The sequence below is a fragment of the Amphibalanus amphitrite genome, unplaced genomic scaffold (genome assembly GCF_019059575.1).
Source record: "Amphibalanus amphitrite isolate SeventyFive unplaced genomic scaffold, NRLGWU_Aamphi_draft 000137F_arrow, whole genome shotgun sequence".
Classification (NCBI taxonomy): Eukaryota; Metazoa; Arthropoda; class Thecostraca; order Balanomorpha; family Balanidae; genus Amphibalanus; species Amphibalanus amphitrite.
The window spans coordinates 937604-1002618 of NW_024881632.1; the positions used below are offsets into that span (position 1 = coordinate 937604).

Consider the following 65015-nt stretch of genomic DNA (forward strand, 5'->3'; position numbering starts at 1 on the left):
CGACCCCGCGCCTCTGAGCCAGAGTCCAATCAGGACAGTTTGGTCACTGATCAAAGTCAAAACTAACAAAAATTTTACCAAATCACCAATAACAAAGCCTATAATTCGAACGCTTTTACACTAAATAAAAACATTTTATCTTCTAAACAAGATAAAAAACTAACAAAAAAAAAACTGACCACAGTTGGCTGATTTTGTATCGATGACATTATTCATTTAAACATCCATACCGATCTATGATACCTATCCTACTTTTCTGTGTCCATCTGAATAAGGAGCTTTAACTACTATGGACTGTTTGAAGCACACGATGTTAAACTTATAAACCGTGTATTGAAAACACATTTCATAATAGTTTAGAACATAATACAAAAGGTAAATGTGTCTTATCGCCAGTCTGCTGGAAGCCGTTTCAATCTTACACATGCGTAACGTCTAAAATATTATGTAATTTGATGCCGTATGCACGATAGAGTGTCCTCGTCCGTTGTACGCTATGACAGAGCCTAATGTGGTCCTGAAGACAATAGTATGGAACCGATTAAAAGTAAACGTGTGCCAAGATATAAAACAACCATTATTTGGATCATTCTGGTTCCCATGTATTCGGAACTTGCGTAACGCCAAGCCAAGAAAACTGAATTATGGATGCTAAGATTTCGTCCAATACGGCACTCAATTTGTATATATGATTTGCTGTTTTTTACGATAGTAATAGGATAGCGAAATGCACTATGATACAACAGTAGGTAGAGATCTCATATTAAAAAAAAAGATGTTAACATGATTTTATATATGATACCTCGTTAGGCGGCACGGGCGGACATCGATAGCAGCGCCTCTATCGGTCACTAGGGAAAGCTGGGCTGTAAGCGACGAAATACCGGCTGAGTTGTCACACGTTGAATAGGTTTATAGACATCCGTCTTGTGAAAAAGTTGAACTTTTGCCTTCAATATTTCTACAGGCAATTTTAGAAGTGTCTTCACATAGATTACAACACCGTTAAGATTATTGTATTCACTTCAAGCCTTCCCTATTGTTCTTGATGATGCGGGAACTATTTCTAATTAGTGTTTCTAGCTTAAAAAAAAACATATTGTGCAAACAATGAAAAAAAACATAGATGGAAGATTTTAAATGCAATTTTCTCTAGCAATTAATGGTAAATTCTCTACAGATCAAGGAAAAGATGCATGCTAACTGATAATTTAAAGTTCTTGGGGCAGTTGTTTTCTTCTTTTCTTACGTCGCCCCAATGGCCGCGAATACACTTGCGATAACGCCTATCGTACCTATTTCATCCCGAATTCCTATTTTAACTTTCCATATTACAGAGACGGTAAATGTAGTTTCAAATGCATATTGCGAGCTACTTTTGACCTTAGCTCTTTTTATTGGTAATATTACTAAGTGCTCGAGCGAGGAACATATTGAATATAATTAGATAAATAAAAGAAGTTGACCTTTTCCTCGACATCAAAAATGTAAAAAGCCGAATAATATATTAAAAAAAAAAACGGTGAGCTTTCGGCCACTGGCCTTTATCAAACCAACGTGATAACAATGGTAAAAGACGATCCTGTGAATAATCTGTGAATAATCCTGACGCCAAATCTGTGACGCCAAATCTGTGAATAATCCTGTGAAAATGGCAGACAGATTATTCACAGGATCGTCTTTTAACATTGTTATCACGTTGGTTTGATAAAGGCCAGTGGCCGAAAGCTCACCGTTTTTTTTTTTAATATATTATTCGGCTTTTTACATTTTTGATGTCGAGGAAAAGGTCAACTTCTTTTATTTATCTAATTAGCTCTTTTTACATTAATTTCTTAGCCTACATATACTTTATAGCACAATGTGGAACAGATATGACCATGGTATAAAACATAAGTCATGTAGTTCTTGTTTTTCTGGGCATATTCCAATTGCAGTTTTGACCTGAAACGTTAGCCTTGTCATACCTGAAGCTTATAAGCATTTATATTTTGTTATCCAGCATCATGCATAGCAGATGGGTACATGGTTACATATAAAAGTTGGGCAAACGCCAACTGTACACAGGCAGCCCTCATCACCACGCACGTCGGTAAATACGAAAATGCGGGATGCCGGCGCACGATAAGCGATTTTCATACTGCCAGTCCCACACGGCTGTTTTCATAGCGCAGAGCGGCCACTGTATACCAGTCACTTGGGTCTGTGCGAGAGCGCAGGCTGACAACGCGACCTCACCACGCTCGGCACCATACAAATGAGCGGTATTTACAAGGCTGAGTCATTCTCGATGTAGTACATTCGCTCCTAGCTCACTCACCCCACAGGATTTTCACTCCCTGTTCACCCAGAATACAGAGTTTTTGCCCCCCAGCACAATCACTCTCAGTTCCCCTGCCCTTCAGGGTGCTCGCTCTATTCTCCAGGGTTCTCAGTTCTCATTCTCAGTTCGCCGCCCTTCAGGGTGTTCGCTCTCTACTCCAGGGTTCTCATTTTTCACTCTCAGTTCCTTTGCCCTTCAGGGCGCTCACTCTCTGCCGGCGCTTTATCGCTGGTCAGTATTTCACCGATCGGTAGTTAGTTCCGGCTCCTGCTGGAGGGGACCCTATGAACCCCCTCGGTCGTCTGGCCCTGGTTCCTCCAGCGGGGAACGCTCCGGACATCCTCGGTCAGCGGGCGGTCACCTCCAGACTGACTGGTGAAGCAGCAGCGAGCTGGCGGCCGCAACAACGCGCCACTTTTGCCACACGCTCAGTGCGCCGGCCTCGTCTGCGGAGACAAAGGGGTGGTGAGTCAATGGCGAGCCAGTGAGTCTGGGCTCGTGACAGGGTGTTCGTATATGAGTTACAGCACAAACGCGGGTATGTACCTTTCACCCATGTGCGATTATGAACAAAATAGCCAATAGTTTCTTATAGTCAGGGGAAGGAGGCCCAATTTTGGGCCGAATAACGCAAAATTGGGTAGAGCTTAGCAAAGGGTGGTTTCTGGGACAAAAATGACCGCTGAACCCGAATCTGACCGGTGCGCACCTCTAACTAATGTTGCACCACTTCCAGAGCACGTGCAACTGCGCAGTTCTTCTTTTTTGAAGAATGGTTCCCTTTTTATATATTTTAAAATAAAACTTGTCGTGTAGTTGTGTTGTATTCCAAAACTTTAATATTATAGTTAAAGTTCATTGCATAAATGAAAATTTTAGTTAACGCATATCGCAGACAATCTATGACGTCACTGTGACGTCATTTATTCGTAAATTGACGAGAAAATGAGATGTGACAACAAAACATTTAACTTTATTCACAGGATACGCTCATTGGCGGGTTTAAAATGCATTGAGCATGCTCAGAAAATATCTCCCCGTTGCAAAAAGTAAAAATCGTCTGGATGGAGGTACCATTTTGGCCTACAGGGGGCGAAATCCGCGGAGCGTGCGTTTTTACCCCAAATAGTTTTTGTGCAATAACTTTTGATACAATGCTTGCATGTCGTCCATTTTACCATCGTTGTGATTCTCTCACCGAGACGCATCGAATAGTATGCAAATTGGCATATTTTTAATTGACCGAATCCTCAATGTAATCTGAATAAAATGACAAATAGCAAAAATTCGGGTATATTCGATCACAGATCTTTGTTGACAAAGATCTGTGATCGAATATACCCGAATTTTTGCTATTTGTCATTTTATTCAGATTACATTGAGGATTCGGTCAATTAAAAATATGCTGATAATCATCAATATGATTTTCCTCACTACGCTAAACTCTCTTAAGTATGCAAATTGGCTTTGATTGGTTAAGATTATATTTTACCGCAGTTCATGGGCTCAGGTCGATTATCACGCTAGTAAAGGTTATGACCTGACTGGAAATGGTCATGTAGTTTACCAATCGCTTTGGCCGATTATCAAGATAATCGCATGGAAAATGCTTTCATTGTTCTTATGTGGTTTGATCAAAAGCTATAGCTGAAAAATTGCTGATGACGTTTTCAGGACGCCACATGACGAAATTCAAAGTAAGGTATAGAAGTCGTTCATACATATATGTGTTGGCGCCGCAAAGCATTCGTAAGGCATTGTATGCTTGCGAGATTTTAGAATTAGATGTGTTCTTTACAGGCGTAGTTTTAGTTTATTATGTTGGCATACGTACCTAATAAGGTGGGCGTAAATTTCGTCACAGAGGGTTTCACATGTGTTATGTCCCAAGTTCTTATCAATGTCTTGTGGTAATTCATGTTCTTAGGCGTCACATACCCGAGCATTGAAGAACACGTAACTACTAACCGAAGAGAATTTGATTCTGGTTGGTTGTATTTATCTCTTTTGGTAAATACATAGGTATACACACACATGCACAGGCGAACACACATAATGTAGCACGGCTACTATCAGGAGGCGTTTGGCTGCCGGCCGCCGGCACGGTGACTCTGTGCACCCTGGGCGGTGGCCTTCGCCCAGGACGTCTGCCTCGTCCATCCAGCGGACGCGTCTGGTCGTGATGATACAATATGTTCCGTCCCATTCTGTACAGTACACGCCACGCGGCATACGCACATAGGTAGTATCCCGAGTGCTTGGCACCGCCGTTAAGTTGTACGACGCCAACCAGTCGGTACGTGAAGTCGCCGGCCAGGTCGACGGAGCAGAGCGACTGGTCGTTCTGACGCAGGACTCGGATAGATGCACCTGTTCCGGTGCGTCAGCCGGCTCTCCCTTCTTCTTCCGCGCACTGCCGGCCGTGCCCTAGGGCGCGGCGCACCGGGGCTGGTCCACAGGTGGCGTGATCCGCCCCACTCGGTCGAGGAACTCTGTGACGTATTTAGCCGGCCCCGAGAGCACATCCTAGAGGGTGGGGAGCGGCCCCAAGAGCCAGGTTCGCGTTCTTGCGCGGCCAGGCACTCGCATAGCAGGTGCACGACCGTGTCCTCTTCGCTGCACTGTCCGCAGAGAGAGCTGGTGGCCAGGCCAATCCTGAAGAGTGTGGCTCGGACCAGGGGTGAGCAGCCGCTGCGGATCTGCGAGACAGTGGTCTGTCCCCATCGGTCGAGGTCGTCGTGGCCAGGGGTGTTCTCCGGATGTGGTTGATGCTTGGAGCGATCGAGGGTGAGCCGGCCGGCCCAGTGTCTGATGGCGATGCGCGCACAGGCCAGGTCAACTGGGATCCGACGCTGGTCGCCTGATGTTGCCGCGATGTTTGCTAGGCGGTCCGCTTCTTTATTACCCTCGACCCCCGCGTGGCCCGGGATCCACTGGAGACTGATAGCTCTGCCCCCGGCCGCGGCAGAGTGCAGGAGAATCCAGATGCCCTGTGTCAGGGCCGATTCCTGCGCTGCTGGGCCTCGGCTGAGCAGTTGGAGGCCAGACAGGGAGTCCGAGCAGAGCAGGACAGAGCGAATGGCAGCGAGCGTGCAGTCCCAGGAAACATTTTAACGCCTCCGACATCGCCGCCAGCTCCGCCTGCATGCTGCTGCATACGACTTCTGCCGGTATGGTACATTTGATCTTGCGTCCCTCACGGTGCAGTTCGAGGAGGGCTCCTCCGCCGCCTTTCTTGGTACCGTCTAGGGCAGAGCCATCAGACCAGATTGTGAGGTCTTGATTTGGGTAGGCGGCCAGGGCCTTCAGGGTTGCAGTCTTCCGTAATTCTGGTGGGTCAGTCCTCTTGATAGGTTTCGGAAGCTGTAAGCCGAGGTGGACGTTGGTGTTGTACTGCTTCCACGGCGGTTCTCCCTGGTGCAGGGTTAGTGGGGCTACGGGCACTCCACCCAGTCCAGCTTCCTCGCACAACCACTTCCCCACTCGTCGGAAACAGGGTCGATGCTGGAGGCCAGCAACGTCCTCATCTGGCGGCGACGGCGCCGGCACTCCCACCTCCTGGGCTTCCTGTTTCTTCCGCATCCAATGAAGGTGGGCTCTGTAATGTAGTCTAGGTGGCGGTGTCTTATCAATGAGCTTCCGAGCGGGATCGTCCGGAGGGAGTCGCGTCAGGCGTCCATACTCCCGGCCTGCCAGCTCCTTGGCCCGTACTGCCAGCTCCAGCTCTCCCTTCTCCAGCAGCCGCATGCTGGTACTATTCAATCTCTTTTGGACTCAGACGGGCGAGTTGGGAGAGCTCCATATTCAGCTCGTCGCGACTGTCATCATCAATCTGCATTCTGCAGCTTTTTTTATTCAGGCCTCCCTCCAACGGGCACTTGTGGCCCAATTACAGGAGGGCTCCTCCTCCTCCTGGCCCTTGTTCCCCCACCCCCCAGGCTACGGCTGAAGTGGGAGCCTACCCCACACCTGGGGCCGTATTCACGTCGACTTCGTAAGTCGATTTTCTTTCGTAAGTATAATTTGGTATTCACGTCGACACTTCTTAAGTTTTTATCAACGGAGCTCACGTGATTAAAAAAAATTTACTTAAGAAGTAGGTCAAACTTAAGAAAATTCTTACGAAAATGATCGACGTGAATACGGCCCCAGGTGACACAGCCGGGGACGACGCCCGCGGAACGGGCGGAACCGGGAATCGAACCCGAAACCCGGCACCACCCGCACCGCGGGTCGACGCCTTAACCGACTGCGCCACCAGGGCCGCTTTGTCTAAAACGGTTCCATGTGTGTTCCAAGAGCATCTGATGGTGTCGAGCCGCATGCATGTTGAAGGTGTCACCAAGCTTCAGCTTTATAGGGCAATCACTAATCCATGCTCCTTTGATACAAATGAATTTTCACTTGCAATTGCAATGTAGTCCCAAGAAAATGCACTTCACACAAAACAGGTTTATGAGGAGGCATTCCATTCGGTTGATTCGGTTTCAGATCATTTTTGTAGGTACTGTTTTGTTCCTGCATCGTCAATCGTGTGGTCTCGCTTCGATCTTGGATTGTTTGCCTCAAATATCTAAGGTATTTCACTTTCTTACAAAGGTGATTTTTGCCCTTTTTGATAAACCACAGCTTCTTATTTTCTTTCCCAGTCTTCATGACAAGCACAATTCTGGATCTTTTTTTTTATCGCTAGCCAAACGCACGTAACGACTAAGCTGAACCCACGCTGACTTTCCGTTATTCATAAGAATGGATATTTACTTGAAATAAATAAAAAATTATACAATTTGAACTATAAATAAGACCAAAGGAACGATATTTAGTCAATTCAACGACAACAGTATTTGGATTTAAATGCCGTCGCAGCGCCAGAACACGGTAAAAATGATATAAAAATATCCTATTTCACGTGATTCATCAATCTGCTGTACTACTTCATCCAATTTGACCAAATTTGTCAGGTGGTGACTTGGACTGTCACGTTCTCAATGTGACTCACATGTACCTCTGCAAAAACGATTTTAGCATGATCCGACTCAGAAATGTTCATAGATCATGTTTGATTATTTTCCCTTCCCTGATTTGCATACGACGGGAATAAAGTTAAATGCTTTAAGGACAAGACGACTTTTTCAACCCATTTATAGGTAAATGACGTCACGGTGACGTCATCGGCTGCCCGAACATTGCAAAACTTCAGCTTTCAATTACGCCATGTGTTTGTAGCACAGGGACAAAATCTCAAAACAATATCTCAAATATCAACGACGTTACACTGCAATTCATTAAAAAGGTACCATTCTCCAAAAAAGATGAACCACGCAGTTGCACGTGCTCTGGAAGTGGTGCAACATTAGTTAGAGGTGCGCACCGGTCAGATTCGGATTCAGCGGTCATTTTTGTCCCAGAAACCACCCTTTGCTAAGCTCTACCCAATTTTGCGTTATTCGGCCCAAAGTTGGGCCTCCTTCCCCTGACTATTATGCTTACTTGGCCGTCATCGGTTATTCTATCGATCTAATTTGGCTTTGATTTATCTCTGCTTCATAACTAACTAGCGGAATTAACTGAGCTTTATGCGATCGTTGATGCGCTCACCAAGAAAATTAATCTGTCAATGTGGCGAAGAGTATCGTTCGTCACCACTCGCGCATCTATATATCGCCAATTATCGCCGAGTGGTGCGATAAAAGGCGCTTGCTTGAAACGTTCATTTCAGTAAATAATGTGCGTAACAGTTAAAAAGAAAACGGTACGCATAACTTATAGTGATACAAATTAAAGGTAGTTTTGGGCTGGCCATGACTGCAGGTCATTTCTCCTTGCACTGTCATTAGAGTTGGTTATGCCTGTACATATGTAGTTAGGTTTCCTTATAAGCTCAGCCAAATTATATAATCCTTGTCCAAGCCGAGTTTATCGCAGTTCCTCAAGTTCATGATATGTTCGGGTTAAAGTAGCGTAGTCACGATATTAAGCCCGATGATATTTTCATCCTAAAGCCTAGCGCAATCCCATGCGTCGACGTCAATCGCAAACCATGGCGACATTCCACGCATGAACGCTCTGCGCTAAGTGCATCAGAGTAGCGCTCAACTCCTAATGACCTCAGTTCTCGTCTGTCGTGCGGGCGGCACTGGTCGGCCGGCCGTCTCCAGCACACCGGCACCCCACTGGGCCCATCTGCCGCAGCGCCGTCCTCAATGAACCCTCCCAGGCATCACCGGCCCGGCGGGGGTCGGTCCATTTGGCCGCACTGCTCCCTCTGAGAGGGCGGCGGGCCGTGGGCAGCCGCTCCATGAACAGCGGAGGCACTGCCGCTCTGAGCCGCCGAGATACTGCCGTTTTGAGCCGCCGAGATACTGCCGTTTTGAGCCGCTGAGATACTGCCGTTTTGAGCCGGGAGATACTGCCGCTGCCCGCTCTGAGCCGCCAAGATACTGCCGCTCTGAGCCAGGGGATACTGCTACTCTGAGTCAGGAGATGCTGCCGCTCTGAGCCACTGCGGTATATACCCGCTTTGAACCATGCTGAGATACTACCGCTCTGAGCCGCTAAGATACTGCCGCACTGAGCCGCAGAAATACTACCGCTCTGGTCCGCCGAGATACTGGCACTGTGAGCCGGGAGATAGTGCCGCTCTAACCCGGGAAATTCTGCCGCTCTGAGTCAGGAGATGCTGCCGCTCTGAGCCGGGAGATACTGTCGCTCTGAGCCGGGAGATACTGTCGCTCTGAGCCGCAGAAATACTACTACTCTGAGCCAGAAGATACTGCCGCTCTGAGCCGCCGAGATACTGCCACTGTGAGCCGGGAGATACTGCCGCTCTGAGCCAGGAGATGCTGACGCTCTGAGCCAGGAGATAGGTACTGCCCGTTCTGAGCCGGAAGATACTGCCGTTCTGAGCCGCTGAGATAATTAATGCTGTTCTGTGCCATGAGGTACTACCCGTTTTGAGCCCGCTGAGATACTGCCGTTGTGAGCCGTTGAGATACTGCCGCTCTGAGTCGCCGCACGCCTCTCAGTGGTTCTGATGTCGGTACGTGCATGTCCGGCCTAATGCACTCGGGACACATTGCGCCTCAAGGTGACGCGTGCCCAGTATACTGCAGTGCTGGTCAGCCCTCTGGGTAAGATTAGTAAGGATCTCCAGTGCGGGATATGAACTGTTACCCGAAGGCTGCGCGCAGAGGGCGACTTACTGCGGATATGTCTACCGGTGACACGTGCCGGCCGAGCCTCCACGTGCTCGTGCACGTGCCGCTCGTGGCTCCTCCAGTAGATGTTTTCCAGCGAGGCAGTGCACTGAAACAAATACAAGGCTGTATTAGAATGGGACCCCGGAGCATCGCTCACAGGCGTTTTCGAAGATTGTTTTGGAAGCTCAAGCTCCCTCTCTCATCCTATACACAACCATAGCAATCGAGATATCGATTTCTCAGGCGAGTACCTTGATTTTGAGTCTGCCGGTGGCGGCCAGGTGCCGGTCGAGCAGCGTCAGCCGTAGCTGTTTGGTGACCACCACCACACCGCCGGGACCGACCGAGCGGGGGAACTCTGTCACCAGGCCCGGGTGCGCCTGCGGGTCAGATGTAGGCAGAGTTAGTGTGGCGTCAGAGTGGGGTGATATGTGTAGGGTCGGTATGGGATGATAAAGGGTTAGCGCGGGTGATACAAGGTAATGCAAATCTCACAATCAAACGACAGTGAATTTAGTACCGGGTCATATCGGGTTGCTAAAGGGTCAGGATAGGTTGATTCTGGGTGGTTTGAGTCAGAGTGGAGCGGGGATATGGAAGGGAAGTCAGTACTATGTAGGGTGTGACGGCCAGCGTCGGCCGCGTGACCCATTCTGACCGCACGGGTCCTGGCCACGGCGTTTTATGCGATTCCTGGAAAACGTCGTCTTCCGTCACCGCCGGCGGCCGTCATTGATCATTTGTCGACGACTATAAAGGCGACATGGACCACAAACGAGCCGTCGTTTCCGCCGTGACCTGTCGGGGCCGGGGATGTCATAAATCACGACATGGTAATGAGCCGGTTCAGAAGTCAAACGAGTGCCCAAATCAGATCTGCGGCAGGGCGCGAGCAGAGTCTATCGCCCCAGAGGTTCTCTGGTGATATTCTGTCACGACGAGGGGAAAATTCACGAAAAATGAAGACTGATGAAATCTGTCATGTTTTTTTTTTTTTTTTTCATTGCACTTGGCATAGGTATGGCATGACTGAAATGATCAATGCAAAATGTGCGGTATCAGACAAACGGCTCAAACATTTTTTCTTCAAAATGATCATACCGTAGGTACATACATACATTTAGCCCAAACTAATAAGTCATCGTTTAATAGCCATGATTGGGCAGCATTTAGTTTCTTTGAATCGCCATGCATTAATAACCCTGGACTGTTGTTCTGGCCAAAGCTTAGCCCCGCAGCAACTCGATCTAATCACCAAAGTTGCGCTTATATCACTGAGGAGCTGTTCCAATTAGTCTTTGTCAGGCGGCGTCTTGCCAGCAAGATGGCCCGACAACCTCAAAACAATGCCCCGTTCTGATGTGATATGTAATAACACGTCAAGTGCGTGGCTAAATTCAGCCAACGGCCTTTCGGTGGCATCAGCTATGTATTTTTCCGAGACGGTGTTAAGGCTGCGATTTATAGCAGAACGATTCCGGTCACCAGTCGACCTGAAGTCCTTTAGCAGCTATTTCTGGGGCCAGGCTATGGCAACATTGTATTTATTTGCTGTATAGGAACATAACTGACTAGAAGTAATGGTAACAATCACAAGCACCAATTTAAATTCTTGCGGTGGGATATGTTAAAACGCCAATGACCAGCGCATGTAGATGTCATGTCACTTAAACCGCGTTCTGCATGTAAGACATATATTCATTTTGTTGTAATCTTGTTCAATTACTATCAGTAGGTATGCGCTTGGTCAACGCATGCCGCATCAAATGCATTTCTCAATAAAGCTTGTGAATACTTGACAATAGAATAGAGCCTAAGAAAGCAGTGTAAGTATAAGAACCTGCAAGGCTTTTTAACGTTCAGAGAAATAGAGCTTCTGTTCATCTTGCGCGGTTCAACGCATGGCCATTGCACAGATTTCAGAGAGCCCATGTTTAACGGCCATTAGTTTCCATTAGACCATAACCGTTTTATGGCCGGGCCCAGGGGAGTGGTCCGCTTGGGATTATCATCGCTGGACGACGGCTCACGTAGCTGGCCGGCGGAGGAGACCACCGGGCGGGCAGAGTCGGCCGCGAGCTGCCGAGGAACGAGCGAGGGACCCCGGATAGAGCGAGGGCTCCCCGGACCGAGGCGGCAGCAATGCAGTGTTATGACGCCCTCCGTCAAGGGGCGGCGGCACAGAAAATAACGACAGGGTTTGGGCTGTTCGCATCAAATTGGTGTTGATTCCGAAGGCAATTGTCAGGACTCCGATGGTTGGGCAGTGAATAATTAAGAAATCTCCTGCATTCAGTGACAAGTGATAAGTGACTGTCTTGCCGGGGAGGTGTCCCCCAACTCTTCCCGGGGCCGGGACGGCACTAACTTGAGAGCATCGTCCCGTCCCGGTCTGGCCGCATGGGCCCAGAAATCATCGTCATGCCATCATTCTATCACTACCCTGCTCCTATTAACATGGTGAATGTGTAATCAATAAACTTAAAAATAGAATAAAAAAGGATTAGTGACTACCAACTGCGTCCACTCTGAGACCTGTGAATAAGGACCGGCCCAGCTTGGGAGGCAAGCGGCGAGAAATACGATAAGAAACGACGGTCAAGGTTCAAAAGGCCAACTGTCCAAGTGCGATATCCGAATACAAATTCGTCAATCTGGGACTCGTAGATTGTGGTCACTCTCCTTGAAACTTCGGGATGGCTAAGCTATGACTAATTGATATTGTCAGGACTTGACGATTTCTGGGAGATCCACTGAGGTCTAACTGGGCTAAATCTTAGGAGCCAAGCACAAGTATGTGAAGTTTCTGACACCACCCATGATTTTTGTTTTGAAGATCGCAGACTTACCTTGCCGCAGGAGACATATACCAAGCTGTATGAAGTGGTCAGACGTTCATACTTTCCGGAACTTAGGTAGTAGGTATCAACAAACAAATACAAAATAAGCGTGCCGTCACTGACCCGCTCTCCCTCGATGTACCAGACCAAGATACCTATAAGAAACAGGTAGATCCGATGTTTGAAAGTAAAGCCCCAGTCACAAATTTGACGCACCTGTGACATTTCCTGACACCCACGTGACTATTGTATTAACTTTTGTGTTTTGCGATGTTTTGACCTTATTTAAAGTACTGAAAGCTCAAAATGTATGATTAATGTTGTTTAAAGCAGCATTTTAATAATTATGTTTGTAAATTATCGATAAGCTGCTTATAGCAGGTCACGTGATTGCTACCAGATTATGTGCTCAGAAAGCATCTTTTCAACTTACGGTTTGAGGCACACGATGAAATGCTGAATCTATTGATGCCAAAATTTGTTCGTTTTTTGCATTTTTAGACTAGTATATCCTGGCTCAAACTTTGACCAATTTGTGTGTAAACCCTATGGTGAAGGGAAAACTTCACGCCCAGCAGGCGTCATTACAGTGCTACCAAATCGTGTTTGGTGGGGGTCGTACCAGACCACGTGGTAGTAGTAAGTATCACTCCCGCTCTCCCTCGATGTACGGTCCACAGCATAAGTAATGTGCGGTTTCAGTCCTGGGAATGTTATGCTTCTGAAGCTTGGGAATGATTAGCCAGACCACAATGAAACTTTGAATGTTGCTAACCTGTATCGTTGTATGCAGCTGCAACTTTATCTATTGACGTCTTCTTTTCGATCACACCACATTAAAAAAATTGGCAGTCAAAGCCATCCGTTGAGATTGGTAAAACCGCACATTACTTTAGCGGTGGGCTGTACCTACCAGGTGGTAGTTATCACTGACCCGCTCTCCCTCGATGTACCAGGTGAGCTGCGGCGGCGGTACGGTGCCCGGGGAGGTGCAGTTGAGCTGGATCACGTCCCCGATCCGGTACCGCTCCTGGCCGCCGCTGATGATCGGACCGTGCGTCGGCAGATCTGGCCGCGGAGGAACACCAGTCAACACAGGCTCGATGACGGTGAATTATGGCGCCGCCTATGCCTGTATGGCCAGCAAGCGGGATTTATGGCGCTGCATATCACTGGGAATCGGGTAGGAGGCGCAGTAGTCGGGCTATTTGCCCGATATGGGGGAAATTGGCTGCAAGGCATCGCCTTCGAAGGCGATCGCGAGGAAATAACAGCATTCAGGCATACACAACACATCGCCGGGGCGTCGGTTGCATCCTGGGCTTTTGGTCTCTCTCAGCTATCTGCCGCAAGCGTTAACATGCCTGCCAAGTTCCCAAATCATATCTGCATAACTTTTAACAAGTTCTCATCAGGAATTATGGAAATTAATACACCAACTATGGGCGATTTCGCGAAGGCGTATCGGCAAAGTTGGCCCGCTTTGTGGCCGGTTGATGCGACGATCAGGCTCGGTTCGGTCCTTTGCCGGCGGCGGCGACCGGCGCGGCGCTCACTCCCAAGTTGGTTCATCTGAAAACGGCGCCGGGCGCCGGCCGTCTCCACTGTCCGACGGGGGGGGGGGGGCAGGGGGGGGGGGCAGTAGTAACGATACGGACGACGGAGACGGACAAAGGGCGGTCGGCTAGGACGGTGTGCGCCGACCGTATCGGACGGACAGGCCAGTGTGTCACCGCGCCGCGTTGGACGGTCAGGGCAGTCTGACTCCGAGCCGTGTCGCCTGGTAAGGGGACGCTGCCACGCTGCCACACAGGACAGTGCGGCGCCGTGTCGGCCAGTTAGAGCAGCATGGCGCCGTGTCCCCGTGTCGCTCAGTTAGGGCTAAGTGTGGCGCCGCGCCGCGTCGGCCGGTTAGGGCACTAGGGCAATGTCACACCGCCCTGTGTCGGCTTGCCGTCCCGCGTCCTTCCCGTCACCGCCAGTCCCCTGGCTCGTCTCCGCGGCGCGCCAGTGCGTCTCGACGGCCGCCTGTGCGCCATTGATCGCCGCGGGGGCCGCGCCGGGTCATGGTCCGCCACGCAGGTGATGGTCGCCCGAATGGCTAATGTAGGAAGATGACCGGGCCTCTCATGATATGAAGGGTTTTATGGTCATCCATGGAGGCTGATGGCGGCCTGCGTGTCTGCTTCCATCAGAATATGTGCTTATTATATGCGCTGTAATGTGGAAAATGCATGATACACTGAGGACCCTTGTCATTTAAGGAACTTGAGGAAATAGTGACTGGTCTACAGTAATGCAGCACAAAGAACAAAACACCTGGTTTTGAATGCCACACAATGACTGGTGTAATGCCCTTTTTATTCTAAATGCAGCCTCCGGTCTGATCTAAAAAAGCACATGTTTACAGTTCGAGGAGCTACCAGCTTAGAAGAATAAAAAATTTCCTCCTCTCCTAAAACGGTTGTATCTGGACGATAAACTGTGCGGTCGACTGAGCGCCTATAACACAGGCCTAGTTCAGACGTGGACAGCCGCTGTCCTCAGCAGGCTGGCCGGAGCGCCTGTAAATTTGGTGTTCAGCCACGCCACTGACCACGTCTGTCCGTATACACCACTCAGAGCGGCCGGCATAGTAATTTCGGCCGTATTTACGGCGAAGGGTGTGACAATTTCCACCGGCAGTAAATTCTGTCAATGTCCCAGAGACAAGTTACTGCCTTTGATAATGCGGAAATAACGAGAGCCGTTTTGTTCAAAGTACGCTCCTGGTTGGTGTTTTATTGAAGTGTAAATTTAAAATGCAGTTGAGAGTGCATAAATACTTTCAAAAAGTGAATAACTCTTTTATATACATATTTTAATTCCTACATTGGAGGAACCGCTTACACAAACAAGTAAATAAACGATACAGATGAACAGCTTTCAGTTGCTGACACCATCTCAGGCATCTCAACAAGTTCAATGCTTCCTTTTACTTTAAAGTTTGATACACGACTCGGCGCATCTATTGACAAACGTAATTACTGCAGCCGTCTGCACTGTATATAGTTACTTTCAGCGGTGGCAAAGTTACCTTTCTATGCAGTGTATGCACACTCTCACAAGTCTTCACCACAGATATCACCGATAAGCACGGCAACAGGACAGAAATCAACGGCGGCAACAGTGAACCCTCTCCATCTCCCCCTCTGGGCACCCACTGACGACCTGCAGCACTCCGTGCCGCCCGGTACTAACTGACGACCTGTACCACCCGGTACTCACAGACGACCTGCAGCATCCCTCCCCACTACTCACAGATGACCTGCAGCAGCCCGTGCCGCCCGGTACTAACTGATGACCTGCAGCATCCCGTGCCGCCCGGTATTAACTGCAGCACCCCGTGCCGCCCGCTACTCACAGATGACCTGCAGCTTCCCGTGCCGCCCGGTACTAACTGCAGCACCCCGTGCCGCCCGGTACTCACTGACGACCTGCAGCATTCCGTGTCGTGTGACCGTGTTGAAGAGCGGTGCCTCCGTGGAGATCTCACACCGGTACACTCCGGACGACTCTGGCCGCATGTGTCGCAGCAGCACAGTGCTGGCGTTACTGGCCGTCACCTGGATGGAGGGGGTAGACGGAGGGAGGGAGGGGCAGGTCAGCGGAGAGCAGGCGGAGGGGGGGGGCGGGTCAGCGGAGAGCAGGCGGAGGGGGGCAGGTCAGCGGAGAGCAGACGGAGGGGGGGGGGGGTCGGAAAGACGGGACAGAGACGGAGGGAGGGACGGGTCAGTAGGGACGAGAGGGAGGCGGAGGGACGGGTCAATGGAACGAGAGGGAGGCGGAGGGACGGATCAGTGGGGGATTCCACTGGGAATTCCACTGTTCCAACGTTAATCACAACCAACGGATTCATTCAAAAGCAAAGTTTTAAGAGCTGTCGGTCTGGTATTTTCTCAACTGCCAAAGCGTTTGCACTGTCTCCGCGGTGACAGCTTATGACCTGTGGGACGGCTCGCGCCGTTCAGATTTGACGAGCGTTTCGTTGTTGGGAAGCACACGGCCGGGAGAGGTTGAATGGACGTGTCAGCCGGCCGACAGAAGGGGCAATTCCATATGACGGCGCTCTCAGGGCGGCGCTGTTACACGTCCGGCACAATGGGCGCAGCACCGGCGCCAATGACTGATGGCACAGTTATTGCATTGCCGTGTAGGTGTTATCGATCGTGAACTGCTGAGCCGCTGCCGGGAAGTCGGTGTACCACTGGCGATGCCCCCCCCCTCCTCCCCCCGCCGCTGTTTAATGCAACAGATCATGGTGCGGAAGGAATCGCAATGATAAATGATATCGTATACGTTACACTCTTGGTAATGTTGCGCCATGGGTAGGTATAGCTGAATTCCAGAGAGCTTGGCTATCATGCATTTTAGATAAACTACACAGCCATCAATGAAAAATGTTGCCGCCCATTTGTTCGTGCTCTTAGCTCAGCGATTTTCTCTGCAATGTGCCTGCAGAGCATTGCAAATCCAATATCCGTGCGCTGGTGGTCCCAGAGGTCAGCGATGCCGGTGTGCTTCCCGGTTGCATGAGATGAACGACCTATAAGTCATGCCAGCCAGGACTTTCCGGTCCAAAGCTCGGCAATGTTGCAGGCGGGGGCGCATTGTATTACAGCGGTGCAACCAAGCAGCAAACATATGATGCCACGGTACACTACTCCCACGGACTCCAATGGCTAATCATCATTTCACACAGTGATAATGGAATTCCAGCCCTATCTTAAAATAGTGATCATACCTAATCTCATTCCATGGAATATGCGTGCATATGACTTACACGCACTCTATGCATACAATGCTCACATGTAGTTAATTAATTCACACACAGCACCACATATGGCGCATTTGACAGTTTGGCAGCTCGGCACTCCGACACCAGGCTGATGTTACGGATATGCTGGCTCAGACGACATCACGGACCATCTCAGACCCCATCATAGACCAGCTCAGACCACAGAGGACCATCTCAGACCACCGCAGACCATCTCAGACCACCGGGGACCATCACAGACCACCGGGGACCATCTCCGACCACCGGGGACCATCTCAGACCACCGGGGACCATCTCCGACCACCGGGGACCATCTCCGACCACCGGGGACCATCTCCGACCACTATAGACCAGCTCTGCACCGCAGACCAGCTCAGACCATCACGGATCATCTCAGACGACAGTGGATCGGCTCAGGCGAGTGTGCCACCGCCGCTTCGGATCAGCAGAGCCGCCGCTGGATGATCAGAGACGCCGCTGGATCAGCAGAGACGCCGCTGGAGCTGCAGAGACGCCGTGCAGTCCACTCAGGCGCTGGCGCTGCCGCCGTGGATCAGCAGAGACGCGCCGCTGACGAGCGAGGAGCTGTCGCTGAGCAGAAACAGGATCGGGTTCACCACGTCCTCGGTCTCGGCGAAGCGGCCCAGCGGGACGGCCTTCTGCAGGGCGGCCGCCCTCTCCGGGTCCTGCCACATCCTCTCCGTCATGTCCGTCCTGACCACGCCCGGGTTGACGGTGTTGACCCGGATCCCCTTGGGTCCCAGCTCGAGCGCCATGACGCGCGACAGGTGGTCGAGCGCCGCCTTGGAGGCGCAGTACACCGCCGTCCCCTTCACCATTGTCGACAGAATCGACGAGACGTTGACGATGACGCCGCCCTTGCCGCGCTCAGCCATGCCGCGGCCCACCACCTGCGACACGTTGATGACCGCCTTCAGGTTGACGCCGAACGTCTGGTCGATCTGCGACTCAGTGATCTCCATGAACGGCGCGTGCTTCACGATCCCGGCGTTGTTGACCAGACAGTCGACGGGCTCCAGAGGCTCGAGCGCCTTACGCGTCGCCTCCCAGTCGCCGAGGTCGCAGGCCACCGTCTCCACCGAGGGACACTCGGCCTTCAGTGTGTCCAGGTGCTGCTGGGTGCGCGAGACGGCGATCACGTGCGCTCCGCAGGCGGCGGCGCGGATCGCCAGGGCCCTGCCGATCCCGCGGCCGGCGCCCGTCACCAGCACGCGCTTCCCGGACAGCGGGACGTCCATGGCTGTGGACACGAGCAGAGATGGCCGTCATATGTCACACCTCCGCTTCGTTTGGACTAACTTCAACCGTTCAATATCACGCTCATATTTTCCCGCACCGTATTCCAGGACCCGGTAACCCGTAAGGGGTAGGGGAGTTCGTTTCCCACCCACGGAGATCTTGGAAGGTTACCGACCGATTTTCAAAATTGAAACGGCGTTCGATAGCCCTACCGGGGAACTACAATGTGATCCAATTTCATTGAACTGGGTGCAACCGATGACGTTACAGGTAGGTTAACTATAAATAACGGATTCTTGGAGTGAAAGTTGCGTCTAAATAAAATGTAAGGAATTAGAAAGTACTTGCTTGGAAACAGCTTAGCTGCTATTTTCTACCCTGTTGTACCTATCTACAATCCATCCCACAGTTTTGCGGTTATTAAGTATTTACAGTTGCACAACAGTTTGGTGGAAAATACGAGGTAAGAATCTAGCGCATCAGTGAACAGCATAACAGCGAACTCTGTCACTATGCTGCGGCAGAGAGGTTTAATGCTTACCTTTCGTTGTTCCGTCTCTGCTGGGACTGCTGCTACTCTTGCTCCTCACACACCACGTGCGCCAGTCACCGCGATAGCAGCAGCAGTGAGACCGCCGGCCGGCCGGCCGCCGCGCCGGACACGAAAAACGCACAGTCACCCTCCCTCTCGGCTTTCGGCACGATAGTGACTCACCGGTGACCTTGACTCGAGTGAAAAAAGCATCGCAGCGGCACAGCCAGGACATCACCTGCTTGGTATTTCGCGCACAACAGCTGGCACTGCTGGTCGTCCTTCAATTGACTAGTTATTGTTCTTTCTTTTTTGTTGCTCTGCTATTGAAGATGTGAAGTGATATCTTCCTTGTCGTGTGTGCTGCTTGAATATGCTTAAAAACTGGTGTTCACGTTGCTGATGAAATGACTCTATAGACATGTCGACGTTTTAGTTTTCGTTTAGTTTTGTTTTTGTCTTGAGTTGTATAAGGATGGTTGGCTTCAGCGGTGAAAAGGCATCCGTTTCTTTATCTTGCGTTATTGTCTTTCAGTCTTACGTAAGTCCTTCTTGGACTTCTGTCACCGACGTGTTTCGTAAATATGTGTACACATATAAGATGAGTTGCAGAAGTAAAGTGGTGACGTCCGTCTTTGAACTGTCGTATCAACAGAGTTAGCGAACGACACACTCAGGTATACGTCAGCGTGATGTGTAAGATATTGAACCGCCAAGCTTTGGTATCGGGATACCCTTTGTACTGACTGTTGTTCTAGAGCAAAAAGTGATTTATCTGTGGTCAGTAACAGTGTCAGATCAAAATGGCAGCTGTAAGGCGGCTATAGGGCGAATCCCCCCCCCCCCCCTCCACACACTCGCACGCGCATGCATGCACAACCAGGGCTAATATTACACTAATCCGATACATAAGTTATTGAAGCTGTCAGATCGGCTTAAGTATAAAAACGTGAATATAAGAAGATCAGTACATGATTCTAACTCATCTGACATAGGTACCTTTCTTTATAGGCAGGGGCGGCGCCACGGGTTTTCGATAGGGGGGACGGGGACGGGGGCTTGCCTGACCGAAAATCCCAAAAGTAGATGCCTACTGATCGTATATGCAAAAAAAAAAAACGAGGCACGTAACGCCGCGAAACTTAGCAGAGCCCAAAACACATCGAATGGTGCATCCCGTTTCCAAACTTATCCTAGGACACCTAAGATCGATCACCTTTTCAAGCATCCTTGCCTCTAAATCAAAATTTGCAGTCTTGCCAACTCAAAGCTGGTTTCCTACAAGCTGCGAATTGCTTAGGTATGAGTAGCAGTGCCAACTATTCTTACGTTTCGTACTTTCAAATTTTCGATCTTACGTCTGGTCAGCTTCATGGCTTCACCATCATATAGTCATGGAGGAAAAGTGGGAATGTCTTCTGCTCTGACAAGTGTGCCAAAACTGCAATATAATTTCAAAATCATGACATCACCACCTGATCCATATGCAACGGGCAGGGTGCAGCTAATGGCTGGCCGTCAGTGGTCATGTCATCGGTGGTCACTCAAAAGGTCATGCTAGGTCATGGAAGGTCACCAGCCGTTATTTGATCACACTTTCTGATGGATTTTACTTACCAAGAGAGCTTCGCGGGAAAAACGAGCGCATGCACCGTTGAAAAAAAATGAGTGAAAGGGTCTCAGGTCCGGCAACCTCTGCAGGTGAAATGCCCCAGGGTAGGATTCCGGTCCTTGTTGATTAACTTCGTCAAAAATGGCAGAAGAGCTGTGATGTCGGCACCATCGTGTTCGTCATGATCGAGCTGGCACGACCTGCATCGTTCTCATATTCACCCTCCAATCGTAACAACTACAGCAGGGATTGGGAAATGGCGGGGCACCCCCTTTGGGAGGTAAAGAAGGTCTCTGGAAACCTCATCCCTCATCTCTTTAGCATTAGTGGCTCTCCTTATGGAACAGGTTTCTTGACTGGTCTGTTTCACCCCAGAATTCAAAGACTAATCAAAGTAAAACCGAGCGCACCACAGTGAGCACAATTTGATAAGCTGGTGTATCTCAATTTTCATGTAGAACCTTTCACGTATCACGTACCTAACACCCTTTCGTGCACTCATGCAAAAGCAACTGCCATGTTTCAACAGCTGGTAATGACATTTTCACAGCCGCTGACGTAAGAAGGGGGGGGGGCTCGATTAGACCCCCAGCCGTTCGGCCGCCGACCGAACTTAGTTTTGAAGAAAAAAAACGAGTGCTATCGAACCCCTTGACGAGAGGGAGCCGATGCTACCCAATTATAAGGTCTTGGGCTAGTGCGTGCTTTTGGTCCTGCCTGTGATCTATCCGAACACTTCTCCCCACAAGTGCTGGGGTTAAATGGCATAGATTTGAAATGGTTCCTGTGGTAGAACTGCCATGCTTGAATTTGACTAATTTATAGGAATGGAAAGTATCCATATAGTAACGGAAATCTATGGAATTTCAGTAAACTTGGTTTTGTCGGCAATGGGGTCTGGCAGTGGGGTGGGGAGGTAATAACCCTGCCTGGCGCCCCAAAAAGGGGGGCGATCCCTGAGGCCAGGGCTGCGGAGTCGATGGATTTTCGGCGACTCCGACTCCGACTCCGGCTTTCAAAAACCAGCTCCGACTCCGACTCCGACTCCGGGCAGAATTGTCGACTCCGACCGACTCCAACTCCCGACTCCGACTCCGCAGACCTAGCAGGGCTGCGGAGTCGACAGATTTTCGGTGACTCCGACTCCGACTCCGGCTCGGGTTTCTAAAATCGACTCCAACTCCGACTCCGACTCCGGTCACAACTGTCGACTCCGACCGACTCCGACTACGACTCCGACTCCGCAGCCCTGCCTGAGGCACTGCCGATCACCTTATAACTACAGGCATCACAGCTCCACACCTTTTGCAGATGGCCAGGACCCCCTGCGATACATCCCAACAGCAATCTTTATTCAAAACCTGCCTTGATTGACTAACGATGCATTAACCCGCGCACCGACGGGGGGGGCGGATATCCGCCCCCCCCCCTGAGGTTTTTCGCGAATAGCGGGAAAACCGCGGCGCGTAGCGCCGCGAAATTTGGTATGACTATACCTTCATCAATTTTACACATGGTGTGCAAGTTTGAACCTCCTACCTTTTAAGGTCAGGTCACCAGGTCACTTTGAATGACCCAACCTCAAGTCACTTTTTTGCAACTTTGTCACCGTGCCAGAGCTACAGTAGATGTCGGAGGCCTTTGAAAGTCGCAGGACATTATTAGGTCATTAGTAGCTACAATTTGTATATCTCGGAATTTTGATATCGGTGACCTAAGGTCAGGTCAATTTCGCGACCTCCCCATTATAAGTCAATGGGGGAAAAATCAACTCCCTGTTTTTACCACTAAAACGGGTCGGAATGGCCCCATATACCATACATGACTTCATATACGATCACCCTTCACTACATTGAGGTCCGTTTTGCTGTTGGGCAGCTGTGAGGTCATGTGACGTCATCAAAGGTCACCAGCGGTTTTTTGCCAATAACTCCGTACAGGAACAAGATACAGCCGCGCGGATGGTCTCATTGTGTTCAGCTCGTCAAGACGCATCGAATGATATACATGATGACCTCGAGGTCACGTGACCTGAGGTCAACCTTTGACCTTGACCTTTCAAGGTCAACATATATATCATTCGATGCGGATTGACAAGAGGATCACGATGATGCCCTTAGTTTGTTCCTATCTTGACTAATTCGAAAGTTATTCGAGAAAAAACTCTCTCCATATCTAGCGCCGCCATTTTGACTTTTTCGACCCCTGTGACGTCATCTTTGACCTGACCTGAAAATGACCTTAGTAAAAATTGTAGATCTTGACCGTGCGTATCCGATGCCGTTTACCGCTTGCCGCTATCTTGCTTCGTTCTCGAGATCTCAGGGGGGGGGGGCGGTCATCCGCCCCCCCCCCGTCGGTGCGAAGTTGGCGCAGACCCCCGTCGGTGCGCGGGTTAAATGCGACGGATAGGATAACTCTACAATGCATTATTATCAACTATTGAATGGGCCTCGCCGATAGGGGGGCACTGTACCCCCTAACTTTCGATAGCGGGGGACCTGTCCCCCCCGTCCCCCCCCCCCCCCCGGTGGCGCCGCCCATGTTTATAGGTATCTCATGTGGCCGGCGCGTATACGCGCGTACTCACATCGACGTGTATGTGCGGCTGGTGGAAGACCTGGGCGGCCGGTACCTCGCCCGGGTTGTACCGGTAAAACTCGTGGCCGTCCCGGTACCAGTTGACCGCGTACAGCCGCTCGCGCCAGTCCAGCACCACGTGGCACGAGAGCGGCACGTGCTGGCCGGCCGCCACGTAGCGCGGGATCTCCGAGCGCAGCAGACGGATTCCGAGACTGCCTGCGGCGGGAAGGGAGGGGGGGTGCGGGTCACAGAGGCCGCCAAAGGGCCGGCGCTAGAGCAGTCCAAACTTTAATCTCCCAGATACGAGACCGATGTGAATGTGCATCAACTGGAGTAACGATCAAAGACTTGGCTCGTTCGTAGCTCAAATTTGACATTAGGCAAACGGTGTAGCCTATAGGGGAAGTTGGGGGAACGCCGAAGACTTTTTTTCTGACGCCCGTAGCACGCAAGGTAGACAACATACGCTATTCTTGTTGGCGTCATTCGAGAGGCCAGTCTTTTGCCTTTCAAACATACCAGGCGCATTTGATGAATTCGCATACCGTTAAGCGCACAAACTAAAAATATCAAAGAAGTGACTTTTTCGGCGTTGCCTCGGACTGCGGGGAAAGCCGAAAATGGGAGAAATGATCTACGGGGAATGCCGACATTGATGTTTTGCCATTTTATCTCAAACTTTATCCAGAATTCATCAAAGCTGACACACGTTTCAAGAGCTTGAGGACGCGGTGCACACTGGAAGTTATAATTGTGTGATATAATAAGAAAATGCCAGGTAAATCATTCCTCATAGGTAACAGGCCGTTGTGTCGGTTGAAAGTGCAATTTGTGTGACTAAAAATACGCGTTGCTATTCTACAGCAGTAAAGTCCACGTAGCGTGCTTTTAACACGTGCGTAATCGCACGTTTTCGGCATTACCCCAGCCAGCCATACTTTCATTTGCAGGCCCATAACTTTTCAACGTGCTGTATAAATTTCAGATAGGCAGCACACTTATGCAAAGACATGCTAAAGATTACTTGACCGAATTGGCCAGACAAACGGTAGCATAATGAGTAAAAAATGCAGCTTCAAAGGCGCATGAAGTACAAGGGAGACGTACCTTGAAAACGCTCTTGGCGCCCTCACAGTCGAAGTATTCCGAATGACGACTCGTAACAAACATGCGATAATTGTAGTCACTTAAGCTTCAGAGCATCACTGACAGGTGGCATCCATGTCTTACGGTTTTCGAAATATCTCGAATTTCGGCTTTGCCCCAACTCCGGCATTGCCCCAACTTCCCCTAGAGGGCAAAATCTCCAAATTGACGGTTCTTGCGGTAACTACTTTTCTATGATAACTTTTAAATCCAAAACTTTCAGGACATCGATGTCACTGGCATCGTCTTCCTCTCCTAAGAACGCAACGGCGGCATTATAAGTTCACTTTAATGAGCGCGGGTATAATGCTTCCAAAACGAAGCTGCAACGAAGAAGACTTCTTGAAGGGGAATGCTTGTCATTTAAGAAAGGCAACGTGTGACAAATCATATGTGCGCATGAAATAAGTTCAGGTGATCGAAAGGATTTTTGTGTGATTTCTTACTAAGTGTTTTTGCCACAAATTATGGGGGGTATGTTTTTTGCCCTGTGAGCTTTTCAGGGGCGACAGCCCCCGATACCCCTTCCCCCTGAATCCGCCGCCGTTGCCTGAGGCGTGACTTCCCGGGATGTCTGAAGCCGGCACGGCCTCGTGGCGAATCCGATACGCCACGTAATTTCCGGTCCATTTCACAAGTCGGTCTGCATTAAAGTACACTGTCAGTCGTTAGAGGGCATTCTTCCCATCTGAAGTCGGTTAAGCCACAAATCACTCCAGACATCTCTCTGTAATTTGAAACAAATGGGGCCGAAAAAGCGGACCAGTTCCACCGAGTGGCGGCCATTCACTGCGGGACAATGTCTCATCACGGAGCAGGTGTAGTTTAAATTTCAGTAATACATTTCCGGTGTTTATAATGTTTTGTTCGTTTAACTTTTCAACTAACTACCTTTGGAAAACGCATTGCATCATAAGTTTAACCCTCGCATGTGTGCGGCGTTTGCCAGCTTCTAATGTGTAGGGGGGGGGGGGGGGTCGGTTGGACCCCCCCCTTGCCGTTTGGCCCCTGATCGAGTTAGAGCTTCGCGGAAAAAACGAGCGTGTTTCCCGTGACGAGAGGAAGCCGATGATACCCAATTTTAAGGTCCTAGAACATTGGTTGACCTTCCAGGTCAGGTCAATGACCCAAAGTCGGGAAAATCGGGACCTGTTAGAAAGTCGTAAAGTGTGGCTGCTAAGGGGTTTTTCGGGGTGCTGATCACGAATATCGTGTTAGTTTTGATCACAGATGATGTCTTGAAGCATTTAGACCAGGTCGGGTCAGGTCAGGTCAGGTCAACCAGTAGGCGTCGTGACGGGTATTCGTAGTACGTGTCAACCGCCTCTGACAGCTTCGTAACATGTTACGAAGGCACCAAAACTACTTCGTAAATGTTCAAATGGTTGCTAAATTCGAATTCATCTCCAAAAACTAGCCTAGAAACATGTAAAACTCGAAAAAGTGACCCGAGGTCACCCGAGGTCACCAAAGGTCAATGACCTGACCTGACCTTCAGGTGACCTTGACACACACGGGAGTAACATCAAATCACATGTTGGAACGTTTGAAACCACGAAAAGCTTGCAAACACGCGGCTAGTGCGAGCCGACATACGCGAAATCGCGATTCCGGCCAAACATGGTCTCGGAAAAGAGGTCACAGGTCAAAGGTCATTTGGGTCAGGGTCATGAAATTTTCAGGGTAGTTGTAAAATTGATCAATGCGAGGGTACTGAAAGTTTCGTCGCGATCGGCCGCTTTTTACGCGAGTTATTCGCGAAAAACCATGGGGGGGGGTCCATCCGACCCCCCCCCCCCCTACACATGCGAGGGTTAAAATCTTACTATATCCCAAATACAGTGAGACTTAATGACAATTTTTTCCTAATTTGAAATCAGATATGCATTCAACTTGACAAAATGGCTAAATGTCAGGGAGAAGCAGACATTTCTGCTAAGAGGCATTCGAGCCCACCGTCAAGTGGCGTAATTGGCTGCACAATTGAAACGAAATTAGAAAATGGACGATAAGAAAAGTGGTGAGACGAACTCCGAATCTAACTCAGTAATTGGCTACCTGGTCCTAACGCGACATGACATATCCTCTCCCATTCAGCTCCTGACGTCTGGAGTGAGCTCCAACAGCTCTCGAGCCCGGAGCAGTTCCTGGCAGAGCCAAATGGCCCGTCCTGATTTGCTGGTGATGAGACCCGAGGTCTGACGTCTTGCACGGCCCAGTCGTCGGGTCGTTGCCCTCTGTTGACTCGCTGCGGCTATACCAGGGGTCTGTGTCCGTGCCCCATCTGGTTCCGGGACACGGCTCGGTGGGCGCGACACTCCCATGGCGGGCCGGACCCCCACCGGGGACCTCAGCGGACCCACACCGGGGACCCCAGCGGGCCCGGCGGAGCAAAACACCCTGTACCAGCTGCCACGCCACAGGACGGAACAGCGCAGACAGCGACAGCGGAACTATCACTAATGCAATCTATATTGACCGCTTGATTTGATCTCGAGAAGTGTTTCTGGTCAGGAAATGCTGCTTCGTTCTGAACAAGGTCTTCGAGCTTCGTGTGTAATGCTGAAAGTGATCAAATTATGTAAGCAAGCACACGTTTTAAAACCCATTTAATATCAAAACGCAGCTCTTGCTCGCTAATCTTATTTTATGCCTTTATTTACATACATGGGTGTCATGTTCAACGCGTTGAAGAGATCATTTGAGGTATCTTTTTGAAAATAAACAGATGCATTACGCCAGGATAAGGAATTGGTGCACGTATTGCATAAACAAAGTCGATCACGCTTGAAATAAATATCTTTTGATTTGATTGAAACAAACCATAAAAGATCGTTAACAATATATGGGTAAATGGTGTAGTTACCTACACACACAGGCCCTAGATAGATAGATAACATACTATCGATGTTTTGTGTTATTTATACATTTGTATTTAAGCAAAAATATGATTTACATCTCGTATATATCCCGGTTGTAAAGTTTTCATAATGGTGTAAGCTGGCTGGTTTAGAGTTCAAATATCGTCGTATTTTGCATGATTATTTGATTTTTTTAATAATAGGTATACCTATACAGTTTTTTCTGAAAATTAAGCAGTGTTAAATCGAGCCAAAACTTGATCAACACCTGCTTTCGATTTTTCTTTTATTCGGGAAAACCATACTGGTGAAGTCGTCGTCCTCGGAGCCGTGCACACAGTGGGCCGAGTCCATTTGTGATCAGCCAGCGGGCTGTTGCCCGATCTCGGCTCACTTTGTTTTGCGTGACCTGTCTTTGGTCGGCAGATCTCGCATGACCAATAGGCGACTGTTGACATTGGCGTCAGTTTAAATTGTGAGGGACAACGAAGCGCCTCGACTTGAGACGGAGTGCAGCTTGCGACCTGTAGGCATTGCAAAGGAAAGAGATAGGCATATATCTAAAATGCTGAAAACTCTGACTGAGGTTAATCATAATAAGAATTGGAATAGTAGCCATTAGCCAATAACCTAATTGGTCACTATTGCAATTCTGAAATAGGTAATAGGTCCACAAGTCCTACATTTCATTTTTGCAGCATTTGATACAGACTCAATTTATATCAAGAGCAAACTATCAAAGGCGTTAAGGTAAGTGATTTTATTACCTGGCCCAAGTTTGAGCTTAAAATTGGAATATTTAGAAATGAAAATAAAAAAAAATAAAAAAATAAGTACCATACATAGGCATAACATATTATCCCTGCTAAATCACACCCCAGTGAGTGTCTCATTCGTTGCGAACGTTTAACGTATAAGGAATTTAAACTAACATGTATTGACCCTAAACTAACTGTATTGACCCTAGGTAAGTAGGTATTTTATTGTTATGTACGTACTTAACTCATATAAGTTCAGTTCAATTGATATGCTAATATATCTAAAAAAAAACATTCACGTGTTTCGTTATAATAGCTCTGCAAACATTGCAAGTAATGAAGTTCTAGGATCGGCACTAAGTGGGAATGTCCGATGGTTTGACAAAATTGAAAAGTAAATGACATCCTAAAACGCAAGCTGAGCTAGTCAAACTACGACATAAGGTTAAATCTCTAGCTGGGAACTCGCCATGAAACGGAATGAAACGAGCCAATTTGCCAAGGTCTCTCCAAATTGAACGGAGGAATGGGGTTGAGAATGAAGACGTCATGTCCGTCTTACTGGTCAGTGCGTTTATCTGCTCTAAGAGATGGAGAACGTTTGATGAGATATCAAAGGCGCTCAGTGATCAAAACATTTTATAAATTGTTACGTTTTTAGTATTGGACATACGTAAGTGTTACACAGCGTGGCACGCTAATATCACTTGTTTGTGGATATTTACTCGTGCTAACCGGACGGCGGCTGTGTTCCGTAATATCCACCGGATAGCGGCTGAATGTCGCGTCCCGAGCCGCCGCCCGCCGGCAAATGTCCTGCGTGGGCTGCTGCGGCGCGCCGGATTACGTCGCGCTGCACCGCCGCTCAATTTCCCCTGTCATCCCGGTGTCGGCTGACGCACCCCGGATGGCTCCATAAAGACCGGTGTGCGACCGCCACCCGGCGGCGGAAAGTCACTCCCCGCGCTCCTGCGTCCTCTCTCTGCCCCTCCAGCCTCTGTCCGTCGGCGCCCCTCTGTCCAGCGCGTCCCCAGACGGACCCCAGGGAGCGTCGGGCGCCGTCCGCGGCCGGGGGAGAGCCGTATGAAGCCGACAATGCTCTCCTCCGATCGTGATTGGTCTGCGCTCGAGCCGCGTCGCCCGCGACAGCTTCGTCAGACCGGAACGGTGACTTACTGCGTCGGTTTCGGTCAATTTCGGCGGCGGTTTATTGTTTTTAACGGCCGGCGACGGAGGGGCGCCGGGTCCCGCTGGGTCGGCGAGCCGAGTTATGGCCCGGGGAGGGCGGCCGGTCTGATTCAGCCGAACGGTTAATGCCGTCACTTACCGACTGTTAGTCGGCCTGCTCCGCACCTCCATCGCAGCCGGGTAAACAGCGCCCGGCTGAACCCCGTCCTCTTAGCCGCCCGTCCGCCGAGCCAAACAGACAAAGGAGCTTTCACTGACGGAGCTGCGCCACCTTCCCGAAGCAAATGGCCTGGTGAATGCAAATATGACCGCTTCTTTAGGGCCGCCCGTTGCCAGCGCTATTGGTGATAGCAGCTGCTGCCTGCCTGGCAGGCGAGACTAAGAGAAAGCAAGGTCACATAAAAATTAAACAGTAAGCGAGATGCCAAAACAATGCTCCAAGATCTTACCCAAGAGTAAAAGCAAGAGCAATGCTTCAAGAGGGGCTTAGTGTGATTTCTTTACAATAACGCCTATAACTAGACGATGGAAGCCCTGCAGTGCAGAGCACGCTAATCAATGCAAGCTTTAACGAACTTAGGTAGAAATATGCGCAGGTCAACGCCAGGTGTGGACCGTGTACTGTACAATGCTATTCGTGTCTAGCAATAAGTGTCATGGACTATGGCGGGGGTAAACAGTCGCCATCGTCCTTTGAAGAGCTGCACAATATTGTGAGGATTGGAACACCATAGAAGCCGTTCGACACTGGGTCCAACAACAATGAGCAGCATATTAACAGGTCATTAGCATACAAATGGCAGTGGAAACAAGCGGAATGGCTCGGTCTGCATCTGGAATTCTGAGAATGTTTGTCTGGATAGCTCAACTACTAAAGTAACAAGGTAGTTATTTGGCATGTAGCTAATGTAGCGGCTGCATTTTGGACCGTACCGCTGGTATGGGAGCATTGAGCAGCACCTTTCATACACCCTTCACATGTGTAGATGTTTATATGCATTAAAATCAGTATCTCTAGACATGGTCGTATGCACCTACGTATTGAACGGTCCCACACCGTAGCTACCAGCCCTCGATTTAATTACCCTCAAAATCTGTCATTACCTATATGAAGGTAAGCTATAGAAGATTGGGATTTTCACGCTGTGACCTGTGAGACATACCTACTAGCCCAGCGAGTGGAAATGATGAAATGAAATATCATTCTTGAGCGTATTAATCATTTCCGGCCTAAAATCGCAGTTATTCAGTTTAAAGAAATTGCTTGTTTAGATTCAAGATGTAGGTAATAGTTTGAACAAGATGTAAAATCTTGCGTGGCTTTGCTTAGTAGATAAGCAAAATGCAGTTAAAGCAGCCATTCCTGTATACTTTCAGCTGGTTTCATTTGCATGTGAGACTGAACTCGACAGCGAGCGCCCGGGGGGCTTCTCCTTTGAGTTATGTATGCATAACGCAGCATTAATCACTTAACTCATTTTCACTCGCGCTTCCCAGCCAGAAGCTGGGTTCCATCATTCTTGCTGAGGTCCTTTCCCTTTATTTGCTCTTTTGAGAGGAGCGTATAGACACCGCACTGAAGTATTGTTCGTCGGCTCAGTTCCATTGTGATGACCATCCTGGTTGGACCAACTCGCCGAATCGTGACCAGCCGAGGCCGTGAGCAGCCATTCACGACCTCATCGACTCGCTAAGGTCCGTCCGGTACTGTATAATCCCTCGGTACTCTATAATCCCTCGATGCTGTCTTATTCGCCCCGTACTGTCTAATCCCTTGGTGCTGTCTAATCGCCGGTAATGTCTAATCGCCGGTAATGTCTGATCGCCCGGTACTAACCGCTAAGTATCCACGGTCGGCCCGTTATACGGTAGGGGGACTGGAAGATCGTCATCGCCCTACCACAGAACTGGCACCAAGCACCTGACTCCACCAACCAGGATACCAGCATATACCCTCTAAATATGTATATCTAACTATGCACCGTAAATACGAGAGAAGGCCATCGCCCACAACGTTCATGCACGAGCAACGTGACTGATGCATGATTGGTCTGCGTATCACCATCTTTATGGCAGCATTGAAGATGTGTTGGTGCACTTTTACCAGCAGAGTGACATATCATCATTGGCGGCATTGTGATGACGTCTTACTACACGGAAATGGAGACTGTTGCCTACAATGCAAGCAAGACCTGATATCCATAACAGACCGCAGGCAGTGCTTTGATGTTTCGACTTCAATGTTTCATTTTGCTAACAAATCGATAACTGGTACTGAGGAAGTTGAGTCGTTACAGCAGGGGCATTCCACGTCAAATCGAACAAAAATCGGCTGTTTTGCACCTTACCATCAGCGATTTCATTATAAATTTGTGAGCGAGTTCCTGTGTGGCCCCGGACATTACATTGATGTTTTTTGCACATTCTGACCACAGGTCTTCTAAATATAGGGCATCAAATTTTTGCAAAATGTTGCACCTTTATATTTTTGAACGACCATAACTTTGGTTGTACCTGTTTGATTTGAATGAAATAAACCTTACTGTTTAGGTAATTTCTTAAGCATTTGTTTATAATTGCACCTACTTAAATATATGACCTTGAAATTTGCTTAACTCTGTTCTTAAGCACAAATATTGAAATAGCAAAAAACACGTCACCTCCGATTTGGCTCATTTTCATATATTTTATTGCCTACCATATTCTTAACAACCTGTGAAAAAATTAGAGTGGGCCATTCATAAGTTTTGAAGAAAATTGCACATACGCAAACGTATGTTAGCACGCGCAGTGGAGGGGGAAGAACGAATTTCGCCCACCCCTCCTGTTTTTCGCCAATATCTCATAAAGATTAATTCGAAATTAATTATGGCTACCTGTCAAGAATTGAATTGGACATCTCATCGTGCAAGCAATAAGAAAATCGGTTCACAACTGTTCTAGTAATAGCGGTGTAAAGTGAACATCCTGTCGCCGCAGCAACGCGGCGACTCGGCAGCCGGCGCCGACCGCTACGCGCCGCCTGAATTGTAGACTGTGCCGGGACGGAACTGAACGGTTCCGTCTTTACATCGCGCTCCCTACTGCTGATTACGTTTGATTCGCGTCAAATTTTGTGAGAAGACAATCTTATGGTCAGGCAATGTACAGGCAATCTTATGGTCAAAGAATTTTGAAAATCGTTTGGTAAACAATTGAAATATGAACGTGTAAACACAAAATTGTGATTGCTGCGTTTCCCGCATCGGCCGAGCCCGCCTCAGCCGGCGACATGTTACACTTAGCAGGCCTCTAACTGCCATATTTATTATTGGATTAACTAGAAATTCCCCATACATACTAAAAAATGCATGTTCTTTCGTATAATGAAGATCAAAAGACGTGAAGATATCGTTACGTGATAATGTTTTCGTTGAATTTACTTCATGATGCATTTCCACACGGCTCAAAATTCACCGCAAAATACCGTTTGCCTGAGACACTTTTACTATGGAACGTGAATGCTTGACTACGATGACTATGCATTTCCATTCTCGCAGAGTTTGGGATATCACTAATCAGCAATCATTCATTTCAGAAAGTGTACACAAGCAAGCATGTCTTGACTGTCTTTCAAGGTCACGCGCGGTTGCGTGATGTTGATGCATGAAAACGGCGTTTGCCGCGAAAGTTATGAATGGCCCACTCCAATTTTTTCACAGATGGTTAGGAACATTGTGACGGACATAATATGTAAAAATTACCCAAATCGAAGGTGACGTGTTTTTTGCTATTTAAATTTTTCTGTTTTAGTTCAAGGTCAAATGCATTTCAAGGTCACTTCAATTTAATTTTATAATTAAAAATCAAAGCCTTATCAATTGCCTATAAGACCCTGTTAATATCATTTTGATACCAGAAAAGGAGCCAGAGTTATAGCCACTTAAAAAATTGATGTGTGGCATTTTTCGCTATATTCGATGACCTATATCTCAGCGATACGTTATCAAATTTCGAAAATATTATACGTAACTCAGTTTTGAACCATGCCCAGTCTGCCTACAAATTTTCAGAAAAATCGAAGGGGATGACGGATTTCGGTGTTTGATTTGACGTGGAATGCCCCAGCATCAATCATACAACGAGCTGTAGTTAACTAAGCCCTTACAGTACCGCATCGCTTCGGTGTAAGATGTAATTTAAGATCAGGTCAAACGCGCGTCAAGCTGGGGCCGAGGGGGCGCTACTCCCCTTACTGGCCGAAGTCACAGCCGCCGCAATGCCTGAGCCAGATGACCCCGGCCACACAGCAGCTCCGACCTACTCTGGCTCCGACCACGGTCAGCCCCCTGCGGGAGTTTCTAGGCTAGTTTTTGGAGCTGAATTCGAGTTTAGCAGCCATTTGAACAACCGAAGTAATTTTGGTACCTTCATAATATGTTGCGAAGCTGTCAGAGACAGTTGACACCTATTACGAATACCCGGCAGGACCCCTTCTGGTTGACCTGACCTAACTTGACCCGACCTGGCCTAAATGCATGAAGACATCATCTGTGATCAAAACTTACATGACATTCGTGATCAGCACCCCGAAAAAAAAAACAATAACAGCCACACTTCACGACGTTCTAACAGGTCCCGATTTTCCCGACTTCTGGGTCATTGACTTGACATGGAAGGCCAACAAATGACCTAGGACCTTGAAACTAGGTATCGTCGGCTTCCTCTCGTCACCGGCAGCCCGTTCGTTTCTTTCGCGAAGCTCCAGCTCAATCAGGGGCGAAACGGCAAGGGGACCTTCCCCCCCCCCCCGCTTATACGTTCACGGCTGGCAAAACACCAATACGGGCGAGGGTTAGGTCATTTGGGCCAGGGTCATGAAGTTTCCATGTACCTAAAATCGATTGACTCGAAAGTTTTGAATTTTTCTCACGATCAGCCTTTTATGCGCGAGTCATTTGCGAAATCCGAAGGGGTCCAATGTCCGTGTAACTGTAGGAAACTGTAGCGGCTTCTTCACAGGTGCAGTGAGACTGTTCACAATTGCAGCAAACATTCCGCATACGTCCGATGTATAACCAACCTTCTTGAGGCGCGCATTTATTTGACGTCCTGTGTGCTGTTCAGACAAATGTGTGGTATGCAACGAAACGGAAACGACAAAAAAAGAGCAGATGATAATAAACAGCTGGACATAAAATTTGACCCTTGTTTGGTGTGACAGTTAACTCGTTTGATCTCATCTCAGTCAACAGTGGTTATGCTGAGTAAAGGACGAGGGTTTAAGCGAGGGTCCTCTACAGACATGTGCATGGATCCGAGTGATGGATGTGTGATCTCAGTGGATCTCAAGGCAAATTGCAAGTTAGGATCTATGATCCCAATGGATCCTGCATGAAAAATGAATCCTAGATCTATGAACTTATATGATCAGACGATAAATCGAGAACATGGATCAATGATCCGAGTGGATCCCACCATGCACAACATTTTAACCCGTGTTTCCGAGGTTTTCTATGTCAATAAGTGCCACGTCTATGAATTATGGCGTTCAAATCAATCGCATACACTAATAAAACCTTACTTTTGTAAGTCGGAGCAAGTGAATCTTAAAGATTTCTGTGTTGTTAACAAATAAGCGAGGATCTATGATCTCACTGGATTTCAAGTAAAAATTAAGAGTCGAATCTATGATCCATATGGATCCTTCAATAAGATTAAGAGCTGGATCAATGATCCTGTCGGATCCGGGATCAGGATCCATGGGATCAGATCCCAGATCCATTTTCTCAGATCCATGCACATGCCTGGTCCTCTACAGTTGAGGCACTGCTCTTGAGAGCCGGTTTTATCTGCCCCTCCCCCTCCCAGGTGGTGCTATGTCGCACCATCTTCCCATTCGACCCACTGCGATAGTGCGATAGTTCGCTGTGTGTACTGACGATAACCAACCAATCACATAACTGTACACTGAAAAAAATAATGACACCTAAAAGGGGTGTTTTTTGAAGCGTACCAAAAACGCGCAGTTTTCTGGAGTCCGATTACACCCGGAATCAGACACTTTCTAGGGTATTATGACACTGGTTGAGGGTGTATTTTAACACCGTACGTCGTCAAATGATTCCCGGAATCATACGCCTTATGGAATAAAAATACACCCCAAATCAGAGTCATAATACTCTAGGAAGTGTCTGAAGTGTCTGATTCCGGGTGTAATCTGACTCCTGGAAACTGCGCGTTTTTGGTACGCTTCAAAAAACACCCCTTTTAGGTGTCACTTCAGGGAGTAATCGGATCTTGAGGGTGTATTTTGATCCCACACGGTGTATGATTCCGGGAATCATTTGACGACATGTGGTATAAAATACACCCCAAATCAGAGTCATAATACTCTAGGAAGTGTCTGAAAAGTCTGATTCCGGGTGTAATCTGACTCCTGGAAACTGCGCGTTTTTGGTACGCTTCAAAAAACACCCCTTTTAGGTGTCACTTCAGGGAGTAATCGGATCTTGAGGGTGTATTTTGATCCCACACGGTGTATTGATTCCGGGAATCATTTGACGACATGTGGTATAAAATACACCCCAAATCAGAGTCATAATACTCTAGGAAGTGTCCACGAACCCTAACTCTATAGAGTTATAGGGTATAGGGTAAGACACTTTCTAGGGTATTATGACACTGGTTGAGGGTGTATTTTAACACCGTAGGTCGTCAAATGATTCCCGGAATCATACGCCTTATGGAATAAAAATACACCCCAAATCAGAGTCATAATACTCTAGGAAGTGTCTGAAGTGTCTGATTCCGGGTGTAATCTGACTCCTGGAAACTGCGCGTTTTTGGTACGCTTCAAAAAACACCCCTTTTAGGTGTCACTTCAGGGAGTAATCGGATCTTGAGGGTGTATTTTGATCCCACACGGTGTATGATTCCGGGAATCATTTGACGACATGTGGTATAAAATACACCCCAAATCAGAGTCATAATACTCTAGGAAGTGTCTGAAAAGTCTGATTCCGGGTGTAATCTGACTCCTGGAAACTGCGCGTTTTTGGTACGCTTCAAAAAACACCCCTTTTAGGTGTCACTTCAGGGAGTAATCGGATCTTGAGGGTGTATTTTGATCCCACACGGTGTATGATTCCGGGAATCATTTGACGACATGTGGTATAAAATACACCCCAAATCAGAGTCATAATACTCTAGGAAGTGTCCACGAACCCTAACTCTAGCCGTCTGTCCTGTCCAGTAACGACCGATAACATTGATATCGACTGTCGGTCCGTGTACAAGAGCAGCTGAGGTTTTCTGTGCGTGCCCTCTGACAGCTTTTCGTTGTTCCCTGTGAGGGTGCTGGGACAATTTACTCAGGGTCGCTGTACAGTAGCAACTGCGGGTCCCCGTACAACTAACCAACATACCCATGGGTATGTTCTGCTTCTGAAGCTTATAGGAACGATTAGCCAGACTGCAACGAGACTTTAAATGTAGCTTACATGTGTCTTCACCCTTGCAGCTACAATTTTATCTATTGACGATGACGTCTTCTTTTCAATCAGTCTTTATACCAGATATTGTCAAATGATTCTCGGAATCATACACCTTATGGGATCAAAATACACTCTCAAACAGAGTCATAATTGCAGTTGTTAACCACGTGACGCAAATAACAATACATGTATGTCATTCTTTATTTTATATGCAACAATAAATTCCAAAACATTTGGGCACGAAATGTATGGCGAAATCTAATGAAAACTTATCGTAAAGCTCATGGGTCCGTGACTCCATTCACCGTAAGGAATTACTCACATTTCAACAATGTCAATGTTCCATCAACCGGTGATTATTGCTACTTACTTAGGTAGAGTTATTCTGCTGCTTAATGACATAAAAACCTACCTCCGTCTCCATGGGGCGTTGCTATCTTGTCCTACTTCAAAATTTCGCCGAGTGCAGGGCGCCTCGTTATTTAAATACGCATGTTGAGCAAACTACAAATAAAATCTGAAGTCTATCGTTAAAGCACTATCACTTGAAGTAAATCTACACTTTAAACAACGTTTGGCGACATTACAAGCGCGTTAATTCAAATAAGTTCCTCTCCCCGCTCACACCACACGCACCCACGTGGGCACACTTCCGGCAACTGAAGTCAACGGCTTTCCTAACGGTTTTCCTGCAAGGTCGAACTATTTCATCTTCGTGGCGGACCGGCATGGCTAGAACACAAATGACGTCACACGACAATGCAGCTTGCTGATTGGCCGGCCATTGACTCAAACCACTGGACCTGAGCTGTGGTTCGCACCAGGGTTACAGAGTCAGAGTCAGAGTTGGGTGGAGTTGACAGAACTGTGGCCGGAGTCAGAGTCGGAGTAGACTTTGGAAGCCGGTACTGGAGTCGGAGTTTGAGTCACCGAAAATCAATTGATACCGCAGCGTATCCGGACAAATCTTTGCATGGCATTTCTTCGTCGCGCAATTCTTCGTCCGCAAAACTTCGTCCGCTCATTTCTTCGTCTCCGCCTTTCTTCGTCTTGCATTTCTTCGTCTCGCATTTCTTCGTCTCGCATTTCTTCGTCTCGCATTTCTTCGTCTCGCATTTCTTCGTCTCGCATTTCTTCGTCTCCGCATTTCTTCGTCCGCGCATTTCTTTGTCTCGCATTTCTTCGTCTCGCATTTCTTCGTTTTGCATTTCTTCGTCTCGCATTTCTTCGTCTCGCATTTCTTCGTCTCGCATTTCTTCGCCTCGCATGTCTTCGTCTTGCATGTCTTCGTCTTGCATGTCTTCGTCTTGCATGTCTTCGTCTCGCATTTCTTCGTCTCGCATTTCTTTGTCTCCGTATTTTTTCGTCTCGCATTTCTTCGTCCGCACATTTCTTCGTCTCCGCATTTCTTCGTCTCGCATTTTTCCACAAATCTTCGTCCGCAAATTGACAGTGCAGCCTGCTGATGGGGCTATTGCCTATTTCATCTTCGTAGCGGACCAGCCATGGCTAGCACCAAACATGTGCATGGATCCGAGGGATGGATCTATGATCTCAGTGGATCTCGAAGCAAACTGCAGGTAACAGGTTAGAATCTATGATCCCATCGGATCCGTCGTGAAAAACTCATCTTGGATCTATGATCTCATACGATCTGACGATAAATCAAGAACATGGATCTATGATCTGAGTGGATCCCACCATGCACAACATTTGAAACCATGTTTTAAAGGGTTTCTGTATCAATAAGTGCCACAAAACTATGGATTATGACGTGCGAGCACATAAAATCACTCAAACAGAACGGTTATGCGTTGCAACAAGTGTTTTTTTTTATTTCTGTGCTGACAAAAAATAAGTGAGGATCTATGATCTCACAGGATCTCAAGCAAAAAATGAGACTCCAATCTGTGATCCCTACGGATCTCTCGATAAATTTGAGAGCTGGATCTATCGGTTCCCCCTTAATTGAAGATGTTCCGCCGCTATACTGCTATCATGAACCCTATGGGTGTCATTTCACTCAGTTGAGCGTTTTCGTAATCCGTGACTCGCTTATTAGGTGTAATTTGACCCTCAGTGGTGCCATAACATTTCCGGTGTCATTTGAACCCAATGGGGCTCAAATGACACCGGAATATTATGACACTACCCAGGGTCAAATTACACTCAATAAGTCATTTGTACGGAATATTATGACACCACTGAGGATCAAATTACACCTAATAAGGGAGTCGTGGATTGCGAAAACGCTCAACTGTGTGAAATGACACCTATAGGATATAAAAACTCCTCATGATAGCGTCAAAAACGCTTAGATGTGTCATTTTACACTGACACCTTGCAGGATCTTTTGACACGACACCTAAAATGGGAGTCAAAATTTTGGGAGTCAAATGACCCTTGGGTATGTGATTCTGACCGAGATCAATTTACACTAAAAAATGGTGTATGGACACCGTTTTTCAGAATCGGATTACACCATGGGTGTCAGTTGATTCCCAAATAGGGGATCGTGATTCCCGGGGGGAGTAATTATTTTTCTCCGTGTAGGTAATGTTTGGCAATACGTCCCCCGATGCTTCCAAAGTGCTGGTTTGTTCTTTGAAGTGGACACATTTAAAATACATACATCAATTTTGAAGGGACAAAGCGGTGCTTCTCATCTCGCACTTTCATGGATTCATTGCCGGGGCAGCTTCATGTGGTAAGCGACCGATCATGTGAACATGTGGTTTATTATGTTTCGTCTATCAGTAATAGTGCATGCCGGATGAACACATGAACCAATAGGCATTGTAGCTATACATATTCGATCCACTGGTAATGCAGAAAACACATTTATATCGCCACATGCTAATTGATGACAACATGACGCCTTCAATGCACCAAGGCGATTGAAAGACGAAGCTACGGCATTGCCAGCGCCTTACTTCAGAATGTTAGCAAGGTAAGATTACGTACACTCGGGGGCAGATTGATGTTCCACCACTCCCTACCCATCGGGCTCCCATGGCTCAGCACTGGCTGCTGCCAGTGTTGCCTGCCCTCAGCACTGCTCAGCACTGCCTGCCAGTGCCAGTGCTGTCAGTTCTGCCACTGGCAGCAGCCAGTGCTGAGCCATGGGAGCCCGATGGGTAGGGGCTGGTGGAACATCAATCTGCCCCCGAGTGTACCTGGAAAGCTCGGAAGCAAACTCTTCCCACAAGCTTGTAGCATTGTGCGCTTGACTGATCTGTTTTATCCTTGGTAGGTAGGTAAAGGTATACTAAATACTAAATAGTCAACAACATGAAATCCTAGCTTTACCTTCCGATAGTGATACAGTATAATCTATGATAACTTACAGACATCTAAATTTGAGTTATGCGCACAATATAACTCCTTGCTGACAAGAATGAGTAATGAGCATATATAAAACAAAAGTGAACCGAATTGGCCAACGTTCTTATCAAAAGGCCGGCCGTTGAACCAGTAAATGTCATATGGGGAGAGGATAAGGAAGTGGCGTAGACTATGCACTGCAGTATCTATGTAGTATCTATGCAGTGCAGGCAGTGGCGTATCCAGGGGGGAGGCCAAGAGGCCATGGCCTCCCCCTTTGGCATCAAGCATGCAAGTGGGCCCTTTGGGTCACTTGAGTGCAGTGACGTACCCAAGGGGGGCCACGGGGGCCCTGAGGGGCCCCTGGTTACCTGAGGATCTACCTGGTCACCTGAGAGGCCCCTGGTTATCTAAGGGGCCCCTGGTTATCTGAGGGGCCCTGGTTACCTGAGGGGCCCCTAATTATCTGAAGGACTCCTGGTTACCTGAGGGGCACCATACTACGGGGGCCCCTGGTTACCTGAGGGGCCCTGGCTATCTGAGGGGCCCCTGGTTACCTGAGAGGCCTCTGGTTATGAGGGGCCCCTGATTACCAGAGGGGCCTCTGGGTATATGAGGGTCCCTTGGTTATCTGAGGGTCCCCTGGTTACCTGAGGGGCCCCTGGTTATCTAAGGGGTTCCTAGCTACCTGAGCGGCCCCTGATCCCTTGGGTGGCCCCTGGTCAGTGACCTGAAGAAACCCTGGTCACCTGAGGGGCCCATGCTTACCCGGGGAGTACCTGGTTATATGAAGGGCCCTTGCAGTCACATGAAGGCCCTTAGTTACCCGTGGAGGCCCTGGTATAACCGGCCCCTGGTTATCAGAGGGTCCCCTGGTCAGTTGAAAGGCCCCTGGTCACATGAGAGGCCCCTGCTCACCTGAACGGCCCCTGATCATTTGTATTCAATGGTATAGCCAGGGTCGAGGGGGCACGCTTCCGTTATAAGGTTTAGGGTCCCCTCGGGCCTAATGGGCCCTCCGGTGCCAATTGGCGGCAGAGGGTCCGCGCTGGCCACGCTTCAACTGGAAAGGACACCACAGGGCTTGTGAGAACACCCCATGGGCTCTTGTGTAGCCACACTTATCTCCAGAAGGGCCCCACGCCGGGTTCTGAGGGACCTTGCCGGCCAATGAGGGATCAACTGTAAGGGCCCATACCCGTTTGCTATGGCCCCACGGCCCACACCGGTGTTTCTGAGGGCCCTCGCCTGCGAGGGCCTTCACTACCACCTCTAAGGGTCCCACACCAGTGCCTCTTAAGGGCCTACTTTGGCGGTTCTGAGAGCCTCCACACCGGCGCCTCCGAGAGCCCTATGCCAGCGCATCTGACGGCCACTTATCAGCGACTCTGAGGGCCTCTTACCGGCCTCTGAGAGTCCCTTGCTGGCCTATGAAGGGCCACGAGTAACTTTCAGGGCCCCACACACGCCTATGATGATTGATGGCCCCACCAGTGTCTCTAAGCCCTAAGGCCCCCACAACGGCGCCTGTGAGGACCCCACACCAGCGCATCTGACGGCCTTTCACCGACACCTCTGAGGGACCAACGCAGGTGACTCTGAGGCGCTCGCTCGCTTCATTTCCTCGTAAAATACCGTGCATTTTATGCACACTTCTCAGGCAAAAAATGATATTTTTACCTGCAAATTTTCCACATTTCTCAGGGCTTAGGCAGACAGACAGACAGACAGAGGGGCCCGTCTGCAAGGGGGACCGGACCCATTGTGCCCAATCCCCTCATCGAAAGGTTCTGGATACTAGCTCGATTTGCTAGCTCGATCAGGGACGGTTGGACCCCCCTCCCCTATACGTTCGCGGCTGGCAAAACACCAATACGGGCGAGGGTTAAAGGCCGGCGTGGGTCCCTCAGGGGGCATCATAGGCTTCTAGAGACCGGCGTGGGCTAGAGAGCGGCATAGGGACATCAGAGACTGACTCCAAGGCTCCCAAGAGCCAGCGGGGGCTCTGTGAGGTCAGCCATAGTATGGGTCTCCTGAGGTCATTATGGGGCCCGGAGGCCAGTGTGGTTCACTCTGTTGCCGGTGTGGAGCTTTCAGAGACCAGAATGAGCCTTCAGAGGTCGGAGTGAGGCCAAGGTGGGCGACATAGAGCAATCAGAGTCTAGTCCTAGAGCGAAAACTAAAGCAAATAAAAAACTGTATGCCTACTGCTGAAATAAATTATACTCGTACACTACAGAGCTATCGATATCGATGGCTTTTTTACGTTTTACATTCTTTTTTAGATTGCCGAGTGTGCCTAAAAAGGCTCTCTCACATGGCGAAAGTGGCAAAGAACCGCACCTGGGCGTGGGTTAAGTACGCTACTACTGGGGCCCCTAAGGTAAGGGTGGGGCCCCTTGAGCAGGTTTGGCCTCCCCCTTTTCAAGATCCTGGATACGCCACTGAGTGCAGGGTCAATTATATGCAGCTGTAACGTATTTTCGCTGCCGCTGAGGAGCTCTCAGGACATGTGGTCAAATAACTGCGCTCGTAAATTTCACAGCAAGCCGGGCGGGCATGCGGCGGCATTCGGTCTGAGTTTGCAGCTCTCGACTGCCGCTGATAAGATGGTGTGTGGCAGCGGGTCAGACCAGCGGCCTCCGTGCTGTCAGGTCACATCTCGGTGGATCCGTCCCGCTCCCGATCAGCGGTAACTGCAGGAGGGGCCGCTCCGGGATGGACTGTACTACTATAACAGCCCTGGCAGGCTGCAGTGTGGGGAATAAAATCCTACTTGGACTAGTATATGTGCCGTGGTGTTGCTGGGTAAATTACTCCAATATATTTTTGCAATGAAAAGTAGCTCGTGAAAAACGACACATTTTGGATTCAGCTTAGTTTAAATTGGCATCATACACCACAATGTTGTCACAAGATCTGCTTACTATTCCGATTAATGTAAGTATGTGCCGATAGACTATGACACATCCATCATTCTACTCTGACGCCATTTTGCAACATTCGTTCATATTTCAGGGGAGTCGAGACAGCTGAGTTGCAGAGTGCGACTCTGAGCAGGGTGATGGCCGTTCGGCAGCCGTCATCGCTGCCAGTCTGACACAAGATGGGCAATCGGCTGTCAGTGGTCGGCAAATCTGTCTCAGCCGCCGCCCCGGGCCGCAGCGGACCGGGACTCCGACCCGCAGCGGTCGGCCTGTGACCGTCACAGGGCACAACAGGCCTGAGCAGAGCACCAGTGTGTGACCCACAATCACCAACTTATCAGTGACCCAGCTGATCTGTCAGCTCCAGAGCACCAGTGATCTTAGCTGATCCCATAGCACCCAGTGAACCCTCTGACCTGATAGCAACAGAGCACCAGTGTGTGACCCACAATCACCAACTTATCAGTGACCCAGCTGATCTGTCAGCTCCAGAGCACCAGTGATCTTAGCTGATCCCATAGCACCCAGTGAACCCTCTGACCTGATAGCAACAGAGCACCAGTGTGTGACCCACAATCACCAACTCATCAGTGACCCAGCTGATGTGCTAGTAACGAGAGCACCAGTGATCTTAGCTGATCCCATAGCACCCAGTGAACCCTCTGACCTGATAGCAACAGAGCACCAGTGTGCGACACACACCCCACCAGTGACTCCAGCTGACCTATTAGCACCAGTGACCCTAGTTGACACTTAAGCACCAGTGACCTCGGCTCACCTGACAGCACCGAGAGCAGCAGCAGCAACAGCAGAGGCGGTGCCAGGCGGCCGACGGACGGCGCCCCTCCACTGGCCATCGCGCCACCGCCGTCTCGGACGACCCTCCCCGTCGGCTCCGACGGCCCTCCCCCGTCGGCTCCGACGGCACGACTGGCCGACGGCCGTCCGAGTCGACGGCGGCGGGACGGAGCCGGTCGGCGGCGCGGGTGGCCAAGAGGGCGCCGGGAGAGGGGGTGGCAGAGGGGGGAGAGAGGAGCAGCATTGACACGAAGGAATGGAATACCGATGAATTGACTAAATGTTTATTATTTGGTCAAAATGCATGTAAAAACAGGGAGAGAAGAGAAGGGGGATTTACGATTTACGAGAGATCCATTTCCTACAACTAACGTTTTAACCCTCGCCCGTATAGGGGGGGGGGGTCGAACGGACCCCCCCATGGTTTTTCGCGAATAACTCGCGTAAAAAGCGGCCGATCGCGACGAAACTTTCAGTACCCTCGCGTTAATCAATTTTACACCTACCCTGAAAATTTCATGACCCTGACCCCAATGACCTTTGACCTGTGACCTACTTTTCGAGACCATGTTTGGCCGGAATCGCGATTCGGCGTATGTCGGCTCGCATTAGCCGCGCGTTTGCAGTCTTTTCGTGGTTTCAAGCGTTCAAACATGTGATATGATGTTGCCCCCATGCATTAGGGTGGGTGTCAAGGTCACCTGAAGGTCAGGTCAGGTCATTGACCTTTGGTGACCTCGGTTCACTTTTTCGAGTTTTACATGTTTCTAGGCCAGTTTTTTGAGCTGAATTCGAATTTAGCAACAATATGAACATTTACGAAGTAGTTTTGGTGCCTTCGTAACATGTTACGAAGCTGTCAGAGGCGGTTGACACCTACCAGGAATACCCGGCAGGACCCCTACTGGTTGACCTGACCTGACCTGACCCGACCTGGACTAAATGCATAAAGACATCATCTGTGATCAAAACTAACATGATATTCGTGATCAGCGCCCCGAAAAACCCCATAGCAACCACACTTTACGACGTTCTAACTGGTCCCGATTTTCCGACTTTCGGGTCATTGACCTGACCTGCAAGGTCAACCAATGACCTAGGACCTTAATATTAGGTATCATCGGCTTCCTCTCGTCACGGGCAACACGCTCGTTTTTTCCGCGAAGCTCTAGCTCGATTAGGGGCGAAACGGCAAGGGAGGGGGGCTCCAACGGACCCCCCCCCCCCCTTATACGTTCGCGGCTGGAAAAACACCAATACGGGCGAGGGTTAAATTGGTAAAAGCATGAATCTAAAGCCCAAGCTGAGTGTATACTGTATAATTGGGTAGGTACGTCGCCCCTTTTGTGGTGACTGAGGCTGAGAGACTGGAGGTAAACAAGAGTCGAGCGCCCACAGGGCACCACTGGGAAATTAGCGGCCACGGCCTGTCTGCACAGCCGGACCGGGCTGGCGTTCCGCAGCGGGCCGGCCGAGCGGCGCGGCCGCTCGGCGGCTACAGATGTCCCGGAGTCACTCGCCGGCTCAGATACCTATGGCCCGACTAGCTCTGTGACTCAGCTACAGTTAGCTCTGTGCTAACTGTGTGCAGTTAGCTCTACAGTTAGCTCTGTGCTAATCTGGGAGGGCGACGCAAACACAAACAACTACCACAGCTGAAACTGATTTTAAATATGTGCCTATCACCTGACGATTTTCTTTTACGGTCGTCCAGTCGTAACGTCATTTAAACGGCAGCTCGGTATTTAAACACCGCCAGGCTTGTTTACTAATATTTTGGCATCAACGTTTTGAAAAAAGTGTTTTCATTTGCGGATACTATTGATAATATCTACATCATACACACATGAATATCTGTCTCACATAATGTGAGTACCTTTAAGTACCCTTGAATTGAGTAAGCATACCATAAGCCATTCGCTCTATCTGTGTAAAAGGGTGGGTCACTGAATCACTGTTGTGTGCCCGATAAGTGTATCACATTTGCTATCAGATTCGGTCTAGAGGCTACAGAGCTCGAGGCAGCTCAAGTGACCAGGACGATGTGCATCGGTCAAGGTAAAAAAGAAAAATGAGCAGAGAGCTAACGGCACGTGATATTGACATCAATGATCAATATATGCAATGGAAATAGTTAGACCAGCCCAGGCTGTTTGCTATCGGCTAAATTCTAACAACGACGGTACGTTCACGTCGGCACAATTCTCTTTTTGTCCTCGGTATTTAGTTACCTTTCATGTCAAGGTAAATAATAGCTAATCTTAGTCTTACGCGCATGGCGCATGTCCTCAATTTAGGTTAAAATGAATTCCTGATAGCATCAACATCATATATATCAGCATGCCATTCCATGGCGTACCACAGCCCATGGACTTCTTTTCGAAGTACATGCCTTCAAATATATCTTCAGGTAGTGCGGACTGTCAGGCGTAGGCAAACTACTGAATAGAAACATCTTAAATGTTTTCCCATGCGTCCAATGCAGCAAAAAAAAAACGAGTATCTAAACACATTGCACAGATAAATAAGCAATCAATTCAACAGCGATCCCTTGGAATCAAATATGTGGAACATGGTGAATGCCCCTCAGTTCGATGCCCCCACTGTCCGCGGTGTCTTTGGGCGGCTAGTCGGCGGCGCTCGCGGCGTCGGCCGGTGTCGGCCCGCCGTCCTGCCGTCCGCGGTCCTGCTCGGTCCGCCGGTACACCTCCCTGGTGCGGCTGAGCGCGGCCATGCCCAGCGGCAGCGCGCACACCAGCGCCACGTTCATCCACAGCGTGTTCTCGGCCAGCGGCTCGGCCAGCAGCAGCAGCAGCGACGCGGAGACGGTGACGTTCAGACCGACGCTCAGGACGGCGCCGATGACGTCGGCCGTCACCGGGTACAGCAGCTCGGCGGCGTACTCGTAGACCAGCGGCGCCGTGGCGTACGTGAACGCCAGCGCCAGCAGCGTGGCGCCGTACAGCGACGGCAGTGAGAACGCCTGCCAGCCGGCCACCTGGGCCAGCAGCCAGCCGTAGCCGCCGGTGCCCGCCAGCAGCAGCGCCAGCAGTGTGGCGCGCACGTGGCCCTGGAACAGGTCGGTGAGTCGCGCCACCAGCAGCGCCGACACGCACGAGGCCACGCTGGCCCAGAAGCCCAGCCAGCCGGCCTGCTCCTGCGTCACGCCCAGCGGCGCCAGGCTGATCTCCAGCAGGGCGAAGTACGCCACCTGCATGCCACCGGGCACCACGTAGGCCAGCAGGAGCCAGGGCAGGTCGGGCGCGCGCGCCGCCTGCCGCAGCCGGCGCCAGAAGGAGCCGGCCGGCGGCGCGGCGGCCGCGCTGGCCGACGGCGGCAGCGGCGGCCGCGAGGGGAAGTACAGCAGCACGGCCAGGAAGAGCACAGCCGCCGCGCCCGTCTCCACGTCCATCAGCAGCATGATGTAGTAGCGCGTGGCGTCCGGGTCCGAGTGCGGGTCGGCGCCGCCCGGCAGCTGCACGATCAGCGGCCCGATGACGAACGACAGCGCGATGCCGAGCTCCTGACTGACGGCCGGCACGCAGGTGGCCGTGGTGCGCTCGCCCGGCGGGAACCACACCGAGGACAGGTAGACGGGCGCCGCCATGGCCATCACGCCGCCGATACCGTTCAGCACGCTGCACGCGAACGCCGCCACCGTGAAGGCGGTCTCCTCTGAGGAGATGCTGCGCAGCGCCGTGCCCACCGCCATGCAGAGCGTCATGAGCAGCACGGCCGGGCGCAGGCCGTACCGGCTCAGCAGCCAGCAGTAGGGCGCCACCACCACCAGGTAGGTGATGTTGCTGGCGTTGCTCAGCATCGAGATGGTGGCGTTGTCCCAGGAGGGGAAGGCGGCCTGCGCGGCCACCGTGATGGGACCGAACGTGTTCCAGACGGCACACTGCACGAACCCGATGGCCGAGAAGAGCAGCAGGATGTACCAGCGGCGCCGGTAGGTGCGCGCCGCCGGCTTGACCTGGTCCGACACTGCGCTCTGGCGGCCCTCGGCGCCGGAGGGCAGCGGCTGTGGCCGGTCGGCCGGGCCGGCGGACACGACAGCATTGGACCCGCCATGGTCTGTAGACAGGAGGCAAAGTAGTCTGACAAAACACGTCACAGGCACTACAAAGGCTTGAAGGAAAACTGATGTACACTTTATCCACGATAGGCAACACACCGTGAGGGCAAAGTTTCTGTCAAATGCAAAAAAAAAGTTATATATATCATTGCAGCCGTCACATTTTTATTATCGTAAAGCACATCAAATATCGTGTAAATCAGTGAAAAGGAACTGTCAAAGTCTGGCGGCCACTGACCTTCACCACCCAGGGTCATCGGCGTTGGCGCGGCCTGCGACATTCAGTATTCATGGACCGAGACTTGCGGAACACAGTCGCTGACTTCATCACATTGGTAGCATAGCAAGTGCCTCCATCACACAATAACATATCAATGCCGCACAAGATACTGGACCAAAACCGAACTGCGACCGAACCACAACTAGACCGCAGCCGGACCACCGTCGGACCACCGTCGGACCACCGTCGGACCACCGTCGGACCACGGCCAGACTGCAGTTAGACCAGACCGCACTCGGCCGGCCACTGTGGCTTAGCAGGCAGGTCATCTGCCCGGGCCGATGGACAAGAGGTTGTCACTATCGACAGATCTGAACTGAATATCAGTGGCGCGCCCAGTCAGCTGGGAGAGCAGCCGGCCTGTGCTCAGTTCGAGTGGACAGAGTCCTCTGACGTCAGACCGGCTATCGGTGCTCGTTCCTCGTAAAGCAGCCTACTGAGCAGATGGTCGTTCCCTGTACTCGATAATTCAGATATCGATGGATCCATTCCTTCCCGGAGGGTTAGGTAAGTACATACCGGAGGGTTAGGTACATAATGGCCGTTTTCACGACGGAATAGCAGGCACCTATTTAATCCCCATTTGATCCTTTGGTTCCTCAGGAATTTTAGTAGTTCTTTTTAGTAGGTTCCCCAGCTTTCGAATGAATGGTGCGTTAGTTTGCTATTTTTCTATTAAATATCACATCGATTTACTTTATCTAAGGATTTGTCACTAATATCAACATAAAGCGTAAGCACAATTATAAAATTATGAAATTATTAAATACTAGTACAATAGTTAAAAAAAGATACTGAGTTGCCAGGCTACAAAGAATATATTCATTTATGGCGCACGACAGACATTTAGAAAGCAGCGCCCTGTTTTCTTGCACGCTGCTAGCCGCTTCCATTGGGTTTTGTTGGCCGACGTCATTGGTCGTTACACGTATGATGTCACGCGACTTGTGGCCTGTCACGGCTCTTTAATGATCTCCACTAAATGAATGCAACAATGGCCTTTAACCCGCGCCCTGCTGGGGGGGGTGTTTGAACACCCCCCCTTGTGGTTTTTCGCGAATATCTCAAAAACGGCGGCGCGGAGCGCCGCCGTTTTTGGTATACCTTATCACACATCAATTCTACACATGTTGTGAAAATTTCAGACCAAGGTCATGCAAGGTCAGGTCACCAGGTCACTTGAAGTGACCTCACCTCATAAAAACTTTCAATGTCTGTCATAGCTACACCGAGTGACCGATCGCTTTGAAACTTTCAGCGATTGCTAAGAGCAATAGCATGTACAAAATGTATATCTCAGAATTTTGATATCGATGACCTAAGGTCAGGTCAATTTTGCGACCTCCCCATTATAAGTCAATGGGAGAAAATTGAAATGCGCCTCTTTTGGATGAAAGACATTATAAACACTCCCAAACACCGAATTACAAGTGTTTTAGACACACTGAACTTGAAAATGGTGTCCGTGACCCTTGTTTATGCCCTGAGGTCATCTTAGGTCACGAATGGTATCTATCAGTTTTTCGCAAATAACTTTTGATAGAGGCATGCTAGAGCGATGAAAACGCCTTAAATGTGTTCAGCTCGACGATACGGATCGACTGATATGCAACATGACCCTTTCCGGTCAGGTCATGACCTTGACCTGAGGTCAAATTTTCAAGTTGACCTTTCAAGGTCAAGTTATAGTTCATTCGATGCGTCTTGACGAGAGGAACACGATGCCGGTAAAAGTAAGCTCGTACAAGGCTTGGGTCAAAAGTTATTGCAGAAAAACTGTTTTCGAAAAAATCGGCTATTTTTGCAGTTTTTGCCCCCTGCAGGCAAAACCGTTGACGTTAGGTCAAATCTGAGAGAAATACTCAGAAAGGGCGTTAATAGGGCTATCGAATGCGCTTTTCCGCGGCGCTGTAGCTCTATTGGTTCCCGAGTTATGCGTTGGCTTCTTGGAACTTTTTGACATTCGACCTGGAAATCGGCGAAATTTTGCCTTCAATGACCTCTGGTGACCTGACCTTTGACCTGACCAAAAAATTGACCGAAGTGATTTCGTCATTATTTTTTACGCTCTTTCGAACGCCGCCTTCCGCGTATCGCTACGTGGCCCAGGAGCCGAGTTACAAGGGGGGGTGTTCAAACACCCCCCCCCCAGCAGGGCGTGGAAATCCAGGACCCCCAGCAGGGCGCGGGTTAAAGTTGATCTCTGTGGCCATCTGTCTATGGAGCGACCAATATGAAAGTTGGGTGAATTTACCGGGTTTACATGACTATGAGCAAGCAAATGTGTATCAGGAATGGATTTAGGTGGAGAATTGCGCTGGACCATGAGTGCTCGAACGCTCCCAATTCCACGCCGGTTTGGCTTTGGAGCCGAGACAGACGATGCGGGTCAAGGTCACCGCTGGGGTAACGGTGGATTGGCTGCGCCCGAACACCCGTAACGCGGCACAATTCTCCATCTATGGATTTTCCTATTCGCTCAGCATTGTGATAGGCGTTCGTAATAGCATTTACTCTGCTCATGTACCTATCCCCGGTTATTTAAAAGAAGTTTTTGTGGGGGTATATCACGGCTTTAGGTACTCGGTGGCCCTATTCACGACTTTCAAAGAATGCTCCGATAACTAAACACCGCACAGACCTACTGCATTAGTGAATCTGACAGAAGGTCTGTGGAATTACATCCCCCCTCACCACACCCCTTAAAACTCATCCAGTGTCCAAAACCACTTTTATCGACTCGCCAAAAAAAAAAAAACACACACACACACATACACACACAAAGCATGGGGCATGTCAGCTCTCAGTTCATTTATAATTGTCAAGTCTTGTCTCAGTTCATTTATCATTGTCATCATTGTCATGGTTCAATTGCATTGCGCGATTTAAAGCACGTGAGTGCCTATATAGTATATACAGGGTGTAACGAAATTATCCGGACATCTATTTTTTCGCCATATCTGCTCGCACAGTTTCTCTTTTAATGTCAGAAGCTGGAAAATTGGATGAATGCATACCTCTGGTATCTGCTCTTAAACTCAGAAGTGACCTGACCTTGCGAAATGACTCTTGCTCTGAGTAAGAGTCGAGTCGCCGACGGGTTCATTTGATAGTTTTCGTTTAAGGCAGTGGAGAGAAAGGAGTACAGTCTCTCGTTTCGTAGTAAGGCTACGTGTTGGTGGCATGGTGGCATGAGCCAGAAGCTGGTCTGTCAGCAGCTGGACATCAGCAGCAGCCAGTAGCACATCTGCCTGAGGCGTAATAAGCTGGGACTTGGTGGCAGACTCAGCCCGGCCTCGATCGCACAAGGCGCCCTTTGCCAAGTGGTGAGGAGAGTTGTCAAGATAGCGACAAGGAAACGGCACCAATTAATCCGCATACTGACTCGAATTCTTACCAAGGTAGATAATAAGAGGTCCCACATCATGATTCACCGTTACCCGCCCTTTAGCTTGGTTTTACTGCCCTTCAAACTGGAAAAGACAATGAAATTGACGGGAAAACAACCAGTCCACCACCTTTGGCTTCAGGCCAGGGCGTGTCCACTGGTGGAAGGAAGACACGAATGAGGTGACCTGGTCGGATGGGAAGCTGTTCGAGCTGCGATACCCGTTGAACCGTCAAATCGGCCATGTGTGGGCTGCCAGCAGCTCGAATGTGCCGGCCGTCGCCGGCGTCAAACATCCGGCCAAAATCCAGACCTGGAGCATGTTCAGCTGCTGTGTAATATTTAAGCTGTTCATGACGACACAGAAAAGCACTATCAGTGACGAGTATTACCGGCGCAACATCCTGGCTAGCGATTGGTTGGAGCCACTCAACCAGACGGCACAGGGTGGCTCGGTTTCTGAACGTGTACCGATACCTGATTCAAGCCGCGCAGTCTTCATACGGGGCGGCGCACCACCTTCAAGCCCCTAGCAGAATGAGAAGTGATGCCGAGAGGACCTTTTTGTTCTTCTGGGCTAAAGGGCTATGGCTTGGAAATAGTTCCCATGCAATTCCGTCGATATATTATGGACTATTGTCCATCAGGAGATGAATGAGGGGACACCCGCCACCAGCACCGCCCAACTGCGGGCACAGGTTAGTAAGGCGCTACTCTATATGAAACCCACTGTGCTGGAAAATCCAGTGGCTGGAATGCTCCAAAAATGTGTACCTGCGCTCTTATGAAAGGTGGCTATATAATAATTCAAAAGGGAAAATATCAGAATGTCTTGCTTCTTAATTACAGCGCGAAGAAAGATGTCCGGATAATTTCGTTACACCCTGTATGTAGAAAATAATATCTACAGCAAAACATCCAAAATTACAAAGGCTACAATGCTTAAAAAGTAGGTTCATCAAGGAAGCCCATTTTTACTTGCGTTGTGTTCCCAACCATGCGATTCCAACGCGGGCTATTCGCAACGTCTGTTAAGGCACGTTAACAACTGACAAGCCGCCACCGCTGCCACTTATTCATAGATGGTTGATATCGCAGCTTGGGCGTCAGCAGCTCGGCCCACAACGCGTCGGCGCCAGCGCACGCAGCTGTTGGCACTCGGCAGCCGGTGTTGCGACTTAACGGCCGGCCGGCCCCATGAAGGAGAAGCTCTAGGTGAAGCTTTGTGATCGCCTCATAGCCGCCTTGGAAGTCATCTTTCTTGGCAGATCCATCCGTTCAGATGGTACGGTGCAGTCTGGATAAGGGACGAAGTCCAACGCCGCTAACCCCGCGACCGCCACCCCACAACGTGGCCGCAGACCGAACGGGCGTGAGGGCCGTAAGGGCCACCCCGCCATCCGGTAGGTGGCTGAGCAGCCGGGCGCAGCGGCGCCTGGGCGGCGGCCGCGCTGAGATGAAGTCCCAAACCGCCATGTCGCCATCACCGCCATCACCGTTGCTGCAGCTGTTCCCAACCGCCTCAATCGCCGCCGTTTTGCCAGCAGTCGCGCCGCGGAATGGCAGAAGCTCCAGAGTAGCCTCCAGCGCCCCTCTCCGCACGTGTGCAGGTGCACTGCGGCCGCCGGGTCCGACGTCCAGGCAGAACATGATATTTCCATGCTGCTCCGACGGTGGGCTGGTCTTGTTTGGGCGTTCCTCCACTGTGACGTCGGTCACGCCTGCCCCGGCCAGGGCGCAGAGGCCGACGCGTCACCATCCGGTTGCAGTCCTCACTCCTCAGTCGGGTCGCAACGTGTACCTCTTCCGCAGCGTGGAGCGCGCTCCCGCTGGGCAGCGATACAGCCAAAAGTAGCATAGCATGCGGGCGGCCAGCGCTGCGCCGGACAGCGGACCCATGCCGGGGGTATGCCGGTCTCGGCCATTAGCGGGGTCGTCGGGGCCGAGGCTGTACATACAGCTGGTGACCGCGTGAGCCGCCAATCGAAGCTCACGGCTTATAAGCTCGACGCGGGCATCACACGCCGTCCCGATGGGAGCTCCACGACGCCGCCGCGAACTCCAGCGCGGCTCGCAGCGCGAAGACCAGTACGGACGGCCGGGGCAAACGGCGTGCGGGAGTCGCAGGCGACGTTCTGCGGACAGAAAGGGTTGGGCATAAGCTGGTCGGCAGGACACTCTTGAGCCGAGCCTTTGATGTAATTACAGATGATCCAGAAGCATGCACAAAAATTCATGACACACTATTCTCATTTATGTATTTGCTACATATGATATGATATACCAGCTCATGATCAGTGACGCATTCTGGGCAATATGTTCTAAAGTGAAGTAACTGAAGTTACAGCTTAAAAGCTTAAAAAAACAGCTTAAAAAAACACACACACATTCGATAGCTTATGAGAATAACATGCCTTGTGTGCTTAATGCAGGAAAATATTTTTTTTCACTTTTTTAGAAACAGCAAAAGAGTTGTCAACAAGCCATGTCAACTATCTAAACAATTTTTATGGAAACTGCTCTAGCTAGCTAAGTTCTAGCTCTAAAGTTCCACAACGTTTCCGGAGCACCGTACCCAAACTCAGTTCATGTTACAAGAAAAAACAGTAATAATGCCTCCTAATTTTGAATGAAATATAAGTATGAGTAATTTGATTTGGAAAGCAACAAATTTCCGCACATCATTTTAGCAAAATTACTATTTTCTTCAGCCATCAGGTTACACAAAACTATAGTAAACTTTATGATCTAGTTTACACAAAACCAAAGCCCCGATTTTAACAAATGTAGATAAAATTTAAACAATTTTAAAAAATATATCGTGGAGAAAATGAAAAGTGTAGATTTGTAAAGCCGGGATATTTCAATTTCACGGATTAAGCACTTAAAGAAATATCTTCACCTTTCTTTGAGCCACCAGCCTTCACCCAAGTTTTACACGAATGTAGTGAAGCAGACAATGTGGCAACTCAAAATTGTGATGGTTTGAGATAATTATGACGGTAAAAGAAAAAGCAACACAAGGTTCCTTACCCTCGTTTTTTTCACATGGGTTCAGATGAGGCTTCAACTGTTGCCGACCTGAGGAGCTATAGGGACTTGAGCTTTCCAAAACTCAATTTCTAAAGGCACTGAGCAGTGTTTGGCTTTCACACGAATGCGATAGTAAGTTATATGAAGTTGACAAAGCAAGCAAAGCAAAGCATGATGCCCCGCGCGTCCGCCCGCGACCACGCCCCGCGTCCGACTCCCGACCGCCGCGTGACCCGAGGCGCCCGGCGGTCACGTGACCTACCGGCCGGGACTGCAAACGGCCTTCACCACCATTCTTGTATGACGTCATATCCTACTGAGGTGCTGATTGGTCGGAATTAGATACCTGAAGGTAATTATCTGCCGTAGTTATTTTTGTTTCATTGTTTTGCGTGTTTTCTTATATGAAATGTAATTAAAAAAATTGTCATATTTTAATCACCATTAAAACATAACTGAATAGGTATAAAAGAGAACTCGATATACACTTTCCTTGGTTTTAAGAATTCCGGAATTAGATACCCGAGGGAGCAAAGAGGGAGCAAGTTGCCACGCTGATTTAACCCATTTATGCCCAGGAATTTTGACCATCATGAAAATCGACGAAATCAAAATATGTTATGCTCCTACCAGGGCCTTGTATGGAATCGAAAATAATTTTTGCCTGCAGCAAAAGTTTCTCGAGAAAAACGTAAAAAACATGCGTTGCGAAATCGCAACGAAGGGCACACCGGGCGCCATCAGCGTTGCGAAAACGCAACGACGGGCACATCAGACGGACATAAAGTACACTGAACTGCCGCATATGCTAATATATTTTGACAAAACATCAATCAACTGTTGACAACTATTGCTTGAAAATGCGGAACCCACATCCGTCATGCTCTATAACCCGCCTAAGAGCCTCAGCGAGGAAGCATAACTTCATGATTCGCGAACGGGGAGATGGCAACACGGTCATTATCAACCATTTACGTTGTCCATTGCTGTTCATTTAAAGTTGTGGTCGACACGTATCCAGGGTGATGCTTCCTTTTTGGAAGCTAGACAGATCCATTACCTCCACCTATCAGACCCTGCACAGTGCACACTGAATACAATTAAACGGAGGATTGGGAGTAAACCAGTGCCTCTCGTATGCGCGCATATCCGCAATCATTTTTAACCACCCTCCTAGGAGTAAAGTTAAATTCCATTGCAGGTTAGTCGTACCCACTCTCAGCAAAAAGAAAAAAGGACCGATCCGGCTCTAACAAATTACCCGCGTAAGGCGTAGCGCATCACAACAAATCGACTCCCAGTTTATCATGTTTACACCTAATCCAAAATATTCATGGCCCCACTCTCAGCGACCTTCACGTGTAACCTCTTTCTCGAGACAATGCCAGGACAGAATGGTGATTCGACGTCAATCCGTCCTTTCCATCTTCAGGATAGTTGAATCCTCCTCCACGCCTCATCCCCCTGTTCCGGGCTGGACCGGCAACGTATATCGCAATCGGGCAGCTCACATAGGAGCGCGCCTGTAGCCGGGTGCAGTGAGTGCTTGGTAGGGGGAAGGGGATGGGTCATGGGTGGCGGCTGCCCACTGGCTGGGCTCAGTCTCCAGTCTACGATTGACCGTGTCTGGTCAGACAAATGTCTCCCCTAATTCCAATAATCCTGCTAGCTCTAAAAATGGTCTGATTAGATAAAAAGCCTATCAAAGTAAGAAAACAGGCGTATACTCCACATCAAGCAGCTTATGAATCTATGCGAGTTATGAATCCTAAAAATTATTATTTTCCCATGGGTCCGCCCTCATTACCCCTGCCGAAGGGCTCAGCTACCCTCAGAGGGGCCTATCCCACTATTTGCCGACCCTCAGTTATCTTTTCTAACGTAAATGCTGGTAGTCAGCAGATTCTATCCAGAGAATGGCGATGCCTATCTGTCGCCTGATACCAGAATACATCCCCGTTATTCATTATTTATGCACAATGTACATAGTAGGGGAGAGTGGGGCAAAGCGGCCACCCTAACGTTTCTAACGATGCCGACGCTTGATTTTTAAACTTGGAAAGATTCTTTCTATACCAATGTGATCCCTATTAAATTGTCTTTTATTCCAACTGCGTTTCATTTCCAAAGGCGTTCACATATGGGAGATATTGACAAAACTTTAAACCTATAGCATATTGGCCACTTTGCCCCATCCCTGAGGCAAAGCGGCCACTGGCGACTTCTCAAGTCCCGATATGAGAAACAGAATAGTTGCCTCATGCACGACTAGGGTATTTGATGGTGACAAGGTTTAAGGGAAGATGGATGTTTACTTTGTTATCTTCCCACCTATTGCTAAACAAAGAAAGAATTTTCTTGGAAAAACATTTAATTGGATAATTTGGTAACTCATGTAACCGAAAAGTGGCCAAGATGAATGCATGACGACACATTTGAATATAAATAATGTTTTTATCCAGATGGAAACAACTTATGGCCAATTGGGGGCTGGCCACTTTGCCCCGGCCGTTTTGCCCCGCGCATACCGTCCGAGACAAAAATATTTCAGCTCAGCTATTTATGGGGTAAAAAGCATTAAAATTGGTAGAAGGCATGTACGATAACCACGCAATGCATGGACAAAAACGCTTATAAAAATTCCAAACGGTTATGGAATAAAATAACATTTAAAAATTGTAAACATAATTGGTAACCTGGCAAGAAATGCTTTTCCGTGTTTCACAGAACAATGGCGATGGGCCTGAAACCCCGGTCTGGCTCATTCGAACGACCGCAAAGAGAAGTATAATTGGAAATCATAAATTGGAACTGACGCCAGCTGTGGAGGGCTAAAACGATGGATGGCCGCTTTGCCCCGGGTGGCCGCTTTGCCCCACTCTCCCCTACATCCAATTTCCAAAGGACCTAATTATCTCTCAGCTCCGTTAGCATCGCCGACCGTTTGATGCATGGGTCCTTTTCCTACCATGCGATTTTCAGATGCATGGGAACACATTGCTTAGTGAACGAACAGCCCGAGGCCGAAAATCTGCGAGAGAAAAAGAAAGGAGTGTTTGTGGCTGTTTGAGCCAGCAAATATGAAATGTGTTGCAACATTTTACGTGCGAACGCACCTTGCACTAAACATACCTATATACGTCCCTCATGGCATAGGCGGCGGAGCGGGGGGAGGGGGCACCGGGGCACCGTGCCCCCCTTGATTTTGCCATTTTAACATTATCCCGATAGGCGTTGCATGGAAATGGAAATGGAAAGAATGAGACCAAAAGTCAGCAGTGCTCCCCCCCTTAATTGAAGATGTTCCGCCGCTACAGCCTCATGGCTACAAAATGAGAGAGAGAAAGAAAGAGAGAGAGAAAGAGAGAGAGAGAGAGAGAGAGGGGAGAGAGTTGGGGAACGAGGAGGAGAGGGAGGAAGATGGGGGAGAGAAAGAGAGAACCCACAGCGTATCACGAGTGCAGTCTACTGTTGATATTCATACTTCCGCTACCCTGCCAATGTGCCCATCGTTGCGTTTTCGCAACACCGCTGTCTTTCCGATGTGCCCTTCGTTGCGTTCCCGCAACGCGACCGTAGTCATATTTGAAAATAGTCACAAACCCTTTTTGTAGCATTATTTCTTAACAAAATGCATATCTACGCTATTGTAGGGACTCTGCAGAATATGTTTACACAATTTTCATTACGATATTATTAAGCACTTAGCCTACTTATCTTGGTTTTCGTGACGTCATCACTCACAAAACCTTCGACTTCCCTCTGGGAGCTCTAGGCAGTAACTTACTGGCCGCACAGACTTGTAACTGCGTAGTATCATGCGCACAACCATGCTACACACGCTGAAACTTGTCTCATCGGTTAGTCTCTTTTACACACTTCTCAAGCTTCGATCACGTCGACGCTTGCTTGCGTTGCGAAAACGCAACGAAGGGCGTAAATGGGTTAATACCTCATAGTCGAAAGGTGGGCTACTAGAACCAAAAATTGCTGTGTTTGTAAATAAATAAGTGATTTGAGGGCAAAAAATGCCCGGATTTAAACTTCTAAAATTATTTTGAACATAAATATTTCAGTTTGAGGGATGTTAAGGCCTCTAAGGGTAGGTACTTTTTAGGTATCAAATAAGTTCCTCTGCGAAAGTTCCGTCGTGAAAACGGCCAATATACAGCTTTTACATACGACTGTTTATTTAGGAACTCCCGGTACTTGTCGTCCGATAGTTATCAATGCAGCATTGCGTATTGATTGCGCGGCACGGATTACGTTGTGCATCGTGCAAACTGCAATGTACATTGCATGTATATGTGTCATGTGCCTATCTTGATTGATGTAAGCGCTTGATGAAGCTTCACGAAGGATAATGAAGCGATTCACCTATTCAACGGTGAATTAAGATCGAATAACGATAAAACTACAAATATTTCTCGGGCGAGTATTATTGAGTTATTTGTTTAGGCAAGTGTTGTGCCTAATAATGTAATTTGCCATGTACCTAAGTACCTACTCGCTAACCCGCGCCGGGTTTTTAACCCCCCCCCCCCCCCGCGGTTTTCACAGATAGGATGCCAAAGACAGCTGCCCAAAGTGCCGCCGTTTTAGTCACACTTGTCATGCATCTTTTCTGCACATGATGGACAAATTTCAGATCCAGATCGCACAAGGTCAGGACATCACATCAAGTGACCTTACCTCAGAAATTCAAGTGCTCGCCATATATGGCGAGCTACACCGTCTCAACGATCGCTTTGAACCTTTCAGCAATTGATAAAAGTAACAGAGTTCATAAAGCTTATAACTCGAAATTTTGATATCAGTGAGCTAAGGTCAGGTTAATTTTCATTTTAGGATCCTACCTACAGGTAAGTCAAATTGGGAAAATTGAACTTGGCGCTTCTTTTGAACGAACATCATGCTAAATATTTTCAAACATCGAATAACATAGGTACTCGTAGATATAGAAATCACATACCTAATGAATCGGAATATTGCACCCGTGACGTCTCTTTATTCCCTGATGTTAGCTCAGGTCACGAAAGGTCTCCAGCAGTTTCTTGATACCTATATAACTTTGCGACAGGTCAGAGCCATGGAAACCATAGGCGGCGGAACGGGAAGGGCACCGGGGTACCGTGCCCCCCTTTGATTTTGGCATTTTGACATTAGCCCTATGGGCGTTGCATGGAAAGAATGAGACCAAAAGTCAGCAGTACCCCCCTTAATTGAAGGTCACCCCCCTTAATCCGCCCCTACTGATGGAAACACCAATTGGGTGTGTTCAGCTAAATGATACGGATCGACTGATATGCAGCATGACCCTTTCTAGTCAGTCATGTCCTTGCAACCTTAGATTAAAATTTAGAAATGTTTTTTTTTAGGTTTAAATTCTTTATAAACAGTTCATCCGCTGCGTCTTGACGATAGGAGCACTGTCCCGGAATCATTTTCATGCAAGAGTTGAGCTTAAAGTAAGTGCAGAAAAAACATTTTCCCTAAAAACGTCGATTTTAAAGGGTTTTGCCTTCTAGAGGTGAAACCGTTAAAGGTAGTGTGCCAGCTTTCCTGGACCGTATGGAGTTAATGGCCCAGATAAGGAGAACCGGATTTTTAAAGCTTATCCATACCTTCAAAACTCATGGAAACGTCTTAAATTCTTCAAATTTTGAGTACCCAGTGCGAAATTCGCCCCGACGGGTTGTCGGTCGTACCCCAACCACATTTCACACCACTATGAACAATAAATGCGCACACTGAAATCGCTATTACCGATATGCTCATCCAATCAAGTTTCGATAAACCCGTTCATCATCATCTCCTGCGGTTTCGAACACGCCTGTTAGGTGGTGCGGTAGACCGCGCCCAAAGCCAGGGCTCCGGTAACGTGAAGTAGCCGAGTCGGGGCAGCGTGCGCTGACCCAAGCCGGGGCCGCGCGTCCTCCCGGTGTCATGTGATAGCCCGGGGCTGCCCGCGGGGATGCGGTAGACCGCGCCCAAAGCTGCGGCCCGGCTTGGGTCAGCGCACGCTGCCCCGACTCGGCTTCCTCACGTTTTGGGGCCCTGGCTTTGGGCGCGGCTTCTGCTCATACTTTGTGGTGCGGTGGTGGTGCGTCGGGCCGCGCGCTCTGACTTCGGCCAAGAAAAATGCGTCAGCTGATCATTGTCATTTCTGCCACTTGCGTGTGGTGAAATGGGATCATAACTTAAGAGACGGCTTTTTCATATCAATTATTTTACATAAATCATCATTTCAAACCATAATAATGTTCGACAGCCAAAATAAAAGAAACAATACAATACAGGCTTACGCTTTTAAGGCCTCGACATTGTGTTGTCTACGATTAGACAGCTGATAACTCATTCCCGTACGTCGTAACTATATGACCTTTGCTTATTGTCACATGTGCGTCGCATTCGCGATTGTTGCCGCCGCCTGTTTGCAGGTCAGCCCACTACATTGTTATACATATCGAAAAACGATAAACTTTTAGGCGAAAAAGGCACTATTCCAGGCCCATTATGATTTTTTTTGCGATATAGGTAAAAACAGAAGCTTCTTATCCTAGGAAAAATAAAATGGGAAATCTTTCAAAGGTGGCCACTACCTTTAAGCTTCATGTCAAGCAAGTTGGAGTACCTATATTTATTTAGAAAGAGCTGTAGAAGAGTATCTAATGCGCTATTTATTCTGCAGTGTTGTAAATCTATTCGGTCCAGAGTTATGCGCTGCATTGTTTAAAAAAATGTGAATGTTAAAAAAGCACAGTTTGGCCTGTGATTATCTCTGTGATCTGAATTACTGAATTATTTTTTACACTCTGAAAGCCGCTGAACGCGTGTCGCTACGTGGCTTAGGAGCCGAGTTAGTCGGAGGTGTTCAAATCACTGTAAATTTCTGAGCAGCATGACCTAGCACTTAGCTCTGATTGAGTTGGACACATCAATTGTTAACCTCATATTATATATTGGTTAGAAAATATCCATCTGACCGTAACTCAATCGCAGATTTAGGCTCTGCTCCCGTGCTCCCCATCCAATCAACATTCCGGGTTGGGGCGGCTGGGTGCACCTCGGCCGCCGCAGTACCCGCTCTGAAACAGCTCCCTAACTACCGGCACGACATCTCGGCGGGCGGGCAAACAAACATCTGTCGGCGCGCCGCCGCTTTAGCGGTTCGTAACTCAGTGTCGGCCGCGTCGGCTGCGACGCGGCCGCGCGCGCGATGTTTACCCCGTGGGAACGGATGGCCGACGGCGCGGCCCGGCCCGGCCGGCGAGACGGCAAAAACGCCCGCTGCCGACAGGCGACACCTGCCGCGGACCGGAGCCAGCCGGCTCGGACGGCCGGCAACGGGGACGACAGGACGGCTCCATCTCCGGAACGGTAATGCCGAGCGGTCATTTGATAAATATCATAATGACTCCGTTATCAAGGACAATGCACAGTTGGCTATGATGATTTTCCAATAACTCGCTCTCCACTCTCCAGTCTCCACAGTTCTCTAATGTAACTATGCATTTCCAAGACAAATGTAACACAAATTATCTGGCAATTATCTGCGGCACGGCTGTTTGATTTTCAGACGACGAAGGAATGTGATACGTTCGATGAATGCCGGAAAACATTGCTGGGAAGCCAAACACTCTGATATTAGCCGTTTTCACGACGGCCATCCATCTGGTACAGATTTCACATTTGGTGCACATTTGGTGCAGATTAGGTGCAGATTTGGTCAAATTAGGTTCAGTGTATCTCTTAGTAGCTATCAGCTAGGGTTGCGCTAATTGTTTACATTAATTGTATATGCCTGCTTGTCATATTATTATCAGAGAGTATCATCGATTAAAACACTGAAATAAATTCATAAAATAAAGATATTTGCTGTAAAAGAGATTAGGTGCAGATTTGGTCAAATTAGGTGCATTCGCTGGATAGCCCGTCGTGAAGACGGCTATTGTTCATCTGGACCTTGTAGGCCAGTTATACTAGCAGACAAATCGCCGCGGCTGATGTTATTTTTGTCTAAAGGCCGAAACACGACAGCCATGCAAAAAAAAAAAATAGGAGCTGATGTCAAATAAATATCGCTCCTTTACAAATTTATGGGCTCCAATTGAATATTTAGGGGGTTTTAGGGGGCGTATTAAATGTCTTTTTTGTTAACACACGCCATGGGTTTTCCCTTATTAGTTTTGATGTAGTAAAAATAGAGCAAAAATAAAAGCACCAGTAAAATCGGCACATCAAAACGCATCGAAAAGTGTAGCTTCTTTACCAGTTTAAGTGAACTTTAAAAGTTCGCGAAAATTGCGAGCTTTAATTAATTACCTACTTAAGTTCATAACTTCGCTGAAATGCATCATATCGCATTTCATTCGACTCGGCTGATCCGAAGGAGCGCAATGACAGCACTTTTATATGTTAAGTATCACTGTGTGCCAGTCGTTATTAGAAAAAAGTAATTTGGGCTTACCTATCTTACCTCATATTTGACCTCAGCTGACCCGGCCGGAGTTTTACGTAGAATAACGGAGTACGTAGAATAACGGAAATTTCTGAGTATGAGCGGCCGGCCGGCCGTGGTTACGCTTTTGCAACGTTTGTATCTCAGCAACAACTTGACCGATTTACACGCGGTAATTTTTGTATAGGGTAGCTTCATTCCTTCTACCAAGTATCGAACTATTCCCGATGCATGTGGGTGACCTCTTATGCACGTGCCGCACGTGCAAAACGAAGAGGTGTCAGTTTTGTAACAATTGCAATATGTCGGTAACTACTTGGCCGATTGCGCTGAAACTTGGCATGTAGGTAGGCACCCACTAGGCAATGCATTTGCATGTGCCACAGCTGGGGTGCTGCTGCACGTGCGCACGTGCAGGAGTCGATTCCAGATCTCGAAAACGGCTGGACCGATTGCGCTCAAATTTGGTATGCAGTTATGGACCGCTTAGTAGGGTCAAGGGTGCCTTGCAAAAGTCAGTTGGGACCCATTTTGCACGTGCGCACGTGCAGGGTGCCGCTTCCAGATCTCGAGAACGGCTGGGCCGATTGTGCTCAAATTGGGCACATCGCTAGAGGCGGCTTAGTATGGTGCCGTGCACAAGTCAGTTGGAGGTACCCCCTCGCAATTTCGCACGTGCAAGGCCCACCCTCTCGCTCGCTCCGTTAGTCGCCCCAAAAGGCGTTCTACTGGTCTATGAGTGAAGTTGGGAAGCAGGTTTTCACGAATACATGTTTCAATGAAAATGACAGCGTAACGGGCGTTGTTTTGCTTCTTGCCAAGATTCTCTAGGCTTCTCACAGTTTTTCGATCATCTAAGGAAAATTCATGTAAATAGTGCCTATATTGCCAGGTAACGTTTCGTCAACATATCCGTTAACATCTTCAGACATGCATATAAGGCACAAAAACAGAAAAAAGTACATCTATGGTTCGGATCGTGCGTCGCTAGATAACAGGTTTGCATTTCTTCAGTGACCTAGAACTAAATAAAACAGCAACGAGAGCAAGCAATTGTAGCAGTATATGCACCTCCGGTTACCCTTACACTTCCACACTGCGGTATCGAGAACAAATTCTACCGGTCCGTGATGTCATTAACGTACATACAATCGTTCATAAATATCTTTAACACATTCGTCCATCAACATCTTTAACACAAATAACCATTCAATCGAGATGACAATCATTCTCATTTGCATTCATATCTGATCCTAAGCCTTCCTAAAACCTTGGTGCTAGGGGCCGTCCATCATAGAGCGAGAGTGACCCTTTCATATCCATCTGTCTGTTTATGAGAGGGTCTCTATCTCTGATGAAGACTGCTTCCAAGACTGTGAGTTTCTTTTTGGTGTTACATCTAGCTATGATGTGGGTGTTTGTGACCATCATGCTACGTGTGAGTGTGGTGCCGTGGTTTGTTCTTGTGTGTTTTTCAGGAGCGCCGTTCTGCAAGTGCATTGTGATTCGGCGTGACAGCGTGGTGGTGGTGTAGCCTATGTATGACGAATTCTTCTGGCGCACGCAGTCGCCAACAGGGCGATGGTATTCGTACATACATTTGTGGCCTTTAAGTCACTGTTGTCACGCGCGAGATCATTAGTCATAATCATTTGTGACGTGCTACGTAACTGGTAGTAGATGGTGAGGTTGAGTTTGTTGTAGGGCCTAATGGGAGTACAGTTTTTGTGTACAATGTCACGTAGCACTTTTTCGTCTTTTTTTGTAGGCTGATGACATGCCGCCTTTGTAAAAGAGACGCAGCTCTTGAGGTGCTTCGTCACTGGCGTCAGTATGAGTGGGCGAGATGTCGGCGGATTTGACGTTTGATGACCTGGTCAATGTCACTTAACGTGTACTTGTTGTTAACAAGGATCTGTCTGATTCTCTGCAGCTCCTGGTGCATAAGTGCCCAAGAGGAGCAGTGTTTGATGGCTATTATATTCGAATAGTTCGGAAGCAGGTTCTTTTTATGCAAGTTTTGTTAAACACAACAGCATAATGGGCACTTATCTTCTTCTTATTAAGACTTTCGAGGCGGCGAATGCACTGTCGAGGTTCGGGTTCGTGAGAATGTAAAATATTACAAAAGAT

At 48.8% G+C, this 65015-nt stretch overlaps 2 protein-coding genes across 2 annotated transcripts; both read right to left on the minus strand.

Moving 5' to 3' along the window:
* Positions 1-1968: 1968 nt before the first annotated feature.
* On the minus strand, positions 1969-43804 carry LOC122382312. Its single transcript, XM_043367487.1, has 7 exons — positions 43623-43804; positions 23173-23381; positions 15832-15967; positions 13297-13430; positions 9774-9902; positions 9526-9628; positions 1969-2769 (listed from the first exon to the last, which is right to left on the minus strand). The coding sequence occupies exons 1-7, from the start codon at positions 43699-43701 to the stop codon at positions 2681-2683; spliced, it is 879 nt and encodes a 292-aa protein (XP_043223422.1). The 5' UTR covers positions 43702-43804; the 3' UTR covers positions 1969-2680.
* A 1602-nt stretch (positions 43805-45406) lies between these two features.
* Positions 45407-48312, minus strand: LOC122382313 (solute carrier family 49 member 4 homolog). The gene is made up of 2 exons (XM_043367488.1): positions 47959-48312; positions 45407-47719 (listed from the first exon to the last, which is right to left on the minus strand). The coding sequence occupies exons 1-2, from the start codon at positions 47999-48001 to the stop codon at positions 46269-46271; spliced, it is 1494 nt and encodes a 497-aa protein (XP_043223423.1). The 5' UTR covers positions 48002-48312; the 3' UTR covers positions 45407-46268.
* Positions 48313-65015: the final 16703 nt, after the last annotated feature.

Bases quoted from the DNA above. Each gene is read 5' to 3' on its own strand.
- LOC122382312 (XM_043367487.1), bottom strand. From the start codon at position 43,701: ATGGCCAGTGGAGGGGCGCCGTCCGTCGGCCGCCTGGCACCGCCTCTG. The intron at 9,629-9,773 runs GTACTCGCCTGA...TATTTGTTTCAG, and splicing joins CCGGCAGACTCAAAATCAAG to TGCACTGCCTCGCTGGAAAA. The intron at 2,770-9,525 runs GTAAGTCGCCCT...TTGTCTCCGCAG, and splicing joins CACCGGTAGACATATCCGCA to ACGAGGCCGGCGCACTGAGC.
- LOC122382313 (XM_043367488.1), bottom strand. From the start codon at position 48,001: ATGTCGCAGGCCGCGCCAACGCCGATGACCCTGGGTGGTGAAG. The intron at 47,720-47,958 runs GTCAGTGGCCGC...TCCTGTCTACAG, and splicing joins GATGACCCTGGGTGGTGAAG to ACCATGGCGGGTCCAATGCT.